This window comes from Amblyomma mixtum, chromosome 5, assembly GCF_055824585.1.
Source record: "Amblyomma mixtum isolate Tamu chromosome 5, ASM5582458v1, whole genome shotgun sequence".
Lineage (NCBI taxonomy): Eukaryota > Metazoa > Arthropoda > Arachnida > Ixodida > Ixodidae > Amblyomma > Amblyomma mixtum.
Genome location: NC_143016.1, coordinates 103,012,925 through 103,073,872, shown reverse-complemented (window position 1 = coordinate 103,073,872; position 60,948 = coordinate 103,012,925). Strand labels below are relative to the sequence as shown.

The 60,948-nt window shown below is 48.4% G+C and overlaps 7 protein-coding genes across 7 annotated transcripts; 5 read left to right on the top strand and 2 right to left on the bottom strand.

Moving 5' to 3' along the window:
- Nucleotides 1-3,235: 3,235 nt before the first annotated feature.
- LOC149343240 (BEN domain-containing protein 5-like) lies at nt 3,236-6,788 on the top strand. Its single transcript, XM_089546917.1, has 4 exons — nt 3,236-3,485; nt 5,198-5,235; nt 5,551-5,770; nt 6,588-6,788. Exons 1-4 carry the CDS (start codon nt 3,236-3,238, stop codon nt 6,710-6,712), a joined length of 633 nt encoding a protein of 210 aa, XP_089403043.1. The 3' UTR covers nt 6,713-6,788.
- A 296-nt stretch (nt 6,789-7,084) lies between these two features.
- Nucleotides 7,085-12,620, bottom strand: LOC149343239 (uncharacterized). Its single transcript, XM_089546916.1, has 3 exons — nt 12,530-12,620; nt 8,372-8,615; nt 7,085-7,105 (listed from the first exon to the last, which is right to left on the bottom strand). Exons 1-3 carry the CDS (start codon nt 12,574-12,576, stop codon nt 7,085-7,087), a joined length of 312 nt encoding a protein of 103 aa, XP_089403042.1. The 5' UTR covers nt 12,577-12,620.
- Nucleotides 12,621-16,360: 3,740 nt separating this feature from the next.
- Nucleotides 16,361-18,247, top strand: LOC149343238 (uncharacterized). Its single transcript, XM_089546915.1, has one exon. The coding sequence runs from the start codon at nt 16,361-16,363 to the stop codon at nt 18,245-18,247; it is 1,887 nt and encodes a 628-aa protein (XP_089403041.1).
- A 6,618-nt stretch (nt 18,248-24,865) lies between these two features.
- LOC149343237 (uncharacterized) lies at nt 24,866-26,632 on the top strand. Its single transcript, XM_089546914.1, has one exon. The coding sequence runs from the start codon at nt 24,866-24,868 to the stop codon at nt 26,630-26,632; it is 1,767 nt and encodes a 588-aa protein (XP_089403040.1).
- A 7,204-nt stretch (nt 26,633-33,836) lies between these two features.
- LOC149343236 (uncharacterized) lies at nt 33,837-34,601 on the top strand. The gene has a single exon (XM_089546913.1). It carries the CDS (start codon nt 33,837-33,839, stop codon nt 34,599-34,601), a length of 765 nt encoding a protein of 254 aa, XP_089403039.1.
- A 2,514-nt stretch (nt 34,602-37,115) lies between these two features.
- Nucleotides 37,116-38,010, top strand: LOC149343235 (uncharacterized). The gene is made up of 2 exons (XM_089542334.1): nt 37,116-37,196; nt 37,513-38,010. The coding sequence occupies exons 1-2, from the start codon at nt 37,116-37,118 to the stop codon at nt 38,008-38,010; spliced, it is 579 nt and encodes a 192-aa protein (XP_089398460.1).
- Nucleotides 38,011-45,695: 7,685 nt separating this feature from the next.
- On the bottom strand, nt 45,696-49,323 carry LOC149343234 (uncharacterized). The gene is made up of 3 exons (XM_089546912.1): nt 49,155-49,323; nt 47,385-48,132; nt 45,696-45,750 (listed from the first exon to the last, which is right to left on the bottom strand). The coding sequence occupies exons 1-3, from the start codon at nt 49,321-49,323 to the stop codon at nt 45,696-45,698; spliced, it is 972 nt and encodes a 323-aa protein (XP_089403038.1).
- Between the last annotated feature and the right edge of the window lie 11,625 nt (nt 49,324-60,948).

Here is a 60,948-nt window from a genome sequence, read left to right as displayed (position 1 = left end):
GGACTACATTCAGAACTTGCATGTGTGGACGTCATGCAACACGACACCCATGGCGTCATCTATTGTACCTTCTAGAAGACTGCTTGTGAGGCCATAGTGAGTGTAATGCGCCGGCTGACGTTCGCTGTTGCATCGGACAAATCAGACTTTGACTGCTGACCAAAGAACGTGATATTGAATGCCAGCCTCTGCAGCCAATTTCAGTGTAAGAACGACTGTGTGCTGTGTGATATCAGCGCACATTAAGTACTTGCCTCAAGTGGTCAAAATTGACTGCCCTCCAGTACGGCGTCTGCCATGACCATTAAACTCCAAATACTGTAAATGCATTCTGTGGGAAAATGAGATTGAACTCCATTCCAACAATGAAAGTTCAAGAAATAATAGAACGGACTTGCGGGCTAGTTGGCTCGTGTCCAGGAAAATAAATGGCACAGATAAGCAGTTGGAGGTCTGCACCTGCTGTGACATTGCCATGTCTTCTTATTACCTGCCTTTTGCGCAGTTCACTTTCCTGTTAAAAAAATTGTGCAAACATAAGGACAGCCCTTTTCCAAAGTTCCCGATAGATTCTCTCCTGTGAGTCATGCATTTAGCATCTGTTGTGCTGCATGAAACAGCTGCACATCTGATCATACAGGGTCCTGCAGAATTAGACGTTTTCAGCTTTGTTGTTGAAACAACATGACACGTGCGTTTATAGTTAACACAGAGGCCAACTTCATGATCTCTGATTAAATGCATGTCTAGATAACGAAGGAGCAGTTGTGACTAAGGTAGCTGCAGTTATAAGCGCTAGTTATGACAACTTAATATCTTCAAGAGATCCGTCTATTCGCCGACCACAGGATGCAGGATTGTATGGCCGCAGCCTATTACTTGGCATCTGCTGCCAACCTTCTGCTGCAGGTTCACATGCTAATTAGGCATGCTTCTTAGGCAGAAAACAAGGCTTAAAAATTCTCTTTGAAGCGGCCACCATCGAATCCTCTTCACACCATAACGCACTCACAATAGTTGGGCCACTGACTGTAGCATGCGCGAGACCTAACCCACTTTACGAACACCTTTGCCGGCCGGAGGCGCTGCTAACATCGCTGCCCCAAACATTTCAGTGATTGCTACCCTTTTTTTGGTTCACTTGCGTGCCTGTGCTGCATATTTTTTTCTTTCAAAAGAAAGCCAGCAGCAAAAAATGAAGCACGTGTTTGTAGCGCACTGGATATGGCGCTGAATTAGAGCTGATGTACACAACTACTGCTTGAATGCCATTGCCCAAAGGCACTGCTTTGGACTTTATATAGGACGTACAATATACTGCACTGAAGGGTAAAGACAGCATCACGCTGGTGGAGCGAACCCAGGTTTTGCGCATGTCGCGTGCTGTACTGTGCCGAGCTTTAGTTGCGCTTCATTGCATGTCTCGGCACACCGCGTGCGGCTGAGAGTGGGTTTGGTGTTGCCTCTATTCTTGTGCTCATGTTCAACATAACTGCACTTTAATTCTTAGATGTTTTATTTCACTCTTGAGTGAAAGAAAGTACAGTTTTTTTCATTGAACATTAACGAATTTAGGCCTGTCTTGATTTGCCCTTCCCACACAGCAATGGGTCTTCGTTGCGTTCTCTGCATTTGGCCTTGCAGTCCTGTGAATTAGGGGACCCTTTGACTGTGGCTATGTTCTTGCGTCACTCGTGATGAGACAAGAGCTTTTATCTGTTTGTGCAGTATTTTCTTCGACGTGTTTTACTTTGTTCCTAGAGTCATCTAGTGGTGTGTCTGTAAGCACTGACCTTTCACTTTTGGTAGATGCTGCGAAAACTGTTTTTCAGCGCCATGTTGCAGCTTTTGTACAATATAGTGTACTATACATTTTGCAAGCTGCATGCTTTTTTATCGAAATTGTATTTTCGCACGCTGGATCGTGTGATAGGCAGATCAAGTGACGTTTAAAACGAACTATAATGCAAAAAAACATTTTTCAGTGCATCGAGATGTCAAGAACTAAATGCACAAAATGTCTTTGCAACAAGACTACGCAATTTCCATCTTTTTTTTTTGTTTTGTGAATAAAGCATTGGGGAAGAATCATGCTTTGTTTTGCCTTGTTATTCCTTAATTTCCCAAGCTTGCACAGTTTGAAAATGTAGTACACATTTTATTGTCTCATTTTTGCAAACTTTTACACCCAGTGGATTTTCTTGCATTAAGAAGGCATAACTGGGCTACATTATTTCATCGAGAAAAGGGAGGGGGGGGTTGGGGTTATTTTACATGGCAGTTACCATTTTAACAGATTCAAAAAACAAAAAACTCGTAACCTCTGCATTACGCCAGCAAATGCACTGTAACTGAAAAGCAGATGTCAAATATTTGTTAGTCCCGAAGAAACCGTGAAATTGCTATGTCGTGAATTTGCATCCATATACGTTTGGTCCATTTTGTGCAACTAGCCAGAGTTTCATGGGAGAACAGCTTGAAAGCCTCACACTGAATGACGTATGTTTTTCTTTTGTAGCAATATGGAATATGTTGGGACATAGCAGTGCAGTCACTTTCTCTCTGTTACTTGCCAGGGGGATGTTTTTGAGACAGTTTGTCCATGTTTATTCCATATATTCTTTTCTGCTATTGAGAAGAACAAACTGAGTACTGCTGGCTTTTATTAGTTTCCTCGTCATCGTCATCACTGATAACTATGTTCAACGACTGACCACTTTGTTCAACATGCAGGGAATCTGCTCTTGGTAGAAGAATGCAAAGTGCTACTTGGAGCAGTAACTCTAACACAGGGAGGGGCCAACCCCAGTCAAGCTGGCCTAGGTTTTGACAAAGACATCATCTGTTTACAATTTACGAATGTCATATAGGCTGCCCTTACATGTGAGGAGGAGAAGCCTCAGTCCTGGAATGAGGAGAAGGGATCCTCTGAAGATTTGTGCTTTGTTCAGCAAATTGAGGTTTTTCCTCCCTCATCCAGTTCAGGCTTTTGCTTCGTGCTGCAGTTGTCAGAACGTTTTCTGACAAAGCACGCGTCTTTTAGCTCAATGGACTATTAACCACCCGCCCCAGTAGCTAATTGGTTAGGGCGCTTGGCTACTGAGCCGGAGTTCTTGGGTTCGAACCCAGCCGGGTTTTGGTGGAGGTGAAACACAAAGGCGCCTGTGTGCTGTGAGATGTCAGTGCACGTTAGGGGTTAGAGATCCCCGTGGTAGAAATTACTTTCTGCTGCGAGATGTCAGTGCACATTAGACATCCCCAGGTGGTAGAAATTACTTCCAGCGCCTTCCACTACACCACCGTCGTTCGATTTGTGCACGACTTGGACAAAAAGTTTCACGTGATTCCTGCAAAGGACATCACCAACTTTAACCCAGCACACAACACCGACTTCAATACGCGGGCTGTCTACACGGCGTTTTGGCGAGACCCGGTGGACGGTGAGGACAGTGGCTTTTACAGCGCCCAAGTCCTGATGCTAGGAGGTAAGTTTTGTGCACGTTAATTGCGTGAAGTTTTGCCACGCGAACTGGGTTAATTACTGTGTGTGTGTGTGTGTGTGTGTGTACATGTGTGTCTGAATTTCTTACTGCAGAGACAGAAAAAGAAATCGAGGACCGGATGGCGAAAAAAAGGCTTGCAATGCCAAAAATTCCGGACGCTGAAGAATCGTCAAGCGAGTCTTCTGAAGTGGTGGAAACACCAGCCCAAAAGAAGAAGGTATGCTTGCGTTGCAGTGTTATACCTTGTAGTTCATTCTGCATTGCTGTGAAATTTTACCTGTGATGTGTTGTGTATACTTGTGGTGACACAGTCTGTGCTTTTTTTCTCGTTCTTTAGAAGCAAAAGCGAATTGTGCTGGCCGCCAAAAAAGCGCAGTACGACGATATTTAAAAAAAAAACATGGAAAATGCCACAAAAAAAACGTTTGCAGCTCAAAGCCGTGACAGCCGCAAAGCGGTAAGTACGTCTGCTTAGCTATAAGCTGACTTATCAGACACCTTTATAAAGTTGCAGATTAAATCTATGAGCATGAACGATAATTGTTTATAGGCCAGGAAGAGGCGTGCCTCAACGGAGTCTTCTTCTGAAAGCGAATATTCGCTTTGCTCTAAAAGCGAGCTTCGGGAGGCTCAAAGCCAGAAAAACTTCTGGAAGAAAAGGGCCAAGGAACTGGAAGCTGAAACATTATTCCTGAGAGAACAAGTTGCGAGCCTGCAGCGGTGCCTTGAGAAGAAGATTTTTCAGGTACGATGCCTCGCATTGATTTTACTTTGACAATTTACTACTTCAGTGCTTTTCATTATTGTATTTTCAAAAATATGCAATTTATTTTAATGCAGTGGACGCAAAACTGGTTGGAGCTAACCAAGTGGATGGTAAGAGTGCAGCAGGTTTGGTTCATTTTCAGCCTATATTAATGATTTTTCAGTCAGCTTATCATGGCCTTTCATGTAAATTGTGGGTAGCTCTACAGGGGCTTGGTTATGTTGAAAATCCACTGTTCTGTCTTCCGTTTCCCTTCTGTCATCTCCTTTGCACTGTGCGCAAGTACTTGCTGAGAATTTTTTTGCACTAATAAAAAGCTTGAAATGTTTTAATATTGTCACGACCAGAGGAGCCGTGAAGGTAGGCGTCGGGAAGAACCCAAGACTGGGAGCCTTCTTTTAAGTACAGAGCCAGGTTCCAGAACACAGAACAGAACAGCACGCCTCGAGAGCCCACCGCCGCAGCGCATTAGGCGCTTGGCAATATATTCTGCTATTTCGAGGCTAAGTCTGCTCAATATTTTCATTCCAGAACTTCCTTGCAGTCCCACGATTCCATCTTTCGAGCAGACCCCAGCTGTTTGTACACGTAAGTACCTTATGCTTGCTTGAGTCAGGAAAGCTAACATTTCAAATACATTAGGCTTATATTAACTGCACTCTGGTCTAACTGCAGAACCTACGGCCACCCCGATGCAGGAACAAGAGCAGGCTGCATGCTGTAAGTTTTTCTTATCCTTTCCACCACACCACACGCAATTTCCGCCACAAAAAGTCACCTTTTATAATGACACAGTCCTATCAATTGCAGCGCCGCACCCAGCAGAATCCGTGCAGCTGCCTCATTTACGTAAGTTTACTGCTTCATATAGCATTTCATGGTTCAACACCTCAAAGAACAAAGTTTCAAAAATCATTTTGAATTACAGCAGCAAGAGAGGACTTCATGTATCTGGACGATGGATCTGTGAGTGGCAGTACTTTTTGTTTCGACTTCTGCAGATCATGCCTAGTAGCGATAGCATCTTTGCGAGTGAAGTGAATAGGTTATCATAAGCGTGCATTTTTCTTTCTTCTTCTCTCTTCTTTTTTTTATAGTTTTTATGGTCTCTCACTTTTTTTTACACAAGTTGTGTAAGGTGAACAGTACGCGCACTTTTTATTTTCAGCTGCATTGCATGTTGCATGGTGAAAGCTTGTTTGTCGTGTGGTTACTTTTGTCTTCGTATTTTTGGGCTAAAGGCACAATGTAAACTGTGCACTATGTTATGTTTCTTCTCAGTTTCACCTGTCAAAAGGTGTAATCGTCAGTGCAGCTGGGGCAGCCAAGATCCTTGCAAATAAGAAGGGCACATTGGTGTGCAAAGATACTGCCCATGCCATATGGGGTCCCGACATATTAGCAGTCCGCAGTGTGACGGGAGTCGTTGCCTCTACGAAGAAGGCTTTAGGTGAGGTGCCCAAGCAACCCCTCACTCCAGAGAAGATTGGGGTCATCGTAGGTATGTTTCAGTCGGAATTTTTGAGCTAGTTCATCACAGTGTTTTCATCTTGGAAGGGCATACAACGATATAACATCTGCACATTGCATGCCATCAAAATAATCAAGCATAAGGAACTGTCAGAGAGAGTGAGGCCCTTTAATGAAATGCAGAGAATTGAGCCTGCGTGTAAACATCACTGGCATGCTACTCAGTGTGGTGAGGAAATTGGAGAGAGAGATGAATGGAGAGAGAAGTGTAAAAGGTTAAAAGAAAAGAAAAAATTGGTCGTATTTTGACTGATGTGTAACAGCAAGTAGCGTTAGAGAATATTGAGTGATGAAGTGCACTGTCCTACAATAGGCTGACAAAGTTCACTGCGTGAAACGCGCACGAGGGTAACATAAAACAACTGTATAAACTGCACTGTACTGTATAAATAACTGTGCTTGCCTGAGAAACTTGTTTCGCACAGTGTAAAATGTCAAGGAGAGGGCTGAGTCGGGCTGGTTGGTTCATGTTGAATGGTACGGCAAAACAGCGCTGACGGACGGGACGGAAGAAGAGACAAACACAGCGCATGTGTTTGTCTCTTCTTCTGTCCCGTCCGTCAGCGCTGTTTTGCCGTACCTGTAAAATGTCACTGATATATCCATTATACAAATAGCTTGGCCTATCTAACAGTTGGCTAGTTCCTTAGTTGCTATAGCAAGTTTGGAGTTAGTGCACCACTACTGCAAGTACCTGCTGGATCCTGATGTGTCTCACCCCTCCTTCCTTTCATATGGTAGCTATCTCTGCCACATCTTATTAACAGTTGTAAAAACTTCTTTTGCAGCCACGGTCAAGCACTGGGGTCAACAAAAGGGCGTGGATGTTGATCCCGTCTTGAAAAATATGAATAGGATTCTCAGCGAGAAGATCCAAGATGTTGTCAAGTCGAAGCGGAAGGACACACATTGAAGCCATTTCCATGACAGAATAAACATATCCACATCTACGAGACGAGTCGATGCTTTTGCCCTGTCCTGCTGCTGAGAGCGTGCATTAATCCCAGCAACGACTGCTGGTCCCAGCAACGACTGCTGGTCCCAGCAACGACTGCTGGTCCCAGCAATGCCTGCTGGTCCCAGCAACGCCTGCTGGTCCCAACAGCTGCTGGGAATCTGCCAAAATCCCAGCAGTGTTGGGACCAGCAGATATCCCAGTAGAAAATTTTCACCTGGGCGAGACATTTACAATTTCCTATCCTCAAAAAACCAACTTTCAATTTTTGTCTATTAACTGCTGGGCACACATTACATGTCAAGAAGTGGTAATTCTCCAATGGACCAGTCAATATATTATCTTGAACAGCTGAGTTGTGCAAATGCCTATTGTCAGGAGTTCACAACAAGCCGGAAATCAAACAAATTACTCGCCAAAAGAAAGGAGCTTGTTCAAGCTCCTGGTTTCGACACCGGCAACCTTCAAGAATGCAAGGAGAGTAAATAACTCTATACACAAGGAGTTTATTTTTATTCTTCCCAGAGCAGTTCCCGCAAAATGAGAGATGAAAGTTGTTGAACACTGGCTAAAGGTCTCAAATTCGCTCCCGTTTTTAACACGAAAGCATTAAGGAGCTCGTGAGATGGAAAAACCTTCGTCGGCGTCGCCAGGGTCTAAGGGCAGTTGCCACGGCTCCGTCGCGTCGTTAGTGCGCGAAAAATCCCAGGAGAACCAGCGGCGGAGGCCAGCGGGGCGCTGTTAAGATAGAGTGACGTCATCGTTCGACCTAGAGGAGCGGATCCGAGTCTACAAGTTTCCATTGCGCACGGTGTTGCGGATTGATGCCGTCATATGTGGATGGTATGAAAAGCAGGCATATCGCATTTCATTCTTGAGGCGGAGCTTATAGGATCTCCGAAGTCTGTTTTTTTTTTTCACTCACCCTATATTAACTGCTCACAGTGATGCCAAAAATTTTTGTAAAAAAATGCTGGGGAACATATTAACAAAGTTTCGCATGCATGCTCCATGTATGATTAGTTCCCGATACACAACCGGCATGCCGCGAATTCGCGATACTTGGGAAGGTCAAAGCAGAAAAACTAATTTCAAGGCGTCAACGTCTATTCTTACTGGCCATTTTTAACGGTACGTTAGACGAGACGCGTGTGTTTAGCCTGGTTGCCGCATGGTTTTGCCTGCGTTGCTGGGTCGTCGGCACGTCTGGCAACAATATTAGACTCTGGCATGGACTCGGGTCAAGCTCTGATCCATGGAGGAAAAAAAAGTTTTAGAGCGCAGCTCTTTGGCGTCCGTTCCTGGGTTTCGCGTCGTCGTCGGCCTCGTAACCAGCTCCGCCCCCCTTTCATCCCCCCAGCGCTAGCAGCGACCGACTGATACCGCTGGATGCCGCTGACGCCGCTAGAGAGTCAAGATAACGTGACTGCATAGAACACCGTCGCCGCCATGCAGAAAGAGGAGGAAAGGGTCCCCCCCCCCCCCCCCCCCCTGTTCTTGTGTGGCGGATAGGGTGCTCTTCAGTTGCCGACGCGCCGGTTATTTCACGTAGGTGGTTGGTGGTGGTGGAAAACATTTATTTACAGATAAACTTCGGGAGGTGAGGTATGAGCTGACCCAAAGGGGGCCAGCCCTCACAAGTACTAGGTGGAGGTCCCTATAGTTCGGGACCCCAGTGGCGTCGGCCGCTGCCCGGGCTCGCGCGACCAAGGCCCGTTGGGCCTGCAGGTCAGAGCAGCCGAGCAGGGTCGCCTCCCAGTCCTCCCGGGTTGGGTTGGGGTGAGGGGGGATAGCAGGGTTGGAGGGGCAGGCCCACACCATGTGGTAGATGTCCGAAGACTTCTCCGCACAGTGCGGACAGCTGCCAGAGAAAGAATTCGGGTCAAGTGTTTTAGAGCTGCCGGGCACAGCAAAGTATTTGTATATAGGCGAAGCAGAAGCCGCTCCTCCGCCTTTGAGAGACCTTTACACGGGCGGGGATAAAGACTATGGCCAGATTGATAAAGTAAAGAAATGTCTTTAAACGAGTAAGCTGGAGTGATTTCGAGTTCCTGATCGTCGGGGTCGGAGGGGAATGTCCGGTGAGAGAGCGCGCGGGCGGCGGCGTCAGCTGCCTCATTTCCCTCAAGGCCCATGTGAGCAGGAGCCCAAACGATACGCCGGTGAGCGGGGTCCCCGGTATAGACGCTGTTTTGGAGAATGCGGTAGGCTAGATACGGTACCCAGCCCTGCTCGACGTTCCGACATGCCCCTCGCGAGTCGGAAATAATTGTTTTTGAATTGGAATGAGATGCAGCCAAAGCAATGGCGACCTCCTCCGCGTGTGTTATGTCACGGGCTCGGAAAGTAAGGCCGTTCACTGTTTTGGATTCGTGGACGACTGCGGCCGTGAACCATCCCCCATGGTGGGGGCCGGAGGCATCCACGTAGAATACGCCGGGTTTCGATCCATAGTGGCGGGCCAGGGCTTCCGCCCGCGCCAGGCGCCGGCCATTATGGTCCTCACGGTTCATGTTCGCGGGAAGAGGGCGCACGTGGAGGGCGCATCTCCACTGGGATGGAATACGTACGCGCTCTTCCATGAGAGTGGTGTGTTGGATGTGTAGTCGGGCAAGAAGGCGGCGACCCGACGATGTCTTCGAGAGACGTGTGTATTGGTTGGTCAAGTGAGCTTCCCGGAGCTCCCGAAATGTGTTCACCATGCCCAGCCCCAGGAGGCGCTTGTTGGAGGTGGTCACGGGGAGGTCCAGAGCCCGCTTAATAATTTTGCGGAGGATGACTTCGAGTGAATCCTCGTCTTGCTTCCGCAGGTGGAGGTATGGAGTCGAATATAGAATTCGACTGGTTACAAATGCATGCGCCAGCCGCATGCCGTCCTTACATCGTAACCCCCCGCGCTTGTTAGAAACCCGGCGGACTAAGCGGCCCACCTGGTCCCCCACCTGACGGAGTTTGGCCAATGTTGTTTCTGACCGTCTGTCTTGATGTATAAAGAGCCCCAGTACCCGGACTTCGATTTTTTCAGGGATTGGACCTGTCTCAAGAGACAATGAAATTTTGGCTGTGCACTTTGGTGAGGGGCGTATGTGCACAAATTCAGACTTTTGGGTGGAGCATTGGAGGCCGCAGCGGCGAGCATAACGGTCCACTATGGTCGCCGCCTCCTGCAGGTTGGCCTCAATGTCTCCAAGGCAACCCTGTGTGGCCCACAGGGTGATGTCATCGGCGTACAGCGCATGCTGTACACCGGTGACAGCGCCCAGCTGGGCCGGTAGGCGCATCATAGCCAGATTGAATAAAAGGGGAGAGAGCACCGCGCCCTGTGGTGTACCCCTGGTTCCTAAATGAAAAGGGCCATGTTCCTTATCCTGGATTCGAATGTAAGATAGTCTGTCTGTCAAAAATTGCCGAATGTATTGAAAGGCGTTTCTGCCGCAGTTAGTTTGAGAGAGGTGGGTGAGAATGATCTCGTGGGTAACGTTGTCGAATGCTCCCTTCAAATCCAAGGCGAGTACGACCTTGTCATTGTGAGCGCATTCGACGGGGTCAAGGACAGCCCGATTGAGTTGTAGCAGGACATCCTGTGCAGATCTCTGTGGGCGAAACCCGAACATGGTGTCTGCGAAAAGATGTTTGGATTCCATGAACTCGGACAGCCTGTCGCGTGCCATCGTCTCCATGAATTTGCCCACACAAGAAGTCAGAGAGATGGGGCGGAGGTTGTCCGTGTTGATGGCCTTTCCAGGTTTAGGAATGAAGGTGACCAGGGCGGTCTTCCAGTCGATGGGGAGTGGCACTTCCCCAAGCCAGATTGAGTTAATGTAATTCAGTAAAGACAAGTATGTCGGGTCGGGGAGGTTGGCTAACAATTTGACTGTAATTTTGTCCCGACCCGGAGCGGTGCCACATTTCATTTTTGCCAGGGCCGCCCTCAGGTCATGGAGCTGGAACGGTTGATCCAGCTCAACGTTCTCAGAACCTGCATAAGAGTACGCCGGCCCGCAGGGGTCCTGGGTGGTGCACAAGTACTGGTCCCGGAGCTTGTGCGCCAACTGAGTTGTGTTGCCCTGAAAGCTGTGTATGGCTCTTTGGAGGTGTTTTTGAGTTTCCGTGCGTGTTTGCGTGGGGTGAATTAGTGCGTGAAAAAGGCGCCACGTGTTCCGGCTGGACATTTGCCGCGCGGCCGTGTTGCATCGTGCCACCCAGTTGGAGTCGGCGAGTTGGGCCGCATACTCAGCCGCTCGTTGAGTGAGCTCGGCGATGCGAGCTTTAAGTTTCCGGTTGTGCTTCTGCCGGCGCCACCGACGGACGAGGCAATGCCGGGCCTCCCATAGGTGGAGCAGGTGGTTGTCCACATCAGAAACCGCCTCTGAGAGCTGAATTTGAGTTTCGGAGGAGCGAACGCTAGAGACCAATTCTTCTGACCAAGACTGGTAGCCTTGTTCATGTATTGGTGTGGCAGTGTTATAATTTTGCCTGAACTTGGTCCAATCTGGGAGTCGGGCTTGTGTTGTTGGTCGCGCGAAAGGATAGGTCCTAATCGTAATGTTCAGGAGGCAGTGGTCGCTGCCGAGGGTTTCCTCGGTGTTGACCCAGTCTGCATACTGAATGTTGTGGGTGAAGGTCAAGTCCGGACACGTATCCCTTGTCACGGAGTTGCCTATACGAGTTGGATGGATGGGGTCAGTGTGAAGAGTGAGGCCCAGCGTTGACGCAAGCTCCGCCAACTTGCGTCCCCGCTTCTCTTCACGGCAGTAACCCCACATCCGAGAGGGAGCGTTGAAATCGCCCACAATCAGGAGGGGGTCCCGACCCGCAACTCTCAGCGCGCGGCTAAAGAGGTCCGCGAATGATACATTCGGCAATTTCGGATTGCAGTATATATTGAGTATGTGTAACGGTGGGTCCTGCTTGCGGAGTGGGAGGAGGGTCACCATTACATAGGAGTATTCAAGTTGTATGTCTAAGTCGACCTGGTTGGCTGTATAATTTCTATGAACGCAGAGACAAGACGAGGGGTCCTGCTGGAACGTCGTATAATTTGTTAGTGTGGCGCCTTTCCCTGGCTCTTGGAGGGCAACCACCGCTGGCAAATGCTCAAAGGTTGATAGGAAAAGCCGGAGGTCGGCGCGCTTGGAACGGGACCGGAGCCCCCGACAGTTCCATTGAGTAATCGTAATGGGGGAAGCCGATTTGGAAAGGGGGGAGCGCCTACACCGAGGGTGTCCCGCCATGCTCAGATTTTGACGTGATAGGTGGTAGTGAGGCTGCCCCCGAGCCAGATACCAGGGGCTGAAGCTCAGCATCTGGAAGGGGGCAGCTGTCTTCGTCATCGTCGAGGTCATTGACTCGCCGGGATAATCTAGAGGGCCGACCAGATACGTCCTTAAGGGGACCGGCTCTGCGAGAAAGGCGGGGGTTACTCGCGACGTGTTGAGCGATCATAGAGGGGATAGCCTCCATGACTCGAGCTATAAGGCGTTCCATCGCTGTCTCCAACAAGGTGTCAAATTTGGCATTGAGACGGGCTTCGAGTTCAGCAAGGGAAGGTTCCATAGCCGGTGTCGCCGCCGTCTCGCTCTCCATAGCCTCTGTGTCGGGGTTACTAGGGGGATGGGGAGTTGTTCTAGCCTCTAAGGCTTCAATTTTGGCAAGTAGCATCTCGTTTTGGGCCCGGAGAGAAGCTACAAGGTTGTGGAGCTCAGCGTCAGCCGCCGAGCGAGGGGCAGGGGAGAGGGGGTGGGAGGAGGAGGCAACCCTGCCTGAACCGCTCACCTGTTTGCCATTTTTGACAGCGTTGGCCCAGGAACCGGCCGCGCCATTCTTGTCTTGGGAGCGGGCTTGCTTCTCCTGGCCGCCGTGTGGGGGCGGTAGCTAGAGTTACTGTATATGCTACCAAAGGTAGCCCTTGACGTCCTTCCCGCTGGTAGGCGTCTGTTGTTTTGAAGCGTCGCTGCCGACGCTACCAGGGTGATGTGGCTGCCTGCCCGTCACGCTGGATTTCCCGCCCTTAGGGGCGGCTGGCTTGTTGGGACGGTATTTTGCAGTGCAGTCCCGCGAGTTCGTGGCATGGCCACCACCACAAAACTGCACACTTGGCCATACACTGGTGAGGGGCCCGCACCCCCTCTTTTATGGGTGCCTGCTGTCCACACAGGCCACACTTATCTTGTGCTGGGTTGGGGCAAGCGTCTGCCCGATGGCCGACAGTTCCACACAAGCTGCAGGCCGGAATAGTGCGCAAATACGGCTGCACTGAGACGATTTCAGAGTTGTAGTGGACGTATTTTGGCTTAACCGTGCCGGCAAAGGTGAGCCGGGCCTTGTTGGAGTTGCCGAACTTGCGGATATCCAGTAGAGTGCCGCTCCTCCACTGCACGCTAAGTTGAAGAGATTCGGACGTCTCATGGTTGGCCACCGTAATGACTCCATAACAGACGTCCTCCTCATGTTCTTTGAGATGGCCGGCGAGAGGCACATCTCCTATGGTCGATTTGATGGAAATTTCTCCCAGCAGACGGTCTGCGACGTGGGCGTTCCGGGTGCTGGCGAGGATCAAATTTTGGTCCTTGCATAAAAGGAGGCTCAACTCGGACGCCTTAGGCGCCCCGAGGAAAGCGCCGAACGCGGCACCGAGCTCGCCGTATTGAAAGACGTCCCGGATGGCCAATGACTTCCGGGGCTTTATGACGATGACAAAGTCGTGTAGGTGAAATTTTGGTGAAGGCTTGGGCCTCCACTTGGTAACAGGGTTGCGGCCCTTTGGGCCGGCGTCCTTCGCCTTTTGCGAGGCGGGAGCTTGGCGGGTAGCAGCAGCCTTGTCGGTGGTTTGCGTGGCGTTCGCCGCTATCTTGGCCTCGCGTCTGGACCGGCGCTCAAGCAGACGCAGAAGATTTGCATTGCGGATCGAGTCCGCGGGTGCCGATTTGGGTTCCACAGTGACGGGAACGGCCGACCAAGACATGGCGTCCGGGTCATAGCCGCGTTGCAGAAGTGTTTCTTCCATCTTGCCGAAAGAAGCGACTCCCTCACAGCCGAACGCCGGCGCAGCCGTTAGGCTTAGCGTCGGCGCCGGAGGCGGGAAGGAAAAACGCGTTAAAATTTGTAAAAGGGGGCCCACCTATATGAATTTAGTGTCCACGGGTGCCGATGAACTTGCCGAATCCAAAGGGAGCGAAATTGATGGGATCCAATGACTTGAGTCGTGCCTCCTGTCAAAAAATGACGGAGCCGAAGCGCCACACGTCTTGCAGACGCCCGCCAGAGGGAGGCCCCGGCACGTCGACGAATACGTGACCACCTTCCCACGGCTAGACCTGGTTCTTAGCGCTGCGGAAGCGAGGGTATCATATTGTTTGTGTCGGCATCGGCGGCGTTGTCCCTGAAACCAACTCCGCAGCTGGGGTTGACTCACTATCGAAAAGGTGAAACAGCTTATTTGCTGCGCTCAAATTTCGCATTAGGAAGTAACGTAATCGTCGGTAATTTTTTTCTTCCTCCATGTCTGATCGAAGTTAAGCTGATTTGATCTGTTTGCGCCGCAAATATATGGAAGTTGCTGAAGACAGCGATGTGCAACGCACAACGCGAGAGCGTGTTGCAGTTTAATACGAGGCGTGATCGGCTGAGCGAAGCTGATCTGCTCGCTCCGCTTCAAGTTCCAAGCCCAGTCGCGGCAATAATCATTTTATTTCTGCATGGGTAGCATGGGCATGCAGTTGCTATGCTAGGGTTGGCTAAGGTCACCCTCCCGTTGGCTACAGCTGGCACAACGCTCCTCGAAGGGCAACTCCGGTGATTTTTCGATGTTCATCGATCGAAATGAAATTTTAAGTCTGTATTCTTTATGGTAGCTTGATGTCTCATGTAAAATTTAGCACCTGAAGAGGCGTAGTTTTTGCGCAAGCGAATTTTGAAGACAAGCGCTTCTCGACGCGTGCTGACGCGAAAGTCACCCATTGATTGAGCGATTTCTACAAGCCACCATGTACTGTGACGTCAGTGGCGTGTCAGCACGAGGTCGTGGCCAAGATGGTAGCGGGCGCACTGGCGTTGGCAGTGCAGGGGAAAATGGAAATTGGTTTTGAGCGAAGGAAATGACGCAGTAACTGCCTCGCATATGTCGGTGGACACCCGAACCGTTACGTAAAGGAAGGGATAAAGGAAGGAATGAAAGAAGAGAGAGAGAAAGAGGTGCCGTAGTGGAGGTCTCCGGAAAAATTCCGACCACCTGTGCAATTTCGCGCCATCCCAACGTGCTTGATGTGATGTGTACGCCAGAGTGGTGGGTCACGGCAACTTCTGTTGTGCTGTGGGGTGCACAAATTCTTCATCTGTGACAACGGGCGTGATCTACCATAGGTTTCCTAGCGATAAGAACCTTCGCGACAAGTGGGTGAGAGCTGTCCGCCGTGCTAACTGGTCCCCGAGGAAGCATTCCAGCTTGTGCTCGGAACATTTCGCGCCAGATTGATATGAAGACAGCGTGTACCTCAGAGAGATCTTTGGACTCGCTAAGGCTTCGTGCGCATAACTGGGTTCCTGGGTCAGTGGACGCCTGAATCGCGCTTATAGGTACGTGGCGTGATGAGAGAGTGAGAGATGTGGGCTGTATGCGTTAGCGCTGACGACGGTGAGCGAACTCTCGCGATCAACCATTAATCGCCACCTTCCAGGGTGGCAGGGTGGGCGGGGACTTTAATGTAGATATGGACAAACAAACAGGAATTCCTTACCACTCGTGGGAGAACATACCGTTCCACTCGCTCGTAAAGCCTCCCGCGGCTTTCCTCGCGAAGTACTTGCATAGATCTCTTTGAGAACCCGGCATTGGTGCAAGTCGAGCATATATTTATCTATTTTTCTGACCACAAAGCTTCCTTCATGACATTCAAGAACTGTTAGTGGAGTGATTCTTGAAGAAGGAATATGTGTGAAAAATAACAAGCCTGTAATGGTACACACATGTCTTGCTCGAATTCTTTGCCTCAGTCTATCGAAAAGCTGAAACAGCTTATGTGCTGCGCTCAACAACTTTGCATGCCGACTTTAGCCCAGTGGGCATTCTCGGCACGAAAGGAGAAGAGACTGCGAGCGATTTGTCCAACGGGCAAGGCTTCGCGCCAGACGGGCGATGGCGTTCCGTGGACTCCCTGACAGCGCTGCAACACGCTATCGCGCTCCACTCTTAAAAGCTTAAGCGTCCTCCAATTTTTCTCCGTTGATCTCGTGCTACTTACGGTGATATATACCGGGCGTTTTCGTTCGCGTCGCGTCGGCTTCTTAATGTGTGCCTAATTTTGTGCCTCTCCTTCTTTACTTCATTTTAATTTTCTCCCTCCCTCTATTGCAACGTTTCCTTCTCATAGGGCCTACGGTTATGTATCCTGCACCGGGCCTGTGCAGTCGCAGCAACTGCAGTGGCCGTGAACTATAAGGCTATGCCTACCAAGAGCAACCTCTATTGAGCAGTAAAAGTTTTTTGATTGATAGATTAATTAATTAATTACTACTCTTAGCAGAAAAATAAGAAGAAGAAAGGGCAGCTTCTTCTTCTCCACAGTGTGTGCCATGTTTATTGAGGGGAAGAAGAAGAAGAGGGCAGCTATGGCAAAGTTCTACCGGCTGAGACGAAAGAAGGCCCTGCTGTTAGGCTCCTTCCTCGTTGTGTTGATGTACGAATTATTTTGGCTCGAGGTAGCACTGTTGACCCCCGTGTTCAGGAACATGACGATTCTCTACGACGGCTACCTGCTGGAGACTCCCGGCTGCTCGCTGCCGCTCTACAACCCTTACCACTCGGGTATTAGAACATTGTTCGCTGCAAATCCCCCGTACGAAGCCATCTGTTCTGCCCACAACCTTACCGTCCTCGTCCAGAACTTCGACAGGTTCACCTTAGACGCCGGCGCTCTACGCCGCGCTTACAAGGTATCGCCCCTGGAAACCGCCTGCTACTACCGTGAGGTGCTCCGAAACGAAAGCTCTATGATTCCCGACAAAACACCCGTACTCGGATCAGCTGTGCCGCTGCCCATCGGAAAACCGCTCAAAGCAGAGTACGTACAGGTTTCCTGTAGTGCGAACGGGAAGCTCCTTTTTGAGGACTACTACTTTGTCCCTCGTCCCAAACAGCAGAAGCCCAAAGCCTCCGCGCCGAACAAAACTCATTCGCAGAGCAGATGGATGAATGTCCTCATCCTGGGTTTGGACGCGACGTCCAGGACGAATTTCCATCGCCACATGAAACTCACGGGGAGGTTCCTGGAAGAAGAGCTGGGTGCGTTCGAGTTCCTCGCGTATAACAAGGTCGGGGACAACAGTTTCCCCAACCTGATTCCTCTCCTTACGGGACTGAGTGGCCATGAAGTCGAGAGTCTGATCGGGCACTCTGACGATGTCGACGCACTTCCGTTTGTGTGGAATCCGTACAAGAGGAGAGGTTACACTACCTTGTACATCGATGAAATGGCGACTTACGGGATGTTCACCTATCCGAATTACACCGGATTTAAGCGAGTGCCGGCCGACTATTACCCGCTTCCAATGCTACAACTACTGGACGACATCGATTCCAGAGGGCCATACTGCGTGGGCTCTCGCTTAAAGACAACAGAGCTGATCAACTACGTCGGTCAAGTACTGAAGTTGAATCACCACAAGCCCATGTTCTCGTTTGTGTGGCTCGGCTACGTCACTCATGACGACATCAACGGGCTGAAGCTATTGGACGCAAAGCTCAACGTTCTCCTTCGAGAACTTTCCACGTGCGGTGTTCTTGAAAAGACGGCCCTGTTTTTCATCAGCGACCACGGCCTTCGCACCGGTCCATTCAGAACGATCGAGTTCGGTCGCTACGAGGAGAGGAATCCGTTCTTTTTTCTGGCCCTCCCCAAACGTTTTCTGGAGGAAAACCCACGGACTGCCGCCCAGCTCGAAGTGAACCAGCGCCGTTTGGTCACCGCTTACGACTTGCACGCCACTCTGCTCAGTCTGTCCAAGTTCCCCGCTCTCAGCACAGCTTCCACGGAAATGGGATTGAGCCTCATGGGCAGAATACCACCAGAGAGGACTTGTGCCGACGCTTTCGTCGCTCCCGAGTTCTGCGCTTGCATCGGCGCCAGCAGCAACTTTGACGATCTCAAAGTTACTCTGTCATTCGCTAACTACGCTGTGTCCTACATCAACACCCTCGCGGAGCTTCACTTTCCCGGGAGGTGCGTCGTGTGGAAGCTGAACAGCGTCGAAGAGTCATCAGTTCTTGGAGGACGCGTGGCCGGCAAGGTGTTGCTGCGTGTTACGATCACCACGACGCCGACGGCCCATTTTGAAGTGTACGGTACTATCCGCGCCGAGTCTGCTTGGGAGAAGCACGTGGATTTTCTCCAGAGGCTGGACAGATACAGCAACCAAACCAAGTGCCTGCCAAATAGCAAGTGGCAGAAGATATGCGTGTGCAGACCCCATATTCTAAAGACATCTTCTGGTTCGTGAGCACGAAACTATGATTTTCAATGTCATCCTACGATGACCTTCATGTACGCGGCACCTGATTATATAATAGTAATAACTTTATTTACCATCAAAATGTACTTGACGGCGGGGCCTGGAGTCAAAGCCGCCTTATGGCAGCTTGGGTTCGTTGGGGCGCTCAATGATCAATGTAATATTGTATCGGTTAGCATGGTTTTGTGCCATATTTTGTGCATTTGATGGTTACTTGAGTGGAAGTCCACTGAGCTGCGTTGTAATAAAAACTTATTCACACCACTTTTGGTACGCGTATTTTAAAATGGCCTGAAACACCTTCTGAGGAGATTGCATAACATGGTCATACGTAACTGCGCTTTTTGAAAAGGCGGGAACAACACTGGAACGACACAAACTCTGGTGCGCAACCAACACCACTGCGCACCATTGTTTGTGTCGTTCCTGTCATTGCAGAAGTGCAATTAATATATGACCATGTTAACAAGCAAATAGCCCAATTTAAATTTAAACACTTTTAATGAGAGTACACAAACTCGTGCAATCACTATACTGTGTTGTCATGAACACGTGAGCCAAATAATGCACTTCTACACGCAGCAGAGAGCTCGCAATCGCGCGCGAAAGTTGGCGAGTCCATTCCGGAGAATTCCTTAAACTCTCGCTCTCCTCCGTGTCGCGCATCTACGTATTTCGGGTAAGAGATGACTGTTAGTTAGATTCTTTAAGGCCTCACACTGTGCTTAAATATTTTAATCCGGCTTTTAATGCGGAGTGCCGGCATTGGGGGCGCGCGTTCTTAGACGTGTACCACATGGTGTGGGCATGCCCCTCTAACCCGCGCTTACCCCCCTTTAACCTCACCTAAACGAGAGCTGGGAGGCCGCCCTGCTCGGCTGCTCTACTTTAGACAGCCAACGAGCTCTCGTGGCTCGGGCCCGAGCTGCCGCGGAAGCCACAGGGGTCCCGGACTAGGGACCCCTCCTAGAATTTGTAAGGGGCTGGCCCTTAAGGCCAGTCCCCACTCTCTGCGGTAAATAGCCTTAAATAAACGTTTTTCACCACCACAGCGTCCACGGAAAGTTGGCCGCGTTGCTCCGAGGGCTCAGTACGCTCGTAGTCTATGGTACGCTTCACCCCCCGATAGAATTCCCGCGCTCGTTGGCAGCCATTGGTGGGGCCAAGAGGGTGCGGCCTGCCTAGCAGCACCGACCTTTGAGAGTGCTAAAGGGGACGAGATAAGAGGGGAAAGCGCGAAAGGCTGAAATTCAGATTTTTGACTGCAGATAACGCAGCTTCTATCGCATTAAAAAAAATTGCTGCAGGGTAATCGGGAAACGGCGTCTTTTTACTTCCCATTCATTCCGGAACTTTATTAAGAGCCTCTTTCAGAGCCCCTTTGAAGGGCCGCTGACCACCCTCTGGTCGAAAAAATTTTCTACCCCGGTGGCTGTGAGGCATCGCTCCCGAAGCGCGCGGCCGCCAACCTTTTTTGAAAAGACTAATAATAGCGCACTTACGCCCACCGCAATAAACCGATTTTTCCATCTTCCTCTCCTTCCGTTCCTTCTCGGAAGTTTCCCTTTCTCTTTTCTGCCTCCGCAAGTCAAATTCCACTTCCTCCTCCGCGTCACATGCACGAAAACGGAAGAGGCGAGAGAAGAGCGCGCAAAGAGCCCATCCTTCGCCCTTCAGTAAGAGAGACGGACCAATGGATGCCGTCCCTGTTTGCACGTCATATACAAGGTTTGACGGGCCAGCTTAGAGGATGAGGAGGACTGGCTGTCCGAAAGGAAGCGTGAGAGAGCTATGATTTGTATATTTTTGCTGCTTTCCGGCACGCGGTCTCCGATACCTAATCGAAGCCCTAGACTTGTTTGTTTAAAATGTCGCGACCGTGGTAAGGGCCCCTTTAATGCTGTAAAAAGAAATCAGCATTAACCGTCGCCTTTGATATAGTGGGTGATCATGGCGGTGTCTGTGACTAGCGCGCAAGCCATGTTCAGTCTCCCCACTGGAATCACAATCCGCACCCAGGCGTATCATGAAAACACTCTTTGCAACTCAAACAAGTAATGCAGTAAGCAATAATTTTGAGCAAACAGCTCAAGTATCAGATATGATGAAGCTGTGATGCCAAAGTGAGTCGATCGATGTAAAAAAGCGACCAGCACTCACCTGCTGACTTTAAAAGCAACCTTAAGCTCTACGTAACAACTTGCCGCTGACTTCGGTGCTCGTTGGCAGACGCAGACCTTATGTAGAGGCGATGGTCATCACGTATCCAGTGATGACCAGTAACTTGAAGGTGCTGAAAATGGAAAGCAATGCACACAGAGCCCATACAACCTGAGATCTGTGCAACTGTTGTGCAACTCCAATGCAATTCTTTGCGACGCTGGATAAGGTCGACGATACACCGGGAAATCGAACAGGGACCGCAGTCAGTCCACCGCCTGGGCAGCCTGCCGTGTTTAAAAAGAACGTTCAGCAACGCGTAACCACTGGACTCTAACTAACCACAGTACATTTTGAAAATTTTATGGTCTCTTATCAATCAGTTCCTATTTCTGTGCGCATTGCGTTTTTTTTTTTGTGGTGCTGTGTCAGCCTTGGCTTGTTTATTGCAGTTGCAAAACTACACACTACTTTTGAATTAAGACAGCAATATTTACCTATTTATTGAAGAAGCGTAGATTGTTGGGTCAGTTTGTGCATGCTGACGAAAAAAAAAAAACAGCAGGAAGGAACGCGTTGACAAAAGACAGGAGTACACAGGGCCACGCTGGAAACATAATTGAATTTTATTCGGTGAAAGTTCGTCCAAATAGAGCTGGGAGCACATGCGCGTAAGCAACATGTCGTTGCTTGCGCGCATGTGCGCCCGGCTCTGTTGGGACGATTTTCACCGAATACAGTGCAATTGTGTTTCCAGCGTCGCCCTGTCTACTCCTTCTTGTGAACGCGTCCTTATTCAGTAGTTTTTTTCATGGCGTATTTTTTTTTTTTTGCGCATTCGACTCGTACCCGAAATTTTGAATTTTCATCGCACCTACGTTCAACGTTTTGGTTTACTCCTACGCCTATTTTCAACGGCATCTCGACATCTCTCGACTCCTCGATAAACGGGCAGAAGGGCTTACCGTACGTATGCACTGAAAAGTGCATGTCGACACTTACCGTAGATGGGCTGGCAATGTTTTCAAAGTGCAGCATTTTTATTTGTTATCGTAATGTCTGTTTGTTTTTTTAGTATTGTTGCTTTCATTGTTTAATAGCTCCTGCATTAACTGATGTAATCGCTTGCTTTACCGCAAAATTTTTTACCATTGTGCGAACCCCCTGCATTCAAACCTGGCGATGTGGGCACACCGAATAAATTAATTGCAAGACACACCTGTGAGCGCCAGCTCATCCCCGCCGACGGAGATCCTTCTCCGGAGGGCGAGCAACCCGAACTTTTAGTCAGAGCAACCCGAGCCGCCGTGTGAGGAGAGAGTGATGTGAGGAGAGTATGAGGAGGACGAGCGCTCGCGCGGCGCGTGAAGAAGAACAGACTCAGGTGTTGGACACGAAAGAAGCAACACGGCCTCTTGTTAACCCAGAGCTCCTTTGTAACGGAAAGACGAATAAACGTCTCTTTAAATTGTTCGTTTATCCTAACACACCTTTGTTACCTGGACAACATGGTCACCTTTTCCTTAGATTTCCCATCTCATCGTTAGTGTCTTGAGTATATTCTTCAAAGCCTGGCAGATTGCTGGTCTCTAACTCAATTTAAACAAGTGCCGCTTTGGAGCCCGGCAGCTCACCATTCCCGGCCATGTCGTCTGCAAAGATGGCATTCACCGGGACTCGATCAAGCTGCGCGCTGTGCCGGAATTCTCTAAACCCAAACCCACTTCTATGAAGAGGCTCCGCAGCCTCATTAGTCTCGGTTCATACTTCCGCCGCTTTGTCAGCAATTTCGCATCTGTAATCGCCCCATGACTCAGATTCTCTCCTACCACTTTCGGCCTGGTCGCAAGCATGCGAGGCCTCATTTACGACGCCAGGCCGCCTTCTGACTGCTCCGCCCATCCTGCGCCAGTTCGACCCTCGTGCTGCCACAGAAATCCACACTGATGCTAGAAGCATCGGCTCAGCGCAAGCTTGTCTTTAAAGAGTGCATTGTCGCTTACGCTTGCCGGACGTTAAAAGCTGGAGTGAACTATACTGTAACTGTGAACTGTGTGTGTGCTTGTGTGTAGCTGTGTGCGTGTGTGTGTAACTATTTCCTAAACCGCAACTCATGCCGAAAAATTCCGCCAGCGTGCCCGTTCCTTTACTTCACGTGCCTAAAAGTGTAAGAAAAGCAGCCGCGATCACTACACTCCTTCTAGGTAGCCTTCTCTACTCTTTGGTCTGGCTATACCGGTACCTTCCTCCTTCCCCGGTCATTCCTCTAAACTTCTCAGTAAGTACCAGGGCCCCTAGCACATTCTCAAGCAAATATTGTGACGGATTATCGCTTGCCGTCACGTAACAATATCCCCTGTAAATTACCTAATCGAACCCCTCACGCCGTTTACTGGCCACCGTAAAATTGGCCCCACTGATATCCTCGTAACTCACTACGATCCCACCATCATCACGTCCCCACAGGCTGCCAGGATGGCGCCTCTTCGCCCGGGGATAGTCGTAAGTCAGACCTTTGGCTCCGGAACCTGCAGCTGCTGACCCTCAAGGAAGACGATGACAAACGGCTGAACACTCAGATGCTTCTGTGTGCTCTTGGAGACTGCGCTGATCACAGGCCATTCTGCCAGAAGAGTGCGATGCAGCGCCCCCGTAGGGTGACCTTTGCTACAAAATAAACAAAAACTCCTTCTCTGTACGCTGTTGCATTTAGAAGTACAATGAGTGTCATCTGCTAATCTTCGCAGATTAGGGGAAATTCGGCAGCGGGAAATAAATGAATCCTTGTGGCACCGCAGGTGGCTGGCAGCACCTACCCTGTGGCACCTACCATGTGGCACCTATCTGTGTCGCTCACTGCCATGGTCACATTTTGTGGACACAGTGAACTGTTTCTTCTCTCTCTCTTTCTTTCTCCCACCCCATATGTAAATTTTACCCAGAGCCCTTCGTTTTAGGATAAAATCTGGTTTCATCCGATTCGTGTACCCCTGAAATGCACCTTCAAGAAAACGACATTTACATGCGAACAAAGGTGACGGTGAACCTTGCACGAAAACGGCAACAAACGCGCGGAAATATAGGCAATGTCCTGTACTGGCTCTAAGGCGGTGTTCCCAGTCCATTGTGATTATTTTCAACTTCTTTAAACGCGTGTTGTCCATGACATGGGTTAATGTCAGAAGAAGTTAAGCTAACAGGATAATCAAGAAACTTGATGCGAGAGAGCTGCGATAGCAGTTGGATCAGCCCTTGATGATTACTTTGGTGCTCTTACTCTAAGCCGTGGCTTCCTACACGAGACACAATTGTACTGGAGGGTGAACGTTAGCGGAGGTGGGTGGGTGGTTTTTTTGCAAGGTGGAGGTGAAGTACGGAGGTGGGTCGAACGTGGCAGTAATGAAAGGGCAGCCCTTTATTTATTTTTTCTTTGGGGGGGGGATAAGGTGGAGAGTAGTAGGTGCTTTTCTAAATTGACCTCTAAAGTAGGTCATCTCAACAAAACCACCGACTTCGTCATCTGCAATACCCCGTCTTGCGCAGTTGGTAATGCAGTGGGGTGCATCGAGTGCCAGAGTGTACAGTGAGCTTTCGAATGATACCTCTAATAGTGCTGTTTGAACAAGAAAAACGCGAAGAATGCATGCGCAAACGTAGCCTAAAATGGAGAATTCACGCTGCAGAAGTAGGACCCCCGCCTTCAGTTTTTACACGAGGGAAAATCATACTATGCGTTCCTCGTCTCCGTCCTGTGCTGACCTGTGCTGATCGCATATCTTGGATGCGAGGTAGAAAAGGTGAAACGGTCTCCAGATGACGCCCAGACAGTTGCTTCTAAGTATTCCGCCGTTCTACTGTTGTTACTCTACGGAGAGCCTCATCCACACGTGACAGTGCTTTCAAGGTGAAATATGCCATTCAGAAAATGATATGGAAAAAACAACTAGAGAATTTTACTTCCCCCAAATAGAGATAACATTAATAGTCAGTCATTTCTGGCGGAGTCATTGGAAAATAGACAAATTATTGTATTTTCTGTTCACAAACCCAATTTTTTAAGTCAAATGTGAAGTAAAGAAGAAGCACTCGCGTTTTACCAAAGCATCCCCTCTTTTCCGACCGCCCCCATAAAAAAATAAAGAAACTTAAAAGCGATGGGCCCTAATTATACCCATCCTCTAGGGTTAGATATAAGATGTATACTGGTTTAACACCGAACACTTTTTAATCTGTCCCTCGCTAGCATCCACTTTCTATGACGCCAACATATTAGGACTCTGTTATTAATTTTAAGGGAAGGAGAAGAAAGAAGAAGGGGCACTGGTCATGGGAAGGTTCTCCAGGCTGAGAACTAAGAGGTCAGTGTTATTTACTTTAATTCTCTTCGTCTCTATGTACAAGGTCTTCTGGTTCGAAGTGGAATTCTTGACACCCGTGTTCAGGAACATGACGATTCACCACGAAGGCTTCTTGCTGGAGACTCCCGGCTGCTCACTGCCTCTCTACAACCCCTACCATTACGCTATCAGAAGGCTCTTCATTGAAGATCCCCCGCACGAGGCCATTTGCGCCAGCCGCAATCTCACCGTCCTCGTCCAGAATGTCGACAGGTTCACGTTGGACATCGATGCTCTCCGCCGCGGCTATAACGTCACACACGGAGAAATCGTCTGCCACTACCGTGAGGTGTTCCGTAACGAAAGCGCCACAATTCCTGACACGACACCCCAACTCGGACCAGCTGTGCCGCTACCTTTCGGAAGACGTCTGAAAGCAGAGTATTTACAGGTTTCTTGTAAGCATAACGGGAAGCTACTTTTCGTGGACTACTTCTTCATCCCTCGAGCAAAGCGACAAAAGCCCAAAGTCTCCGCGTCGAATGAAGCGCGTTCGCAAAGCAGGTGGATGAACATCCTAATCCTGGGTTTGGACTCTACTTCAAGGACGAATTTCCACCGCCATATGAAGCTTACGCGTAGGTTCCTGGAGGAAGAGCTGGGCGCGTTCGAGTTCGTCGCGTTTAACAAGGCTGGTGATAACAGTTTCCCCAACCTGGCTCCTCTCCTCACCGGACTAACCGGCCCCGAGGCGGAGAGTTTAATGGTGCGCTCAGAGAAGGCCGACGATCTTCCGTTCGTTTGGAATTCGTACAAGAGGAGAGGTTATACGACCCTGTACATCGATGACATGCCCCAATATGGCCCCTTCACCTATCCGAATTATACCGGCTTTAAGCGCGTGCCGGCCGACTATTACCCCATCTCCATCTTACGGCTTATGGACGATAGCGATTCAAGCGCGCGATTCTGCATCGGTTCTCGCTTAAAGTCAACAGAGTTGATCACCTACCTGGCCGAAGTATTGAAGATGAATAGCCACATTCCTATGTTCTCGATTGTGTGGCTTTCGCACCTCACTCACGACCACATGACAGGACTCAAGCTAATGGACGCAAAAGTCAAGGCCTTCCTACGAGAACTTTCCGCGTTCGGCGTCCTTGAGAAGACGGCACTGTTTTTCATCAGCGATCACGGTCCTCGCATCGGTCCGTTCAGGTCGGTCGAGTTCGGCCGCTACGAGGACAGGAATCCCTTCTGCTTCCTGGCACTTCCCAAACACTTTCTAGCAGAAAACCCACGGACTGCCGCCCAGCTCGAAGTGAACCAGCGTCGCTTGGTCACCGCTTACGACTTGCACGCCACTCTGCTTGGTCTGTCTGAGTTCCCCGCTCTTAGCGCGGCCTCCACTAGAAGAGGAATGAGTCTCATGGGCAGAATACCACCAGAGAGGACATGTGCCGACGCTTTCGTCGCTCCCGAGTTCTGCGCTTGCATCGACGCCGGCAGCAACTTTGGCGATCTCAAAGTTACTTTGTCATTCGCTAACTACGCTGTGTCCTACATCAACGCCCTCGCAGAACTTCACTTCCCCGGGAGGTGCGTCGTGTGGAAGCTGAACAGCGTCGAAGAGTCATCAGTTCTTGGAGGACGCGTGGCCGGCAAGGTTTTGCTGCGAGTTCTGATCACCACGACACCGACGGCGCACTTCGAAGTGTACGGAACTATCCGTGCCGAGTCTGCTTGGGAGAAGCACGTGGATTTTCTCCAGAGACTAGACTGGTATAGCAACCAAACAAAGTGCCTGCCAAAGAGCAAGTGGCAGAAGATATGCGTGTGCAGATCCCAGATGGTGAACGGGTCATTCGGTTCGTGAGAATCGGAAACTTTTTTCGCGGCCAGCATATGGCAATCGCTGCACAAAGAACATTTACTTGTCCCACTACAGCGTATTCCTGCAGCTATTGGCCGCACGTACGCGTTGCTTATAACTGCATCATTCTATTGTAATTTTAGTATTTTCAATCTCCTTCTTATGATAACCTGTACATACATGGCACCTTACAGTTTGTATTGTAAATAGAGTGAGATAAAAAAAATATTTTTTTTAAGCCAGTAACGTGGAACCTAACATGCCGGTTACAGGTGAGTAAAGCGAATATTCAGCTTTATTCAGCTTGTGTGGGCTGAAGGCATGAGTATTGTGTAGCAGAGAGCGTCTTGTTAATGAAGAAACGGATGATTCACACTTGATGCATAGGCCGGAACTCTCGTGAGTACGCTCACGACCACTCGCGCATCTGCTAGTGTGAAGTGGACGCAAGGCAGGCATGTGTGAGTGGGAATGAGTGTTAGTGTGAGTGGACTTGAGTATGAGCGTAAGTGGAGGTCAGTGGTAGTTTGAGCAGACCTGAACGTGATTAAATGAGTGTGAATTAATACCAGAGCGAAGTTTTCAGCTTGTGGTTCGCGACGACGATATACCCTTAATTTTTTTTCTTTTACTGATAGCTGAGAGGATAGTTACCGCCACTGCAGAGGCGCTCGAGGGTGAGGCGACAAGCCGTTGTCTTCGGAAGGCCGCCTTGCGAGAACGGCAGCCTTTTGTTCCTTTTCTTGGTGCTTGTTCAGCGTTGCCTTGGGTACAGGCATTTCACGGGTGCAATGAGCCTCTATGGTTTGTGTCGGGCACTTTGACCGAATTACACGGGGTCTCCTTCGCAGCTCCTATGCGTCTTGAGCCCATATTACGAAGAGTTGCAAAGCTTGCTGCTAAGACAACTCGCTTATTGCCACTGATTAGGGTCAGCTGGGATCCTGAGCAGTCCCGTGAACGCTTAGGGTTCTCAATATCCGGGTGGGGGCATAGCAAAACACTGAAAAACTGACCATTATATACGGAGCCCACCCCGAGTCATCGCGTGGAGGAAGTTCATCCGAGGTCACCGACCGAAGCGGATGTAATAACGAATGGAAGGTTGGCGATGAGAGAAAGAAGGGAAGAACAATGGGGAGAAAATGGAGGGCGCTATTTGTGACTGTGATACTGAAATAAGAGGCAAAATAAATTCTGGCCAGGAGAGAAAGCAGAGATCGGCTACACATGGCTTGCTGTACAAGGAAATTAAGGGACATCCCTGTAAGGCTACACTGCAGAGGCAAGACCCACTGGTGAAGACTGACGCCTATAGCATGGCTCAGAGCTTGTATTGTGAGCGACCCAAAACCTCGGACACCTTATGCTAATTAAGGCAAGGACCATAAATTACTTTCTCACAAACGCCGACAGCCTAAAACATTTTTACAGCGAGAGTTATTACACTTACGTCCAGCGACGCTCAACTGAGGGGCTGAGCTTTCCTCAGTGAGCTTGACTTAATGCTTCACCCAACCGTGAGGCTTAACGTCGCAGCCACGGCTGGCGGCCGGCGTTGGTCTTTGCGTTGTTTACTCATAAAAATGCGAATCAAAGACTTCGTCTACTCTTGAGTTTACTTATTAGAAACTGCTTTGCCCTGTTCTCATCGAAATGGGAATACTCAAACGCGAGTTATGCGCAAGACTTGTGCGCCTTTTCGTGTGCTTTTTAATGAAGTTAGGCTGAAGTCGCTTCTCCCTTTTTTTTTGCGCCGAGCGCATCATCAGTACCGTCTCGTAGACCTGTTTCGGTCCCTCACAGGCGATTGCCCGTTTGGGCGTCTCACAGATGACTGCCCAATTTGTGCTTCAGGCGACTGCCAGGTAGTGCGTCTGCTCTCGCTGAACCAAGCTAAGCCATTAGCTCAGCTCAGACGGTATTGTTTCGGACCCCTATTGCAACCCGCTAACTCTAACAACCTCCTGCAACTTTTTTTTTTTTAATTCTAAGAACACGAACAGATAAGTGATTATTTAAGAGTGTATTTCCTGGGTTTTAAATGTGTTTATTCTCGAAAATTTATTCTTATGACAAGGCAAAACCTAGCGCAAAACAACAATGCCCCCAAAAGTGGGTTGAACGCCATGCAATCTTTTAACGCTCCGCGCCCTCTGTAGTCTGCCCCGGAGCCTCTCTTTCGACGGGTGGAACTGCATGTTGCTTAACCTGAAAAAGAAAGCCAACCATTAATACAACACCGCAGCATGAGCTACAAATCTGAATTCTCACGAATTCCTTATATCTGCGGAAAAATTGTATTCCTGCTCCCAAAGCTGACAAAATCTCCCCTATAATTCACTCACTCTGCGCCCAGGAATCTGCTTGGAAGTAATATTTTAAAGCGACAGTGTTTGGGAGCTCGTGTCGCACAAAATCCGGCGCCGTCGTCGGCGTCGTTGACCGTGAACGAAAAATCCACGAAAAATCCCCATAGAAGCAACCTAGGAGCCAGATTGGCCTCCTAGGTGGCGTATCCTTGTGGCGTCATCGTAGTCTACCCATCGGATTGTGAGCAAACGGCGCACCTTGCCAGGTGCCAGTTAAATTAATCATTGATCACTAGAGGTTCCTCGGCAAGAGCAACTTTGATTGCACAAGCCCCACCGATGGCATCGTGTGCCATTGTCGTGTGGTCAGTGGCTGCACGCCCAGAAATCTGCTTGGATGAACTATTCTATTTCCATGCAGCTGTAACTTGAACTAAGAGAACGTTTTTGTACTTACGCGACGACGTTGATGGTAGCGCTTATTCGGACTACGCCTAGCCGAGCTACGGCCTGGCTTCTTTGATGGAACGCGCCGCCTCCCGTTGACGCGCCTGTGTGTTGCCGACACGGTGGCGTCTAAACTTTCAGAAGACCACGGGATGGCCGTTTTTCCCGTGTGCTCTCTCTCGGTGCTTGCAGGCCACTTGCCAATTCTATTGTTTCGACCACCCCGGCGAGCACTGCTGGCGGTTCTCCCGCCGGAACGATGACTGAATGGAACGGAAGATCGCTTCCTTAGTGGCGGTGGCCTTGTTATGACGAAGATTTTCCTGTGGTCTATCTCCTTCTGAGTTGTCTCGAGCCGATTCACGTCCAGCGATGGCCAAAGCTTTCCAAACTTTTCGAAGTGCAGAGCGGCGGCGTTTGAGTCGTCCCCCGCATCAAAGTCATCGTCGTGAAGTTCGCCCTGGACTCTTGCCGCCGCCCAAATCGCAAGGCCGATGAAGACGCACATGGCCAACATGGCGGCCAACACGACCCTAGTGTCAGCGCTTGCTGCCTGGAGTCTCCCAAGAAGAGACCTGTCCTTCTGATAGGGGTCGTCTTCGGAAAGGGAACAGTCCGCCAGGCCCATGGGCGAGGAAGTCAGATGAGCGCAAGAGGCAGCGTTGAACTCGGTAAGCATGGCCGGCGCAGGGGAGTCGCGACGACCATGGTCGGAGAAGGAGAACCCGCGAGGGTAAAGAGACTTGTTGTAAGTGTAGAGCACATTTTGATAGTTATCCATAGTAGTCGGCGAGCGAGAGAGCCAGCTAGGAGCGTACTTGAGTCTTTTTCTTCCTCGATTTGTTGTTGTTGTTAGCCTCGTAGAATGGCGCGTGCCCACATAGGGGGATCGGCGAAGAAGTGGGGTGCACAGAGAGTTTTTGTGATAAATTTTTTCATGGACAAAAGATAATGTATTGCTGTGGAAGAGAAAATTAAATAGAATGCAAAAAATAATCGGGAAATGCATAACTCAAACAGGAGATGGACACTGATTTGTAGCCGAGGGATCATTGAAATTCTTACATTGTATCGTCAGTTCCTCAGTAAGGCTCTCAGCTAACCGCTACATTAACTTTGCACCATTATCATCTACAAGAAGTCATCACGAGCTTAATTTATACCGTATTTTGCGCACGCTAATTTGTTCAAATTCAGTTTTTTCCCCGTTCAGTAGAAGCCTGGAATTCTCTACCTGGGTCCATTCGTTCTTGTCCATTGCAGAACTTTGTAACTGCTGTTGAAGACGCATAATAGCTGTGTATTCTTACCCTGTCGTTAACAGTTCCTTTCTTGTTTGATATTTCGTTTGTGATTTTAACTTTTTATAGTGCTCACTTTGTACATTTTGCTGCATTTTGTTACCTTGCATTTTGTGTTTTTACCACTCCTGCCATAGCGCATATAATTGCGCTGCAGTATGTATAAATCAATAAAATAAATAAATAAATTAAAATAATAATAATAATAATAATAATAATAATAATAATAATAATAATAATAATAATAATAATAATAATAATAATAATAATAATAAGGAGCTGAAGAAGAAGAAGGAGAAAAGAAAGTGATGATATTTAAAAATATATATATTAGCAAGGTAATCGATTAGATTCCAGTAAAAAAAAAGAATGGCGGTAAAAACAGACCTGTGGCTTTATCCAGATATGGTGGCGCCAAACGACAAAATGATCGGGCTGCTCAAACTACGGCCAATCTTTTGCAGTGGTTTCTCTGAAAAAACGTAGTCTCATCATGGAGATTCGTCGGCAAAACAAGAATTGGTCTATTGGTTCTTCTGCGCGTTCAGAAATTCAGAATGAGCATCTGCTTATTCCGCAGGCACACTTGAAATCTAACCACGGCTGGGTGTAGAACAATACACGGGTACTTGAACATCATGTCTGGTGGATAGTTTTGAGAAGAAATGACACAATTACACAACTGCTACCTATTATCGAAAGCTAGTTTTTTAACGTATGGCACTGAATTGCTGCGCAATGACAGCATTTAGTGACAAGGAATAATTTTATGGCCATGGAATACGACTATATTTAACAATAACCAGAAAAACTTTTTTTCGGAGACATTTCACTAATCTACGTTTTCTTGATGTAACCCTTTAAACGCCGGTTGAAGCTTTTGCCTCTTTCGGTTAGAGGGCGTCCCTCTGAGGAGGCGGTACACAGTCTTGCTCATGTGTGTGTGTGTGTGTGTGTGTGTGTGTGTGTGTGTGTGTGTGTGTGTGTGTGTGTGTGTGTGTGTGTGTGTGTGTGCGTGCGTGTGTGTGTGTGTGTGTGTGTGCGTGTGTGTGTGTGTGTGTGTGTGTGTGTGTGTTTGTGTGTGTGGGAAATGTGTAATGTTTTAATGATGACGTGTGTAATTTGGGAGCGACTGACTGACCATAGAGACAATGCGCAGCAACAAAGCGACGCTGTGGCGGTCATGAAAAGTTATAGAAAATATTCGCCCCAAAGTAAAGCCAATGAAATCCACCCCATTAATTTGCTGGCCGTTCTTAACATAATAAATTTCTATAATTGGAGCATCATTTCAGTGTATGGATGTGTCCTAGGTATGGTTCTGTCCTCGTAGAGTTTTCGTAAAGTTCCCTCAGAGGCTCTTGGCAACACTTCATGCATTCCATAGCTATTCCGGCATGCAGGATTTTAATTCCACCAACATTGCAGTTAAGTCCAGAGCAGGACAACAGGACAAGAAGGACGAGTGGGAGGAATAACTTTTATGCAATACAGTATTCTTGTCTTCATGCGTGGAGCCCCCCGTCTAGGGCTCCATGTGCCTCCGCAATCCTGCAGGCCCGCTAGGCAGGTGACAGCTGCTCTAACGTTTAACCGTTACACCACTGCCCTGCGATGGCAGGTGCTGCTACCGGTGGGGTTGGTGCGACCGATGTTGCTTTTCCCGGGCAACCTCTCGGGACCGATCACTAATTTAACTGCCACCTGCCACGATGCTCAGTTTGCTCAGAATCCGGTGGGCAGGTTGCGATGACGCCACAAAGTCACGTGACCTTGCTCATCACCTGAGCTGCCGGTTGCTCCGGCAGCTCCACTTTCGAGGTTTGAAACGGTCGCCAAAGCCGACACCAGGCGATTTTTCCGACAAGGGGGTACTAATGCGGTCACGTTAAAGCATCAGTATACTAAATCACGGTGTTCATTCAAGGTTTTCGAAACTGATCAGTAGCAGTGCACTACGGCACGCCTCCAAGCCTTGGTCTTGCAGTGCTCGCAAAAAATAGGTTGTTGCCGATTGTCAACCTTCTTGCTGCTCCATTTCTCTCCGCAGAGGTCAGATCCGCGTCCGCCCGCTGCAGAATAGCCCAGATTTTGTTCGACTGAAGTTGGATGATTATTGCAAGGCAAGGCTTTGAGCTCTCGTTAGGAGACGGAAATCCGGTAGCCATTTTACACACTTCCGCAGCCATGATCGTTTTCGAAAATAACAGCCACAGTAAATATTTCCATGGAGCGTAGCAGACATTTTTCCGGTCATTAGATGTAACGCTGAAAAACATGCTCGCCTTTGACGTGTTTTCTTCCTCGTAATGATGCGTAGACGATTGTATGCGTGGATCACCACGTCGTATTCGCTTACAACCGCTAAAAAAGTTTTAGTTTCATTTCTTGCATTTTCTTTCGCTTTTGGTTGCCCTCTTTGAGCGAAGACTGCGACAAAGAAGTTTAGAATAGGAGGCGTGAGGCAAAAAAATACTGCTAAATAGCCGCTACTTCACCATTTCAATTCACTACAGTGATAGAATCAGTCTGCCTCAAAGGACAGGATGACAATGAATAAAGAAGCCACGAATAATCACCCTTTTTGCATGCCTCACGTAACCTATACTTAGACATCAGAGCCATCTTTAAGCAGTTGAAGCCGAAAAAGCACGTAGGAAGAAATTTAACAGTGAATTATTTAGCGGTCGGAAGCAAATAACAGGAGACATGCCATGCATACTCTCTTAAGTATTGTTGCAAAGAAGAAAATGAATTTGCCTTCTATACATAATCAACATCTTCCTCAGTTTTCTCCGGGAAAATTCGCGAGCCAAAGTGGTTTTGCGCAATAATTTACCTTACTTGAAATAATTTCAAGTGTCACCGAGAAAATGCTTTTAGGGAGTCATCAGCAATAAATACAAGCTGTGTTGAGAAACGTTACCGAACGCTTTCTTCATTGCTTCCTTCAGTACTCAAAAAGGTGTCGTGCCTCTAATCACTGTCTTTCAAATATCTCAGCAACTATCATCATTAGCATTGCGCACCAGCCATTGCGAGACCCTGTATCTTGACTCGCGCTCGAACAATACCAGGTGCCGGCTCCTTGGGCTTATATGCGGTTCGCAGTATTTCACCTGGCTTAATTCGTCACCGGAAGGAAGGATGCAGCACGAATCCGGTGCTGGCAGATCCGCAAGTTCCGCGAGGAAGTCTACCAGCGCGACGCGTCGAACAGCGAGCCTTGCTGAAGTGCTGGAGGCGGTCGCTCGGGAGTCCAAGGTCACCTTTGTCCCTTTGGAGAAGGAACGAACAGCCCCGGAAGCTTCTGCGACAGCTCAACCAGTCCAGCAACCACCATCTACCTCCAAAAGCAAGAACGACCACACGGCGAAGGCTAGCCTGGCACTGAGAAGCGACATGAGCACCTCCGTGTCCATTCTCTTGCTGTTCACCATCAGCGTCATTACGGCGGGATTCGTCATCTCCGCAGTGACGACGGGTCGCTACATCTCCACTGGAGGAGGCCTTGGCAGTGGGCGGGGAGGACACGGCAGCAGCCGGAACGCTGTTCCTTCCAGGAGTCTTCTGAAACCCGCCCCTGCTCCAGCGGCGGCCTCGGACGGCACAGCAGAAGAACTCGAAGCTGAAAAAATGGCGCGACGCTACATGATCAAGCCAAACGATCCGGCTTCCTTTGAACTCGGAGTCGTAGAACCTGGGCCGGCCACCGAGCCTTTTAGGGATATTGACAATGTGGACGCAAAGGTGCCGGCGGCAAATGCGAGTAGAGCTGCAGCAAGGACGAGTAGCCGAGAGGCGTCGGAGCCAAAGACGGATGATGGGGTCCAGCCGACGACCTTCAGCTACGCGCACTCCGTGAAGAGCTCCGAACCGAACCGAACCCGAGCGCCAGCAGTCAGCGATTGAATCTTACGTTGGACTAATACAGGATGCGCACCCTTCAGATGTGTGCAACACTTTTTTACGGATACAGTATCTTGTTTGGCGAGATGGGTGTGGCTTTCTTTGGCGTCCCTGTATGACAAGCCTCCCTAATGCTGAAGTAGAATTTTCATGAGAGCAATGACTGTGTTTTGAAATATCAGCGTCTTTATGTTGTTTGTATCAATATGCCCCACGGAAGGAGCCCTATACTAAGTGCAGTACAAGACATGAAGTTTTCAGTTTATATCAGCAAAATTTGAGCTTTAGACTAAAAGCTCATAGAGAATAACGGTGTAAGAATATATATTTCTACACCTTGCATGGACTAAGCCGCCACGTTGGCTCAGTGGTTATGGTGCTCGGCTGCTGACCCGGAAGACGCGGGTTCGATCCCAGCCGCGGCGGTCGCGTTTTGATGGAAGCGAAATGGTAGAGGCTCGTGTACTGTGCAGTGTCAGTGCACTTTAAACAATCTTATGTAGTCGGAATTATCCACAGCCCTCCACTACGGCGTCCCTCATAGGCAGATTCACTTTGTACGTTAAGCCCCATAAAACTAAACCTTGTATAGACTACAGTGATTAGCTCCAGTAAGGGAAATGAAAAACGGATGCTGATTTGTTAAAAAAAAATGTAGTGGTGAGGCAAAATTTGTGCTGACTTTTGCTGTCATGGAGAAGGCCCATGAACACACTGTTGCACGCGTAGGACGAGAAATTTCTCGCGCCCCTTGTGAATAAGCGCCGTAATAACTTAACGAATGAAAAAGATAACTGGGAGATTTGGTAGCGGCTGTGTCGGTGGGGTCTCTAGTCAGGTACTCTAACAGCTGCCACTTCATTCTATGCTCGTGCTAGGAAGGCCCTTTGGGCCTCGAGTCCAGAGCTGAATAGGGTAGCCTACCATGTCTCAACAGTTCGCTTTGCTTTTGGGTCGTGACATGGATATTTTGGGCAAGTTGGCAACATGTGATGCAGGCCCGTCTTCTCCCAGCCGCATTTGGGCTCGTAGGACCCGTGTTTTATTAGATTTAGACGGGCGGGCGACTTGTGGGTTCCCATATAGAGGCGCCGCCATCTATCCTCCTGCGTTTTTGAAAGCCCCTTGGCTGGGCGCGGGTATATTGTGCGAGAGAATCTACATAGTTGTAGACTCTCCATATATGTCACCATTGGGCCGAGGTAAGAGAAAGATGGGTCGAGTCTCGGTGGTGGTGAAATCGCACACGCCATGGGCGCACTGGTTCTTTCCCACGCTTTGATGTCCCGGTGTCCAGAGGAGACATTTCACTCTGCTGGGGTGGCCATGCTTTTGCTGTACTCTGGCGGCTATGGCGCCAATTTCTTCTCTGATATAATTAGGATAGGCCTTCATAGAATCCGTGGCTATATAGCTCCACGCGGTGTGCGTTGCAACTATGGCAATGGCCACCTCTTCTACCTATGTTATATTGTCATCGCAGACGGTGATGGCGTCCACTAGTTTTCCATGGTGGGTTGCAACCACTACCGTGTACCAGGCATCTGGTTTTGCCGTGTTTACGTAGTAGACCCTGGATCTTGCTCGTATCTGTCCCAGATGTATTTTGCCAGCGCCTGCCGGTGGCCTCGGTAGAATAGAGGATGCATATTGCGGTAGGCACAAAAAAAAAAGGCAGGGACGTCCTACTTATGTAGTAGTGAACATAATTTTGTGCAATTATCTTGAAATGGGAAGCCACCCTCCATCTCTTGTGCTACTCTTTTCTCCTGGCCCCACGTGCAGCATTTAAGCCTATATTGAGAAATCAACGAAATGCTAGAAATAAGAAGAAAATAACGGTTTATACTGTTGCGAGCCGCGTACCAGAAGCCAGGTTTAGGACGATATGTATGCCCTTCCAATAGAATTTTATTTGTGTCTGCTTGTTGAAAACCTCACAAGCCGTTGTTAATCTGCGTGGACTTAATTCTTGTTTTACTTCTGGGTGAGGATAATGAATCAGTAACAAGATTTGGACGATCACAAAAAACGCTGTTGTTTAACGGAATTTATATCTGCCCTTTGTAGTTTATGATACAAATATGAGCATAGCCTGCCGTTCATGCTGAAGGACGGGTTGCTGGTTTTACTGCATTGGCCGATACCACTGCTCTATAGTTCGGTTCGGTTCCATAGTTGTGACGAGAGTGACAGTAAAAACAAAGAAACAAACAAACCTGCGAGCAGAGTCACTTTTTTTTCCCCTACTCATACCATGTTTGTAATATGAAAAAAACAAACAAAATATACGAACCAATATATTTCTTCCTTTCCTACAGATATCTAGGCGGCTTTGATAAATTGCACTTTGATCCTTGTATATCTCTATTTCAGATCGCAGCCCATAACTATGTTCATCTTACATTGCGCGCACTCTTCACTGGCCCTCAGTTCGGAAAAAAATTTTACCGCGTAGACGAAGAAAAAGAAGATTGTTCCCTGCCGCAGCTAGGGCGTTGCGGCAGAGCAGGCGTAATGAGCCGGAAAAAGTTGGAAGCTATTACGCAGCACTGGTACCAAACGCCCCGGAGATCTTGGGCCCGAAGGCAGCACAAGGTTTGTGTTATTGCGATTAGCAAGCACGGCGACTTTAGAGATTTCTCGCCCAACTTTGTCTCTCTTGTTTTTGGCGTCCTGCTAGTTTGGGCAATTCATGCTTACTTTATTATCTGTGCTGAGCTCATTGCGTAGGTTGCTCATTTTAGTAGTGCACTTCTCGTTAGACTCGAGACCCAGACGCATAGTTTGGCCTCCACTGGCCAAAACCAAATAGATGCGCAAACAAGCTACTAATTTCCTCTTTTATTCGGTGTTTTCCTTTTGCTCCGGGAGACATTCCTTCTTTTTACTCTTTGCCTTTTATTACACTCAGGTAGACGAGCTGCCGATCGAACCGACGGCTTGGACTCCGGGGCACGTGTCCGTCCAACTGCCGGTTAAAGTCACGCGCTCCGTCGCTATCTCTCTGATACCGGGGGACCTCGAGGACAGTGGTCGACCCTTGCGAAGAGGACTCCCCGCAGGGGCCCTCGATCCTCACGGCCGCTTCCGGGAGCGTCTTCCTTGGGTCGTGTGTCTCGCCTTCGCCTTCCTGTTCGCGGCCAGCCTCGTCCTGCTGTACCTCGACTCGCCATTCTCGACACGCCGTTCTCACACGACCGTGAAGGGAGCCGGCGGCGAGCCATCGCTGGGCCACAACGCATCGTTCACGCAGGTGTCACATCTTGAGAATTCGGGAGGAAAGCCCACTACCACGACGCACATAGACACGAACTCCTCCACGATGGAGGATGCGCAGGCGGGATCCGAGAGAGGGACGAGTTCTTCAGTGACGGGAAAGGCGCGCGCCGGAGAGGCAGAAGAACGTTGAACCACTTTCAATGTTGGAACAAGATTCTCCACATGCTTCGCCTCTTCAGTTCGGATGCTTTCATTATATACATATCTTTTAACACGTGGTACCAGCCTGATTGCTCTGCGTGTGCTTTCTTTCTCCGCCTACGATTATGCTTCTGCAGTCCAACTTCACATATAGACCACGTCATTTTAACCAACGCTTAGCCTAAAACACCACGATATTACTGGACAATGTTCAGCTCTCGTCTTAGTCATATTGTGTCGCTGGTCATATTAGTGCACCGTGTTGCTTTTTTATCAGCTTTCCTGCTGTTGATATTACGTTGGGACGTGCTGTTCCGTACGTTCAGTGTTGTTCCCCGGAGTGGTGACTACGTATTTCGTGCTTCAGATTGCATTCTGCGTTTCACCAGACTGCATGGCAGTAAGCTGAACTTGTTGATATAATGTGTGTTCTTTTCACAGCCTACAGACGCTTCTCTGTGCGTCTTGTAAAAGATACTCTTGCGCACGAATGTTCCACTCATCGCAGGTGAACCTACCAGTGTGATTAATATGCGTGTGGAATGACTCTTTTGTACCTCAAACACAGAAATGTGTAAATAATCATATCTTTAATGCAGTGATGGATATTTTGCTCTCTCACTGCCAATCTGTATTTTAAACGAGGTGGACAGAGGAAAACAGTTAATTCTGCAATGTGTTTTTTGCGTGCGCTACATCTTAAACGATCGTTATTGAGCGACTACAAAACCAGCCTTAGAATCATTACTAGTGTGTGCTCTTAAGTTCCTTTTTTCACCTTTTTATGGCAATGTTCCCTGTATGCAAGAAGCCACTCTAGTTGCGTCGCTTGGGCTACTCTATAAGGAAACGTTGTGGTTTCTCAGGACATACTCGGCAGTGAATGTAATGCGCGTGTTGCTTCATGCTCACATACTGCGGACTTGAACAGGTGCAGCTACAGCCTCAACATGCTTATCGGATCTTCCCAGGAACCACGCGGAATATGCGTGTTGCCGCCATGCATCGGTCAGTTTTACTCCTAGGTTGTGCAACACTCGTATAGCATAGTAGGCTTACCGCAGCAAACAGTCGCTAGCGACCGTTCGGGGTTTTTCAAAAAAACTCTGATTGGCTGGCGGGTAGTGACGTCATCAATGACGTCACCAAAGTGCATGAATGCTGCTGGTTGGAGTGACCTGGCGTCACCAGCCCGGCAGTGATTTCCCCGGGCAGGTAGTCACGTCGCCAGGCAGGAGTATGTCCATTAGCTGGATGGAAATGACGTCACACACCGACAGTGACGTCACTAGACCAGGTTCTTCTGTGTGAAGCTTCCGCCTGCAGACCGTGTCAGGTGGAAAACGGTGTACGGGAAGAGCAGGAAAAGAGGAACCACCTCCAATGCTGTCGCATTGCCAGCTCATAATAGAATTATGCGCCTCACTGTTTCGTGCTGTGAATGCCGAAGATTGCGGTGAACGGGTTCACCGTCCGCATTGGTTTCACAGGGCTTGTGCCTGTTTAAGAATTAGCGTACCAAGCTTGACGCTGCAAAATCTTGTCGCTTCGTTCATAGAGAGCATGCAAATAAATTTTACAGTGCTGCACATTTGACATTCTGAGGAGGAAATATTCTGAGGAGCGCCACATGATGGCGAACAATGTATCTTTGGTTTCAGCGGGCTGCGGTTTACCGCTTTTTTTAAATCCTTGGTTCAAGTTACGTGAAACACCCTGTATATGCACTTGGAGAGGCACAACCACGAACACATATCCACTGGCTTACTTTCGAGTAATCTGGAAAGGAGGGCTTCCTGCTCACTTCTGATAGAGAGATATATGTTGTGCCGTCTCAGCTGTACGGAATCGGACACCCAACTTCGGGGCCGAACGCACGCTAGGCCGAAGTCTCTCATTCCTGACTTCTGAGCGCAAGAGGCGCCTCCGCTCTCATCGCAAAAAAAGATGTATGGGTTTCAAGCAAAGTGGCAAAAACGAATGAAAAGTATGGTCACCTACTAGCGCACTGCCCCCTGCACCTCCGCGGGGAATGGTAAGTTCTATGAAGGCAGCTTCCGGAACGTGGTACACTAACTTGAGCTGCCTTTCAGAGCGTTTACTCTGTCAGCACTGCCCATTTCATTCTGCGTGGATCATCATCATCATCATCCTGTCTACGTCCACTGCATATCTCCCATGTATCTCCAATTAACCCTGTCCTTTGCCAGTTGCGGCCACCCTACCCCGGCAAACTTCTTAATGTCATCCAACAAGCAAACAAAAAAGAGAACGAGAACTGTGCATTGCATGCTCTGCAGTTTACGTTTTTCTGCTGATGGAACTGTTTTTTTTTTTTGGAAAGGGAGCGAAACTTCCACATCGCGTGAGAAGCGCTGCCACGTAGAGCAACACATTGCTACCATTAAGAATATTTCAAACTTGAAGCTCGAACAGGAGGGAACATCACAGCTCCTCCCAACAGAGGTTTTCAATGGTGGCTCAACATAATAGGAACCGTGATTTGCCCAAGAATAGCGTCAAGAATTTTTCACGACAGATACCTGACTTTGGAAACTCACCAACGGTGATCTGAACTTTTTGGGCAAGTAAACCAACTTGCATGTTCCAGACAAATCAACCCTTCACAAGAGATATATGAAAGGTTCTTCATGGACATTCTCATAAAAATCACAGACGAAATTGGCTACAACTACACCTGGGTGTCGGAAAATCACAGACGAAATTGGGTACAACTACATTTGGGTGTCAGAAAATCACAGATGAAATTGGGTGCAACTACATTTGGGTGTCAGTAGATTAAAGCACAGACGCTAGCGGATGGTATGTGGCCAACTTCATTGTCGGAACAATGTGCCCAGAGAAAGCTAAACGAACAATCCTTCTGTATAGAGATGTTCTAGAGAAGGTGAGCCATTCCACCATAGCCGTTTTTTTTTTTACTTCATCTCTGGAGTTTTTGGGGCCCGGAAAGGAGAAATTACTGACGCTTTTGTATGACAGGGTGGTTCACCTTATAATGCAGCGCTGGCCTAGTCGTTTGAGCATCCGCCTCGCATGCGGGAGGTGCGGGGTTCGATCCCCAGTGTCACCGGGTACCCACCGGTGATACAGTGGGTACAAGCTTTCCCCTGGTCTGGTGCTCTGCTTCTTTAGGGTGAAATGCTTGGGAAATGGGTCTCTGGCCCCACCTTGGGACGACAAAAAGGCCTTCTGCCATCGCGCTCTTTGGCCACAGATGGCCTCGCGCCATAAAAATCCATAATCATCATCATCATGGTTCCCCTTACGTGCCTTGCTCATGCAGTGCATCGTGTCACCGAATGTTTCCGACTCTCTTTTCCCCAAGTGGATGCGTCAGTGTCCATACAAAACAAGCGTTGCTTAAATCCGCATCAAGAATTGCTGACTTCCGTTCCAAAGCACCTGACATTCTTTTGTCGCTTGGGGCAACAATTTGATGCATGGCACTGTCTGTGTGAGAGAATTAAGGATGACGTTCCGTGCATGACCAAAGCGATCTCCATGCTCAAACAGGCGATCCTAAATGTAGCCCTAAATGTAGCGCAAAAGTCTCTACATTTGAGTAAAGTGGAATAATTTGAAGCACAACTCCGCGGACTTGAAGGAAAGGGTGCTACTGGTTCTACGAAGATAGAACAACTGGAATAAAAAAAGCTGTTTTCAAAATCAGGGATCTTCTACGCGGCGACGATACGACCATACCATCTGAAGGCTGCAGCCCCCATGATCTCTGATGTTTTAATTTCGTGCCATGAACAACATGCGACGCAGAAAGAAGCTTTTCAACGTACAAAGCTATGTTTACCGAAAACAGGAGGTTCAGGTTCGACAATTTCAGTATATTCTTTATTGCGGCGTGCTTCAAGGACTGCGAACGCTACGTGTTCGCCTGACCGATTGTTTACTGCTATTTTGTACTAACTGCCTGAAGAGGTCGAATTCATCAATATTTTTTATTAATATTTACTATTTCAGTTTGCTGACACAAAGTACAAAAGTCGCTCAGAAAGTGACAATACACTGTAGCTCGGTAATGGCAAACACTAGGGAAACGAAGTTTTGTCCGTAGAAGCAGTGGAGCGCGGTTCCTTCGAAAATGGCACTGAATATTTGGTCTATTAAAATCGCTGCACTGTGGCCATCCTTGTTTTCATAACACGCGCGCACATTCCTAAAACTCTTGAGGTATGTGATGACACCACTTTTCCACACATGCAATGAACTCATTGTCTTCTTGAACCTATGCTCCATGCAGATGAGACAACCATGATTCCAACAAATGTTTGATAGCGCTTCATGAATGACTTCATGAAAGTATTGTGGACAACCCCCAGAAAATTTTGCAGATCTTCACACACATTCTTCCATATCTACATCATCTCTCTTGTCAAGAGGCGTAGAACCCAACTAGTACGAGTATTTATGTATCCAAATCGTTTCATTATCGTTTGCCACACCTGTTTGTTCCATGACCTGACTCTTGTGGATGAATCTATCATTTTAATGCATTCATGAAAGACTGACGTATTTTGATCAATTGTGACGCTTTACGGTCTACCTGAAAGTGGCAGGACCTAGATACTGCAGTCACCACGCCAAAACATCCGAAGATATCTAAACTGATTATTTCGATTTATTGTGTTGCCCCCATACACTGACAACAGCTTTCAGCTAATTCACGTTGCTGAGTTATCGACGAACTTGTATGGGAATTCAGTCACTGCAAGCTGGCGTAGTAAGGTGTCGCGTTGACCGTCCAGTGTAGCATACGTGAAAGAACAGGAAACAAAACTGGGTATAGGTTAGGCTATAAAGTACCACTTCTTCTAACTACAAAATTCATTTCCCTAGTGCTTTCCATTACTGAGCTACAGCGGATTGCGCGGTACTTTTTAGCAACCCTTTTGTATTTCAATCAAGATGTTTAATTTTTTATTTGTTTGTTATAAATAAACGGTATTATTCACGATGCATATTTTTGATTTATAGCATCTATTTAAGATTCTTATACCTAAATACGTGCTAAATAGGAGTCAGGACGAATTTCGGTTTCTTTGTTGCCTATATTTTCCGGCCGTAGTGATGATACTCCTGAGTGGAATGTTGAGAAGTTGTTCGCTGTCAGGCATTCTTGAAGAATCGAGGAAAGGAACCTGAAAAGCAACAAAACTAACTTGAGCGAGGTCGGTACTTGATTTTTGCTCTTTTACGCAGGGTTCATTTTGCTCTATTCTATTTCAAGAAATCATTATTCACTTTTTTAGTTTCCATAATCAGCTCAATACTTTTCCCCCTATTTTCATAATCAAATCAGGTTGAACATTTTGTGCCCGTGAGTACGATTTGTATAAAAAAGTGCTGCAATAAAGCAGAAGCGCACGAACAAAATATGTACCATTATTTTAATAACTTTATTTCTGTGCTGAAAAGAAAACGACTGCTACATAAAAGGAGGTACTATCGAGCGCAGTATGACTTGCAACACGCATCAGGTGGTACACGCTGATGCCACGAAGCATGGCATGCTTGCGGGTCGGTCGCTGCTGTAAAGTTCTGCATATAGCTGCCGAGCAGCATGCCCGCGTGCCTGGTACTGTGCAGCACAGCGTATTCATTTTCTATCAAACGCAAACTAGGACAAAGCGGCCGTTAGAGCGCTGCAGGACGTTATAATCACGACTTTACATTGCCGACTCAAAGCGGACAAGGGAGGGGGAAGCCTGAGGGAGCTTGCCAACCTTTCGATGAGAGGACTTGTTTTCGTCTGGGCAAAGCGTTCATTATTGGCGAGGTATAAATAGCGTCATCATTCCGAGGAGGAAGGCCCTGTGATGAGATGGAGGACGTGAAGTGGGAAGGGTATCAAAATGGGGAGCGTGAGTCTTGTTCACGCATTATGGCTGCTAAATAGGATTAACCGGTTGACCTGCAAAACTGTGAAAAATATTTTAGCTCAGTAGGGAAGGATTAATGGGGGTGAGAGGATAAAGAGATGGCGAACATAGGCTTCGAGATCTACATCCACACATGGGGAGATGCGACAGATGGTTCGAGATCTACATCCACACATGGAGAGATGCGACAGATGGCATGGTAAGACTCGTTGTGCTGACCTCGATAAACTAGAGCCCAGCTGAGCAGTAAGACTGAACGATATACCGCGAAGGGAAGAAAAAAAGAAAAAAAAACAAGAGCGATGCAGAGAAAGAGCGAAAGAGGGGGAGGAGGAGGGAGTGCTAAAGTAATAGCATTCCTTAGACATGGTAGCCGGTGGTGAAGAGCTTAAGCTAAAGGTACGTAAGAATAAACAATAATTAAAGAAAGAGAGGGAAAATGAGAGAAGTGGACGGGTAGGGAGGGGAAAGAACTGATAAAGAGGCGACACGCAGCAATGAAAAAACCGGTGTAATGATTTTTAACGCGATACCATTAAGGAGCTTGTGTCGCAGGAAATCCGGCGTAGCCGTCGGCGTCATCGGCGCCGTTGACCGAACGAAAAAATCATGGAAAAATCCCCAGAGAAGCAACCTAGGAGGCAGGTGGGCCACTTAGGCACGCGGCCGTACGGTGTCATCATGACCTGAACAACGGATTGCGAGCAAACTGTCCGCCGTGTCAGGTCGTAGCTTAATGACTGGTCGCTCGGGAACAGCCACCTGGGTCGCACAAGCCCCACCGGTGGCAGCACCTACCATCGCAGGGCAGTGGCGCACCGCTTAACTGCTCTACCACTGCGCCAAGAGTGGTATCAGGGCTGCCAGGTTTTTACGAATGTAATGTAGAAAATGACCAATTCTGCATATATGAGAATAAACCCATTACGCCATCGCGTCACACCCTTAAGGCGGAGCTTTAGTGTTCCGTCCAATTTTTTTTTATGTTCATAACAAATGTGACTTCTTTTCAGGTTACCGGACCCTGAAATGGTACCTCATGATAAAAAAGCGAATTCGGCGCCTCTCTCTCTCTCTTTTAAGGTGTTCTTAAAAGTGTCAAGAAAACAACCGCAATCGATGTCTTCTGAGGGCGTCACTTGAAGTCGGCTTCGGGGGAGTAGGGGTTGCTCTCGCAGCTCAGATTACGACATCAGTATACGCCACTTATTTTCCTGGTGCTGCACACATGACGCTTGTATATTCTCAGCACCTTTGGTAGGTGTCACTGAACACAATTATATTCGCTCCACAGGCGTTTCGCGAGTAAGCACTAATGTCTAGCATTCCGGAAAGAATGGTAACCAAATGCGAACAAAACGCGCATGCCTTGTGAAGCCGCCCTTTGATAGGTAAGAATAAAAGACTGTTTTGTAAATTTTATTCCAACTAAAAGCAAACAGCAAATACAACTGTTTCTTTCATTTATTTCACACAACAGATCTGCACATTACAATAAACTATTCTAGTAATTTACGTCCGCTTCAATATGCACGGATAATGAAGAAAAACTATTGCACAGCGCAGGTAGGCCAAGGGTTTTACACCGCTGTATAACAAAGAAAAACGTAGAATGTAGACATTGAGCCGCTTAATTGAAGTGAAACAACAATGAGCTTACGCCATTCGAAAATAGCTTGTGGTGGGTGCAGAAGAGGTCGGAGGTAACTATTTTTTCTATGTTGTCAACTGAATCAGTCACGTTGGCTGGTTGTAACTACATGGGTGGCCCCATCGAAGCTGGCGTCCCCTCCTGGAGATTCGCGATGAATCTGCGGAATAAAGAAATAACAACAGCGTGATATTAAAACATATGTAGAGCTGCCGGATACCTGAACACGAGAGGCAACCAGAGAGCGCACACTGCACCCCCCTTGTGGTGCCACTGAGCATGTTCTATCCTTACGCTCCCATTTCATGCGCAATAAAGCTGCTACAAATTGTCTCATTTCATGAACAAAACAAACCTGAGAATGGCAACTGAGAATGACGTGGAAGATTGATATAAATTTTTGCATTCTCATACGTTTGCCAGAATGGGACACATTTGGCTGGCTCCACATTAACTATACTGACCCTGGTACAGAAAAAAATATGTACAAATCTTTCTTCGTTCTTCGCCGTGTTTCCAGTTATGAAGCATTCGTGCCTTCAGAACACCTACCACAACTGCCTCACCTCTATACGGCCTGGAATGTACTGCCTACATGTACTGCCAACCTGGAGTGGACATGTGGATATATGCTTAAGCATGCGATCCCAAATGTAGCGACAGCAAGTAAACATGATGCAAGGAACTAGCCTTCTTAGTTTCGAATTCAGGCGTCTTCATTTGTGCTACTTTACTTATGCCAGAATGGAGTAACTGCCCCGAGAGAAGTTATGCATCAGGACACCTGTGCTTTCAAATTTTCATAGGTTCGGACATATGATTGCACATACATTTGTACGTATAGATACGTTTCGGTGAACACGAAGATCAAAATGTAGGATGGTCTCCAGCTTGATAAGGTGAACGAGGACATTGGATTACTCTTGTAAACTTCCAAATGATTTGCAAAAAGATGGGTATTCAGCGCAAGCTCTCTCCTCATAAAATTCTGACTGTTCTACGCTGTGAAGCAGCCAAGACAATTGCCAGGTCGTCGAAAGAGGATGCTGAAAACTATAATGAAGCTAAAGCAGCGCGGCCATCTTCAAAAAAGCCGCCTATCAGTGATGCTCACTGGCGCCGCTTTTAAGATGCAGTGCGGAAAAAGGACCAGACTTCTTGAGAGTTTTGCTAGAAGTTAAAAGTCGATCTGACTGATTGCCTTGAAGGTGAGGAGGCTTTTGACGGTTGCGAGAAGGCCTAATTTGCTTTAAGCAGCCCTACTATTGCTTGAGCCAGAAAGCGGCGGCCCCAAAAGATTCGGAACTGGGGCTCTGAAGCCTGCTGCAAGCGAGTGCTTACGGCAGCAAGGATGAAGACCCGGCTAATAGCGGGACGCCGTGACCCCCGGCCAAAACAGGAGTCTTGGTCAGAATGAATTAGAGACCCGAGGAGAGAAATGGCTACTCCGGGCACTCTGCGACCCCCTCGTCTCGAACTGAACCCTACTATACTGCACGAAGTGTAAATACAGTTTACCTCTTCCTAGAACTCTGGCTCCCGTCCTGACTGTGTTCCTTCGTCAACCAATGCTGCGGTGATGCCTTCTCCCACACCTGAACGAAACGCAACACTCGGGCTATTGACCAGGTTGCTTAATACAACTTAATGTGTGCGGTGTGTGGTCTGGACCACTCTTGCGCAAAGCGGTGAAGTACCAAGGGCCAGTATGTAAAACGTGGAACTAGATGTAGCGCATGCATTTCGGATAACGGGCTCGTTTCTTCGTGAACGTCAACAACATAGCGACTGCACCGCGGTGTTTGGAGTGCAATGTGCAGCTCCAGCACTCTACACAACTGTCGCAGACTGCACATCCATAAAGTGCAGTCTCTAGAAAGGAAAGAAGCAAAATAAAACGCGTCGTTCACATCTCTTACATGGCGCCTCGGGTACAGGTGCCGTGTGCGCTTCGACCTGCGAGAACTTTTCTTCCCCCGAGTTGTCTTCCAGCGGATTATCTCGGGCTCGGAAACGTCGCTCACAGAAGCGCTTCGTCTCGTAGCCTCTGCGTCGCGGATCGGGTGGACAGGAACTCTTCCACGAGCCTCACGTCCATTGCTGTCGTACGTTTTAACGCCCAGGAGTCCTCCTAGCTCGTCGCCTGGCGGGTTTGTTGCTACCACGGTCACACCGTCAGCACCTTTCAACGTGTGCACCGCTTTGGTCCTCCACAGCTGAACGACCGTCGCGGCTTCAGTGCTGAGTTTCAGCCCACTCGACGGCTTTGGCACAGAGTTCTCCTCCAGGTGGAGCTCGACGGCTGCATCAGCGTCTTCGTGCCTCAGGCTGTCAGGGTCTTCAGCGGCAAAGGTGACGTGGTGGGTCAGCGCGGCCGCCACCACGGCCCACACGAAGACGCAGAGACCTAATGTGACGAGCACAATGAACAGGCATCTCCCGCTATCACCGCCAATGATAAACCGCTTCAGAAGGCCAGCCACTGACGTCGAAGGCAGTGGATCGCTTGCTTCGGTGACCCCCGTGCTCTCCCCGAGCGTCACTGTGAGAAGAAGGGAAAGACAGATGTGGAAACTAAATTATGAACTCCGTGCACTTTCGAACGAAAGTTTGGTCCTGGTCTTAATGTCCCGTCTGTTATCGTCTTTTAGAACAAAAGCACTTCTTTTAGTTTGGCACAAGAAGGCAAAAGTAAGACTATCAAATTTTGAACATAGATGCATTGAGGCTGTGTCTAGTGCTTCAACCAGATTGCTAGAGCGCAAATAACCGCTGCGTGAGACCCTGAATGCAGTAGCGCAGATCGCACACCCCACGATGACGTTGCAACGTGCCTTTTGGCTGTGCGTTCTGACCGTGAAACAGCATGACACATAATATTACCCGCAGAAACTGCGTGCATGCGTGTCATGTGGTCTGTGAGGTGCATTCTTAAAGGTCGGTCATCGCGAGCGCTGTAGCCCCGTGTTCCTCAAAATTTAGAACGAGAGTTGGCTAGTTCTAATTTCTCTACTAGATGGTATTCATAGGCGCACGTGGTACTTCCTGTGATAACCAAGGATGTCCCGCAAAGACGCCGTTTGTTCTCGGAGAAGGGGCCTCCTGACATCATCACTGTGTGGTATTCTCTAAATGAAGAAACCCCCCGCATCCCATCAGAGATGTTAACCACGTACTGCGCCACGGCAATGCACGTTAAAATATCCAGGTAGTCGAAATAATTCCAGAGAGAACCAGTAAGACATACCTCATAGCTGACACGCAACTTCTGGACGTTAAACCCCACGTACCATACCGTACCATTCCAAACCATAATATACCATAACATAGCGTGGTAAGTAATTGCCATGTCATGCTATGCCATGCAGCACCGTACCATACCGTACTATAAGTCAATTAGGAAAAGGTAGATTCTCGGCGCTTATATATACGAGTATAGGAATTCCTCTGACGATGCGCGCTATCTACCAGTACGCATCATTGAAGTGGCTTGAGCAAGAAAATTTTCTCATGTTGCGTAATTCCATATATTTTGCATGTTATTTAACCTTATGACGTACTTACAGTTATGAGATATCCAGGCAGCACGCCGTGTTACTGCTGGCTTCACACGTGGCAGCGGCGACGTCTCCAGGTCGTACACTCGGGGAGGCTGGTAAGCGTCAGGAACAACGTGCTCGCTAAGAAGGGGCACCGCCGTCGTGGACGACGCGAGGTAGAAGCCCCTCCCCATAGGCTGCCCTGAAGAATCAATTTTCTTGGCGGACAAGGGCTCTGTTCTCAATGCGGAAGACCCACCGTGATGACCAAACTTCATTCTCGACTTAGCCTTAGCTCTACCGGTGCGCCACGTAGCGCTCGCGAATTTGAATCTTCTTCTTTAGGTACTTCCCATCCAGAAAGAGGGCGTACTGGAGATAAAAGGTTTTAGCTTATTATGATTAGATATTAAGTGTTTCAAGACAGCCACCTTGACAGACTGAAATAAAATCCCAGTGTGTTTAGCCAAGCTACTAGCTGTTGTAGACAATGTGGCTAGACCGAGACAGGCAGCTTGGCTGTGTGCTCGCTAAGACTCTCTCGCGTGTCGTTGCTAGAGCTCGCGCCAGTGTTCGCTATGCGTGGCTGGATTAATCCCGTCCAAATTTCTGAACTTCTTCATTACTGTGGAAGGAGAGCATGCAGGCGCCCGCAAGCGAGTCTGGGTCCCACATTGTTTACATACGCGACTGCACCGTGCTGCGCAGTGGGACCCAATAGGACCCAACGGTAGACTCAAGTGGAGTGACGAACCCAAGCAATTTTACTGAGATATAGTGAGTGCGTATGGCGCGAACCTGAACGAAAAAACTGTGGAGACAGAGCCGCAGGGCGGAGGTATACTTCTGTATTCACAGAGGAAATGAATGAAAGATTATTGTTGCTTCTGCACCCGTCTGCTTCGGGGACTGTAGAAATGCTTCATAATGTTTCCTATGAAAATAGAAATTGTGCATTTAGACTCTTAGTAGCTCTTGCTTATACATATTGGCATATGCAGGAACAGCAACAGGTCGAGAAAGAACACGCGTGCAATTAGTATGCATCTACGCACATAAAAAGCCAACCTTATTATAAACTTAAAGCATCATCATACCAGTGCGAAAAAAATTGGCTGTGGCTTAGCTAAGGTTAAGCCTGGATATCTCGGAGCGAAAAGCTACGTCAAGGCGGAGGAGGAGACGCGCATGTAGTGAATACTGAGCTGTCTTAGAAGGTTGCTTTAGAGACATGTACTGCGGCGTGCATTCCTCTCGTCGCCCTCTCTTTTTCTGCGTATGAGTAGCACCTTGTTTAAAATTTGCTATCGAGAACCAATTAGCACGTCAACATACGTTACCGATATATTATAACCACGAACGGTACCTGGCGTGGCAACCTTGGACAGCACCGAGGCACATTTCTATGACAGTCAGCGGTACCCCCATAATACATATGGCAACGTGTAAGGTGTGCCAGCATCCTAAACCGAGGTGACCGAGAGTTTGAAAGCCGCTGCAGCCTGAGCAAGACGGGTTGTGCACGTATGACAACCGCTGGTTTGCCATGACAATATCGGGATGAAATTTGACTGAAGGGTCCTATATCCGGTGTTTTATTACGACATTCGTTGTCAAGTGCTCAACGCTGTGGCTCCTGGAAAGCTTGGAATGGCCTTTCGTGTCCGGAGTTAACGTCTCCCTGTTGGTCGATAGAAGAACGAGACAATGGTACCCCGCCGCCTCCTTCCCAAGGTGTTCGCATCGAGATCCGTGCACACCAGGTCTCCTCGGCTCACAACCAGCGAAATGGACAGGGTGATCCGTGTAGCACCGACGTGCCTTCTGGGTGCACGGACGATGAGCCTACTATACTCGAGATCGAGATGGTCGCTGCTGACTGGTCGTTTCTTTCACCTGGAGAAGCGCTGACAGAAGATGGCGATGATTCAATAAAGACTGATGAATAAGCCGTTAAATGTAATATCACGATGAGTTGTACTTGACATGTTTTTACTTCGGCATAATTTTTTAAAATCTGAAAACGTAGTTTTTTTTTTATGCGTGACATATTATGTACTAGACTAAGAAAACGTCTTTAGGAGGTTAATTTGAGCGTTAGATGCGGTAAAATTAATCATTCTGGTATTTTTATTAGGCTTCCAATCGAGCAGTAATGCGGCCCAATTCATTGCGTTGAATCTACATTGGAAGATTATCTAGAGAATCAGATTATCATTTTAAGTCTCAGTCAAACTCGTACACAGAAAACTAAAGATTCTTTCTTTAATTCTGTAGGGACTGCTGGGCCCTAGGAAAAGTACCTCAGGCATGGAATACGGCAGTGGTGCACTTCATCACAATACTGGGGAGATAAATTAGCACAACAAACCTAAAACCGATCTCGCTCACATTGTGCTCGGGGAAACTTTTTGAGAAATAACCCGTAGAAGGTTTTTTACAAGCGTATGGGAAAAGAAGGCCGAACCACAAACTAGATGTTTCGCTTCTGTGCAAACCTGTCAACCCATGACACCTTTTTACAAGCTCCAAAAGACTTCACGCAATCTGCTCGGAAGACTATGCGCCGCAAAGCGCACACTGTGACGTAGAAACAGAACTAAACCACATGGCATGGGCCTTTCAAAACAACACGAAAAGAGAAAGAATAAAAGAACCGACAGCTGAGCGGTGGGAGGAAATTCTGTCCAGCACAAACGCGAAAGTTCAGCAGGAGCTGAACTAAAGGGCATGAACGGCTAGCTAAACAGGCTGAGGAGGTCATACATGCGTCGCCTCATAGCTCGCTTGTGCGCACTGTGGTGGCTAGCGACGTGGCGAAGGCATAACACAGCGTGTTACATGCCAACATACGTTTGACAACATAATATGCAAGGGCATTTCCCTACAGGTCATAAGTGGTGCATAATCTGCTTAAGGACAGGAAGTTTTCTGTCTGGATAAACAAATAACAAATCGTTAATTACACTTCAAACAGCGGCATGTCAGAAGGTTCAGTTTTAGCCCATTTGCTATTTAATATCGGACTCATACCATTGGCGGGAAAATTATCTGAAATACTAGAGATGCAGTGTATTATTTACGCAGATGATGTCCCGATTGGGTCATCTTTTAAATAGCTTGCGACACAATTTTGATCTGCAAGTGGCCTTACATATAACAGGTAAGTGCGTCTATGATGCAGGCTTCGCAGTGTCGCCCCAAAAATTCAGCTATATTCAAATTGCAAACAAGAATGGAAGAAAGCAACTGGCGACTAAAAGAGTTGTACTAAAGATTGGAAATAAGGCATTACAAGAGGTAGACGAGCTGAAAGTTTTTGGCCAAGACGTCTGGCAAAGGAACACACTGGCCCCATTGGATGAAAAAAGCAGCAGTGATTTCCTTGAACTTGATCAAACGTATTTCGTCTAGAAGAGGAGGAGGAGCCCGAATGGAGATGGCAAGAAGTCTTGTGCAATCGGTGCTTCAGCCCAGCATACTTCACCAAGCCCAGCTCGGACCACTGACGAGGCGACAATGGCCAGAGTTGTAATGAATAAAGAGAAACCGAATGCGCACCATCACGGCCTTACAAGAACTTACCCCATTCCGATTCTCTAGGAATCTTCACAGCTGAACACACTGACAGAACTAACTGAACAGCAAGAAGCAACAAGAAACCTGAAGCGAAAGAGCGTTATGCCCATAGCATCCTTGTAAATGCGGTAAAAGTGCAAACACCTACCATGGCTGAGCCCCCTCCCTGGAAATTTGCCGACTATTGCGACGAACAAGAAGACTAAACTTCGTCCTAAAGAGAAGGCGAGAGCACCAGCTCTGGTTGATGTGTGCCCAGGAACATGTATTTCATATACTGAAGCGTCAGTTATAGAAAAGGGAGGTAGAACAGCAGCCAGTAGCCCGGCACTTAGAGAGTGAAACGTACGTATGAACACGTAGCAGACCACCTGCACCGCCCTTGTGATGGAGCTACTTCACGCAATCCGTAATGCCGTGGAAGCCATAAATAAAATACAGTCTATAACAAAAGTCCATATCTATCAAGACTCCTTAGCAGCCATAAAACAACCAGAAAGAGTGACAGGCATGATGTGTAACTCAGGACATCCATGCAATAAAAAAAGAAACAAAGATACGTACCCAGACACACTGGACAGAAGCGACGCCGAGAACGCTGAACAGATAAAAGTGGAAAACCTCGCACACCAAGTTCCAAACACTAATGCATCCCCCACCAGGCTTCCTTTTGATGCCCGTTCCGCTCCCCCTGCATCCTCTTTAAGGAAAAATACACGTGCACTCATTCCCCCGTGCACATTCTCCATCTCTCATAATTTAACGAGATTGAGGAGGTAACCCTTAGAAGGGTAGGGGCTGGGGCTGCTCTTACCGCGTGTGTCACGTGCCGATGGGGCTCTCAAGAAGACGCAGGACCTAAAACCTGCACGAGGTGTTCCACACCGGCTGCTGAGGTGGATGTTCGCCACCTGCCGTGGACTTTTGCGGGGACAAAGGCTTCAAAGATATGGATTTTACAGGAAGTGGGACTAGCGGCGACAAGAGAGGAGGATCTCTCCAAGCGGCTGACCCACAAGAAGTAGAGCAGGAGCCATCTCGGGTTCCTGCACGAAAATACCTTACATGATTAGCTGCCGTGTACAGTGAACCCAAATTATGTGTTTATGGCAAGTGTGCGAAAAAAAAGGATCCAATGCCTGTCAGATCGGGGGACCAACCAACAATTTTAGGTTCAGTTAGTATAGATAATCATCGTCATAATGATCCCAACTCTACCGCACCGTCCTGAGAAGAAGTAGAAGAAGGCGTGATACGCATAGGTGTGGACATATCGTGCGAAACGCTTCGAATGGAAAGCCCAATCCGCTGTCACGGCACCCTAGAGACGCTGTCTGCGCACACAGCAGGTACAAGGCTCGTGATCTTCCCACAGAGACCTCGAAGAGAAGCTGGACCTGCGTCGGCAAACCAGCTTCCTGTCACAGCTCGTCTCCATGCGTTGGCGCTGGAGCCACCAACACCGGCAACCCAGAGCGGCCACCGCGATTACGAAGATCAGCAATGCCTCGCTGCCTCAGGTACGACACTTCTGGAGCGCTCGCAGGAGAGCGGCAAGGAAGGCTTGGCCTCAGTGCTCGTCATGCTCTCGCTGTGCGTTTTGACGGCGCTTGTTGCGTCAGCCGTGGTGTCCACGAGTCGAAAGCTGGCTGCTGGAGAGGGTTCCGAAGACCGACAGCCAGGTGCGACTCAGGCCGCCGCAGCAACGCTACTGGACCCGCCTTTAGCGGCCAGCTTGGATGTCCTTCGAGCAGAGGAAAAGCAGAGCTCTTCGAACGGGGAGAGACGAGACAGAAGCCTGAGCCGTCAGGAACTGCAACGAGCTCGCGCTCGAAATGTCACCAAGAGAAGCGATAGGCTCTTACATGTTAGTGTTTCTGTTAATGACTCCTGGATAGGCAAGATGGATGAGCGTGAATGGACCATGGACATGCCGACGCCTGAACCACTCTCAATGACGAGTCGCAAGCGTCGTTTTAAGTGATGCTCGGCCACAGCTGGACTCCGTCTTCTGAATCACTTGTCTACCCTAGTGCCGAGTCCGTCATGTGTCAAATTAAAATCCTTTGGCTAATTTAGCATAGACGACTTCATGTAATTAGCGTTTCATTTATATTGCGAAAAAATCTCTGCCTCTCCCGTAAACGAGAATACAGTAAGCATGAAATGTTTACGGGCCTAATGTCATCTCGGTGGACACCCGAACCGCACCGTACAGGAAGGGAGGAACGCCACCACCCGTTCAGCGCGATGCCTTGCCATTTGATCGCAAGGTTTCTTGAGGAAAGGAAATGGCGCAGTAATTCTCTGCCATCTCGGTGGACACCCGAACCGCACCGTAAAGGAAGGGAGGAACGCCACCACCCGTTCGGCGCGATGCCTTGCCCTTTGAACGCAGCGCTTCTCCCCCGGGCCCCTGTGCGCCTGCGCGGCTTTGCTTCGATGCGCGAAGCCCCTAAGAGATCACGTATGACAACGAAGTGTAACGTGGCATTTATGTGCTTTTTGCACGCGTTATTAGAAATCGGAAATTATAATTCCGTGCATTATCAAACCCACAGCTCCACTGATATCTCGATAAACATTGAGAAGGCACTGGCAGCAGTTATTTTTTGTCTCGTTTGGAGACCAACCGGCGCTTGCATGCCGGTCGCGTAGGAGGGCTTAGAGAGTCTCGTTAAATCTCGTTAAGTCTCGTACGGTGCCCGGATGTTCTCGTTTCAGAGCCCGGATGACTGGAATTCAGTGCCCGGATGACTGGATTTCAGTGCCCGGATGACTGGATTTCAGTGCCCGGATGATGGCTCTCGGTCTCGGCGTGACGTCACCACACTGCCGACAACGGGGGCTAAAAGCATTTCATGCTTAAAACAAGTTTATTTTTTTTTTACGAAAGATAGAAGTGATGTCAAGATTAAGCCGTTCTAAATGTTGTAACGGTACGATTTGTCATACAGCCTGGCAAGGTTAATCATGACTGAGAAGGCGTTATGAACATGAATGAGGAATAATGCTTGAGCTCTGTTAATTCGCCTAAGCAGCATCTAAACTGTTTATCGGCTTTTCACTAAGTCATTGCCTTTTAACATGAGAGTATAATGTAAAGTTATCAGGCACTGTGTAAAAATTAGCGAAATCAATTTTCATTTTAGCGAGGCGGCAAACATGCCGGAGGCAAACAGGCCAGGAGGACTGGTCATCTTTCCTAGCACATCCATCACAAAGTAAGGCAGCGGCCAGCAGTTCGAAGAAAGGAGAACTTCGTTAATTTCCTAAGGCATGGTAGAGAGAGAGAGAGAGAAAGAAACGTGTTTTTGGCTCATGTCCGAACCTTAGTCGCCCTGTTGCGGCAGGGGCGGAGTAGGACCAGAACACGGGCTGCAGAGGGGTTGGTGGAGCGATCCATCGGGCCCACGTGTGGTTATAGGAGGGAGGCACGGGATGTGACGGAACTACAGTGGGGGAGTTAGAGGCGTTGGGGCATAGCCAATATGTGCGAATGTTTGAGGGATGCTTACCACACACGAGGCAAGCGGGATTGCCAAGTTTGCCAAATATATAGTGGTAATACGGTTCACAGGGAACGGAGTTTGCGCCTTTCGATTGAGAGTAGCGTGGGTACCGCACCACAAATGGGAGGGGAGAGGGAAGGGTTCTTCGTAGGTGCCGCAAGTTGCGAAGGTCTTCGCGACGTTCCTGTCGGTGAGTAGCATGGTATACCTTGGGATTATAGCGGGCTGTCGAGGCACTCTGATGGCCCGGCAGAATTTTTTCTCGGGCCAGAGTGTAAGCAAGCTCATTCCCCGGTATGCCTTGGGGACCAGGAATCCATTCAAGACGCACATGGAACGTAGGGTGCGTGGTCAGGTACTCTACCAAAGTACCTTCTGTATAGAGGGAAATTCTGAGATGCGAATGCACGTAGCGCAGCCTGGTACTCTGAATGTATGGTGATGGTGGACAAGAAGTGGTTGTGAAGGGTGATCGCCTCTGCTGTGGCTAGAGTCTGTGCATCGGTTGAGGAGGGAACTTCTGTGTGTAGATGTGTGGAGATGCCTCGAGGGCCTACCACTGCAGTAACGACATGGTGTCCCAGGATATAGGCGTGGGTATAAGGGTCGTGGCCTAGTGCAGGTATATGTGCAGGTATATGGTTGCCTATAGCTTCACGTCGCCCAGAATTTCCCGTGGGTGACATGTGGCCTAGGATGGCTTTCACGGTAAGACGCGGAAGGCTTTTCCACGGCGGAGTAGATGGTTGAAGTTGTGCAGGTGGGCCATCGAGGGTCAAAAAAGACTGACGAGGTTTCTGCCTAAGGCATGAGAACTGCGACCATCACAGCAATGTCATACTGGTATAATGTTATGTTAGATGTAAGTTGCTAGACGTAAAGCAGCGCACTCAAAGAATTCTTTCGGTTGTTTGCACCATACCAGACGGATTTGGTCTGGACTCAATAGGGATAAAACATTTCTATTTCTTTCTAACAGTATATGAGTATAATAAATGAGTTATATGCCTGTTTACTAACAGAGATAAGCCGCCACGGTGACTGTGTTGTTATGGTGCTAGGCTGTTGACCCGAAAGGAGCGAGTTCGATACCGGCCGTGGCGGTCGCATTTCGAGGGAGGTGAAATGCTAGAGACCAGTGTACTTGGCGTTGTCAGTGCACGTTAAAGAACCCCAGGTGGTCGAACTGTCCGGAGCCATCCAATGCTGCTTCCGTCGCAGCCTGGGTTGCTTTGGTACCTAAAACCCAGAAAATCAAACCAACATTTTGCCAGACAGTTCTGACTGCATTTTGCGGCACTAATAATATTATCCAAGCACTCATCTGCGCCTTTATGAGGTTTATGTTTTGTTATCACCTGGTCTTTTTAACTAGCCATAGATACCCAATAGCGCCTATGCCGTCGTGACATGATGCGTAAGCAAGAAACATCGTTGTCACTCTTACTGATCTTGCGAAACCAACGGGACGTCGATACAATCGGTGCGCGAAACGCACTGACAGCGGTGGAAACGAAACCACTAGACTATTTTAAAGGCGGTGATGATCACAGCACAGATAGCCTCCAGCCAACAGCTTTCCTCCACGATATGAAACTTGCGTTGTAGGGCGAAACCATCAAGTGGTGCTGTTTTGATCACTGCGCTCGTTCATGCTGCGGAAAAGCCAAAGAAAAAAAGGAAGGGATATGCAACCGCGCACCTGCTATCACTGCGGCCTCTCTCAACGGCAGCGCCAGGAAAAATGGCCTAAATGTTCAATTCGGTTTCGGATTTACGGGGTTTAACGTTCCAAAGCAATTCATGCTACGAGGGGACACCGTAGTGGAGTAATCCGGCTAAGTCTGACCACCTGGGATTCTTTAGGTTGCACTCACATCTGCTGCTCGCGTGGAAGAATAATGAGGACATGATAAACGTCATCGTCATCGGAAAACTGCGTCCATTGCACAACAGAGGCCTGTCCCATATTCCTCCAATCAGCTCCGTCATGTGCCAGCTGTGGCCACATCATCCCTACAAATTTTGTAATCTCAACCGCCCGTCTTACTTCTTTACACCCTCTGCAATGTTTTTCTTCTCTTGGAATCTAATCCATTACCTTAAACGACCATTGCTTATCTTCCATTCCCATTGCATGTCCCGACCATGCCCATTTTTTTCTTGACTTCCATTATGATATACTCGAGTTCGCTCCCTGACCCACTCTGCTTTCTTCCTGTCTATTGGGCTCTTCAAGGGACTCAAGGCAATACGGATCGCGGCCAAAGTAGGCGCACGGCAGCGATCCTGTCGTAAGGATGGTTTGGGATGGAGCGTCCGTTTTGGGTGCACAATTACGCTGGTCACAGCGAACTTAGGAGATAGACTAAATAAACACCAGCTGCACTGCCCTTGGACTGCAACACGCAACAGTTGCGGCCGAGGTCGCCTGCGGCTATAACGAAGCAGTGGATAAAACGAAGTAATTGCGGGCCCTCGTCGACTTCGCTATAAGGAGACTCAACCGAAGTGCTAGGAGCGGTGATGGCGCCATCCGCTATCGATTAAATCAATCAATCAATCGATCGATCGATCGATCAATTAATCAATCAATCAATCAATCAATCAATCAATCAATCAATCAATCAATCAATCAATCAATCAATCAATCAATCAATCAATCAATCAATCAATAAATCAATCAATCAATCAATCAATTTATTTCCTTAGAAAAGGAGGAGTACGGGACTAAAAGCTCGAACAGCTTGACGAGGTCTCGACCCCTTGTTAGTTGGCATGACAGCAGGATGACGGCCAGTCTTACACAAAAATGAAAAAATATCACAAAGCAATGGGTAATACAGAATGAAACAAGACGGCAATCAATCGCAGAAGCAACAAAAGGTAATACAGATAAATCAACACACATAAGCAACAGTAGTGAACAAAATTAGGCGAATAGGAAGGCATGGTTTAGTCTTGCAAATGAAGAAGTTGACAAAAACGTTTAATGCGACAGTTTCGGTTTCTGGAGGGATCAAAATTTTGGCGGTCTAGTAAGTTTAACAGCGAAGGTAATGTATAAGATAGAGATTGTTCATCATAGGAGGTTCTCGGGGTGTGTACAGACCACATTTCTTTATGTCGAGTCTGACGAATATTTGTGTTTTCTTGGAGTTTTGCCAGATGAATTATGTAATCAATGCCAAACTTTACAAAACCTTTGTAGCACAACATCAACCTGTAATTATAAAAGCAAAACACAAGAAGAATTTCATATTTTGGAAAAAGTGGTTTTGTGGAGTATGTATAATGGACATCAGCTATGTAACGTACAGCTCTTTTTTGTAAATTGGCCCGCTTGTAAAAAATGGCGCCGGGCAAACAGAAATTTTATTTGAAGCCGATTCAAATTCACTATCAGCTAATGCGTGTAAGAACAGATGGCGTAGCCTACCGCACTGACACGAAGGGAAGTAGATCATAGTCGTCGTCCTCTGACACGCATCCGCAAAGGGGAAGGGAATATGTTATCGTGATCGAAGTCATGCATCACCCTTCATGCTTTGTACGTTTACATTGGGCTTCCAAGTGCCAGCAGCATTCATCTAAACAGGAAACGCTACCAGTATTTGGCGATAGAGGAGAAAAAGGCTCGATGAGCCGGCATAATCGACATTTATGCAACCGCACACAAAGGTGAGAAAACAGCAAAGGCGGCCGAACGCGTCACAAAGGCCAAAGAAAAGCGGGCGAACTTTGTGACGATCCAAGCGGCGGAGACAACGAGGGATGTTGAGCCCGCTGCCCAGCACACTGGAGGAAACAGCAGACGGTGACGGCACGTGAAGCCAAGAAATCAGCCGCGGAGACCGAGCGCCCTGCCCAGCTCGAAAACGGAAGCAAAAAATGGCCTGGCTTAGCTTATTGTTAAGCCTAGGATTTCGAAGCATACCGCCGGCGGAGGCTGCGCGTCCGCAAGCGAGCGCACGAGTTGAGCCCCAGCTTTCACAGCTGTTGTGACGTCAGCGTCCCTAGCGGAAGGAGCGGGAGTTAGGCCGCCGGGGGAGGCTGCGCGTCCGCAAGCGAGCGCACGAGTAGGGTGTCGAGTTGAGCCCCAGCTTTCACAGCTGCTGTGACGTCATATCACGTGGTGCGCCGATGTAGGTCAAGTGGTAGCTACGCGGCCGCGCGCGGCGCAGCAAGGAAGAGCTCGGTTGTGCGCTAGTATGCTTCGCATAAAAAAAAAGGGCGGCACGTCACGCAGCCAAGGGAGGTGGTCGAAACTTACTTAGACTGCCACTGGCACCGTCTATGAGCCGTCCTAGAATGTGCTGCGCTAGTATCTGCGAAGAATTTCATGTTTACATTTTCGTGTACCTTTCATATACATGTACTTTAGACAACACGATAGACTAGATTGTTTTTATGATTACTCTAGCGCTGCATGAACTGAACCAATCTAGAGTTTCGCAGCTTGGGGCGTGCAGTTACTGGCGTTATGCGTTGAACAGCTTATTGAGAAAGGACGATAGTGTCCAGGACAGAAAAGACGGCAGTAAATGGCGGTGGCGATTAATGGTATGAGGTAGGCGTTGATAAGCTTGGACAAACCTACGACTGGCGCGAGTTAGCCAGTCGTAGGTTTTGTGAAGGAGCACCGAATGACAATTGATACTCCTGTTCCCGCCATGATTCCGACATTTATCCGGCGTACCTCCTCGCCCTTCCGAACAGCTTAAGAAA

What these genes read in the sequence shown, in the direction of transcription:
- LOC149343240 (XM_089546917.1), top strand. Translation starts at nt 3,236, where the DNA reads ATGTCAGTGCACATTAGACATCCCCAGGTGGTAGAAATTACTTCCAGC. An exon ending in CCAAGTCCTGATGCTAGGAG is followed by an intron (nt 3,486 to 5,197) that starts GTAAGTTTTGTG and finishes TTTGAATTACAG; the next exon opens with CAGCAAGAGAGGACTTCATG. An exon ending in GAAGATTGGGGTCATCGTAG is followed by an intron (nt 5,771 to 6,587) that starts GTATGTTTCAGT and finishes CTTCTTTTGCAG; the next exon opens with CCACGGTCAAGCACTGGGGT.
- LOC149343239 (XM_089546916.1), bottom strand. Translation starts at nt 12,576, where the DNA reads ATGGCGCGGCCGGTTCCTGGGCCAACGCTGTCAAAAATGGCAAACAG. An exon ending in CTGTCAAAAATGGCAAACAG is followed by an intron (nt 8,616 to 12,529) that starts GTGAGCGGTTCA and finishes TTTCTCTGGCAG; the next exon opens with CTGTCCGCACTGTGCGGAGA. An exon ending in TGAGGGCTGGCCCCCTTTGG is followed by an intron (nt 7,106 to 8,371) that starts GTCAGCTCATAC and finishes TGCACAACTCAG; the next exon opens with CTGTTCAAGATAATATATTG.
- LOC149343238 (XM_089546915.1), top strand. Translation starts at nt 16,361, where the DNA reads ATGGCAAAGTTCTACCGGCTGAGACGAAAGAAGGCCCTGCTGTTAGGC.
- LOC149343237 (XM_089546914.1), top strand. Translation starts at nt 24,866, where the DNA reads ATGACGATTCACCACGAAGGCTTCTTGCTGGAGACTCCCGGCTGCTCA.
- LOC149343236 (XM_089546913.1), top strand. Translation starts at nt 33,837, where the DNA reads ATGCAGCACGAATCCGGTGCTGGCAGATCCGCAAGTTCCGCGAGGAAG.
- LOC149343235 (XM_089542334.1), top strand. Translation starts at nt 37,116, where the DNA reads ATGAGCCGGAAAAAGTTGGAAGCTATTACGCAGCACTGGTACCAAACG. An exon ending in GGGCCCGAAGGCAGCACAAG is followed by an intron (nt 37,197 to 37,512) that starts GTTTGTGTTATT and finishes TATTACACTCAG; the next exon opens with GTAGACGAGCTGCCGATCGA.
- LOC149343234 (XM_089546912.1), bottom strand. Translation starts at nt 49,323, where the DNA reads ATGGGGAGGGGCTTCTACCTCGCGTCGTCCACGACGGCGGTGCCCCTT. An exon ending in TGCCTGGATATCTCATAACT is followed by an intron (nt 48,133 to 49,154) that starts GTAAGTACGTCA and finishes TTCTTCTCACAG; the next exon opens with TGACGCTCGGGGAGAGCACG. An exon ending in ATTGCACTCCAAACACCGCG is followed by an intron (nt 45,751 to 47,384) that starts GTGCAGTCGCTA and finishes TTTATTCCGCAG; the next exon opens with ATTCATCGCGAATCTCCAGG.